The sequence below is a fragment of the Manis javanica genome, chromosome 5 (genome assembly GCF_040802235.1).
Source record: "Manis javanica isolate MJ-LG chromosome 5, MJ_LKY, whole genome shotgun sequence".
Lineage (NCBI taxonomy): Eukaryota > Metazoa > Chordata > Mammalia > Pholidota > Manidae > Manis > Manis javanica.
Window position 1 is genome coordinate 74795678 of NC_133160.1, and position 72089 is coordinate 74867766.

At 36.2% G+C, this 72089-nt stretch overlaps 1 long non-coding RNA gene across 1 annotated transcript; it reads left to right on the forward strand.

The window, feature by feature from the left end:
* The first annotated feature begins 21426 nt into the window (after positions 1 to 21426).
* Positions 21427 to 46612, forward strand: LOC140849792 (uncharacterized). Its single transcript, XR_012131982.1, has 3 exons — positions 21427 to 21611; positions 23878 to 23947; positions 46552 to 46612. It is a non-coding gene; the product is annotated as an uncharacterized lncRNA (long non-coding RNA).
* The last annotated feature ends 25477 nt before the right edge of the window (positions 46613 to 72089 follow it).

Consider the following 72089-nt stretch of genomic DNA (forward strand, 5'->3'; position numbering starts at 1 on the left):
CTGAAAAGTTTCTTTCAGAAGTAGTTTCCTAAAATCACAATATAGAAATGACAGGTATAAAAGAGCTGACAATGATGTCTTGTGATCTTTATGTATTGAAAATCCATGAAGTTTATTTGGTGAATAAAAGAAGAAATTTCTGGGGCATGACATGTTTTAGTTAAGATCAAAGGTAGCATTTTTTTTTTTTTGGTTAGAGGCACCAGATTGGTGAGTTTATGAAAATAGTGTAATTTCTGTAAAGTATAGAATAAAGAGATTTTAAAATTACAGATGAGTTAACATATCTGAAGAATATTACTAGACAACAGAAAATCAAAAGTCTCTCTGTGATGAAATATCTAATAATCTAATAACTGCCCCTGTGGCTGCAGACATGTAGCATGAAATGGACTTATCACACTGACCTGCATAGCCATGAATGATTAAAAAGATTATTTGAAATCATTCAGATTCTTTTTCTTTTTTAATTCTTTTATCAATGTACATCACAGTGGTTCAATAGTCCCCCTTCCCTTCCCCTTCGTCCTCACCTATTCTCCTCCCCGTTGGTAACCACTAGTCACTTCTCAGTGTCCATGAGTCTAGTGATGTTTTGTTCCTTCTGTTTTGCTTTGTTTTTATATTACACAAATAAGTGAAATCATGTGGTACTTGTCTCTCTCCACCTGGATTATTTCATTGAGCATAATACCCTCTAGTTCCATCCATGTTGTTGCAAAGGGCAGGATTTCTTTTTTTATGGCTGAATAGTATTCCATTGTATATATGTACCACCTCTTCTTTATCCATTCATATATTTATGGACACTTAGGTTGCTTCTATATCTTGGCTATTGCAAATAGTGTGGTGATAAACATAGGGGTGCATATATCTCTTCAAATCAGGAATTTTGTTTTCTTCAGGAAAATGCCTAGGTGTGGAATTACTGGGTTATATAATATTTCTATTTTTAGTTTTTTGAGGAACCTCCATACTGCTTTCACAGTGGTTGCACCAATTTGCAGTCCCACCAACAGCGTAGGAGGGTCCCTATTTCTCTGCACCCTTGCCAGCATTTTTTATTTCTTGTCTTTTGAATGTTGGTCATTCTAACTGGTGTGAGATCGTAACTAATTGTGTTTTTTATTTGCATTTCCCTGATGATTAGTGATGTGGAGCATCTTTTCATGTGCCTATTGGCCATTTGTATTTTTTCTTTGGAGAAGTGTCTATTCAGGTCCTCCACCCGTTTTTTGATCAGGTTGTTTATGTTTTGGGTGTTGAGGCATGTGAATTCTTTATAATATTTAGATGTTAACCCCTTATGAGAAGAGTCATTTATGAATATATTCTCCCATATTGTAGGATAGCTATTTGTTATGCTGATGGTATCCTTTGTTGTACAGAAGCTTTTTAGTTTGATATAGTCCCTTTGGTTCATTTTTGCTTTTGTTTCCCTTGCCAAAGGAGATGTGTTTAGGAAAAAGTTGCTCATGCTTATATTCAAGAGAGATTTTTAGTTTGCTTTGCAGCACTTTTTTGGCAACTGTTAACTGAAACAGAAACCTTAGGATACAGGAAAGAAAAATGGTTAACATGTATCAATATGTTTTAATAAAGTAACTATAATAAATAACTTGGTAGACATTGGTAAGTGTCATGGAGAAAAATTATGCAGCGAAAGGGAATGGGAGGTTTTGGAGATGTAATTTTGCATATAGTAGTCAGGAAAGCCTTACAGAGAAGGAGAGTATAGTCAATTGTCCTAAAAAGCAAACTCTGAAAAAAAGTTTTGTTGGAAGGTTCATTTTTACCCCTTTCATAATGGCTGCTGGGTGGCAGCTGTAATTTAAAAGAGAATGATATATTTGCTATGTTATCTGGTTGATGGAAATATTCTCTTTCTGAGATCCAACACTTATAAACCTGTAGAACCAAGAGTTGCAGCAACAGGAAATACAAATTCTCCAAAATGTGCCATTTGGACTTATGTTAAGTGGGACTGCCCCTTCTACCTCCTCTTGGTTCCTAGACTATTGTATTATTCCAATTAGTGATTTAGTGTTGGCAGATCAAACACACCCTCTGCTGGCGGAAGCCCTGTGCATGGGAAAGGCAAAAATATATGTCAATTCCAGTTAATGTGAATTGCTGATTCTTCCAGGATTAAAGGGTGCAATGTAGTCCGTTTTCTACCAAGCAGTTCTTTGGACTTTGCAAGACTTACTGTAATTTTAGGGTCTCAGTTTTGATTCTTTTTGCTGCTGCACTGGACATTTGGCCTCAGCAATAACTAGGTCAGCCTTAGTGAATGAGACACCATACTGACAGACTTGTGCCTAGCCTCTATCCTGGCCACCATTGCTACTCTGTTGATGTATCCATTTGCCAGTTCTCTGGTATCTGATGATAGTGCCTAGCTGCAGACAATTAGTTAAGTCATTCTCTCTACTTGATTGTTGAATCAAGCCTCTTCTGGGTTCAAAATTTCCTGGGGGATGTGAACATGTAATTCAATCTTCTCAATGGTGTCCATTCCCATATATCCATCCATATGCCTCTTACCTAGACCTTCTTACCCTCAATATTCAAATATTCTATTTCTAGGTGTTTGTCCAGCTAGTGGAGCCTTTCACCATGACTCATGTTCCTGTATATATTATAATGTTGGGATATTTATCTTCCCACACAAAGCAGATGAGCAGATATAGAGCCCAAGGCTCTCCCCACTGGGAAGATTTTTCCTAATCAATATTTTTCAGGACTTCAATAGCAGGGCTATAGTGTAGCTGCAGCCTATTTTCAGAATGCATACACATCCCAAGCTGACCTATTTACAAAACAAATTCAGATTTTTCTACCTTTGCAAGCCCATCATAAAGGACCCCAAACTCAGGAGGCCATAAGTGTGGGAGCAGTGCTGATACAACTATGATTGATTAAATGGGCCATGAAGCAAGATAGCTTATTCCCACTCTGTGTGTTTTCCAAACTCAGTCATGGATGTATCATTTCCAGTTTATGATGAATTGCTGGGGACATGCTCAGCTTTATGACTTTGTTTGATCTGTTGGATCCCAGCTCATATTGGACGCTTCATATGCAGCATCACATGGTGCCCTACGGTCAAGTGTTCTATCAAGTGGCACACTAGGAGCTGTTTCTTAAAAGATACGTTTTTGTCTTCTGCAGAAGGCTCAGTTCGGTTCTAGAACCCAAAAGCTTGACATAGACTCCACATTTTATCTTTTTCCACATTGAAACCTTCAACCTAATGTGCTGGCCAGAGTCAAGGGGCAATTCCATTTACTGCACCTCCTCAACCTGTTGCACAACCCTATCCTTCTCTGAGCCCCACTCAAAACTGATGAGACTCCAGGGCCAAAGCATTATTCTCAAGTGTAGACTACACTGCTTTCAGATCCCAAAGAAGCTGATCAGGTGTTAGGCTTCCTTCTTTGGGTCACAACATATGAAGACTTGTCTTTTATTTCATGGTGGATGTCTGGCATGTCTCTGACCACTAGAACCTTAAACATTTCATTGAAATGGTGGCAGTGTGAATCTTCCTAGTGTTTGTCTTCCATTGGATGGATCACATGTATCTTAGCAAAGCCTCTGATATACTTGTTGCTTTATGCTTAACTGGTACAACTAACATGCTATTATCAATATTTCAGGTCAGTGTGATATTTTGCCATATATCTGGCCATCCTCGATCCCTTTGGACTATACAGTTGACCCTTGCCCAATGCAGGGGTTAGTGGAGTTGATCCCTGCACAGTTGAAAAATCTAGATATAACTTTTGACTCCCCCAAAATTAATTATGAATAGCCTAGTCTTGACCAGAAGTCTTACAGATAGTATAAACAATTGATTAACACACATTTTGTATGTTGTATGTATTATATAATGTGTCCTTTGAATAAAATAATCTAGAGAAAAGGAAATGATATTAAGAAAGTCATAAAGAAAGAAAATACATTACAGGACCATACAGTATTGAAAAAAATCTTTAAGTGGATCCATACAGTTCAAAGTGGTGTTCAAGGATCAACTGTATTATGACAGAAGGTGAAAGAGTTAATACTATGTTGGGGAAAAACTGTCAAAATTTACTCTGGTCTGTTTCAGGTAAGTTACAACCATGTCTGATTCTCTTTTTTGTAGGGTTGGGAAATAATCTATTCTCCAGATCAATATAAAGTGCTCAAAGCATTGTTATCTACTCTAGCAAAGAGAACTTACATGGCACAGCCCTGCAGTTGGGGCCACCTACAATGTGTTTACAGGAGTCCGTTGTCATCCTCTAAAATCTGGCAACATGAGACCCCTGGCTGGTGGTGACTCTAAGGATGCCACAGATGGGCTGCAGGCAGCTCGGGTCAGTTTTCAGGCAGGAGGTAGTGTCTGTGTTTTCCCACCTCCACAGGTGCTCTTGTATTGCTAAAAACCACAGCACAGGCTGTTAGCAGCAAGTTATTTCTTTCTTTGCTCTCCTCCTTTCACAAGAAGAGGAAGCCCACCAAAGCCAGCAGCTCTACATGGAGCACCAAGATTGACTTTCCAATTTGAAAACAGGCCATTATAGTTTCCTGTACCCCAAAACTGGCAGCCAAAATTGTAGGGCAATGCTATATGCTCTAAGCTCCCTAACTCAGTGTTTGTCCTCAGCTAAATCATTGCTTGGGTTCTGTCTTGTTTCTTTCCCAAGATGTTTATCTTATTTTAAGAAACTGTGGCTTTTCTTTTAATTTTCTATCAATGCTGAGTGTTTGGAGAAGGTGTGTGCGATCATGAGTAGAAGAATCATCTTAATAAAGTATCCCCAGATACTGTTTTCATATTCATATTATTGTTCCTATCACATTCTAAAAACAATAAATAAAGGAATGACTTTTGTACAATTCTCTCCTCCACCATGAATGTATTTGTTGGGGTTCTTGTTCACACTCATTTATTATTGCCACCCCTACCCCAAAAGCAATATCAGTCTTGCTGTCCTAACTATATGGAGCCAAAACATTTTTAATGAATGATTTTTTTTGGTATAAAGGTTCTTACTTTAGTTTCATTGATTCTAACTAAAATTGAAAGCCACCTGTATGTACAGCCTTTAAATACTGTCTACCTTTTAAATTGTTGGCAAAGAGAAGACGAAAACTTTCAGGGGTTACAATTTCTAGGGAAATTGGAATTTGTATATATCTGCATAGGATATTTTCCTAATTATGTGTGCAGTGAAAATCTCTGGTTTTTCTTCTTTTTTCCCTAATTTATGCTTTTTCAAATTGTCCACCTATTTTTTTTTCAAAGCACTCAGCTAAAGTAATTTCTTCAAATGAAAGCTAAGTTGAACCAAACACATGCTAGTTTTGACCCAAAGAGTTAAAAGAAATCAGAATATACTAAAAATAAGATTTTATAGATGAGAACAAGAATTGTTTATCAGATGTTCTGAGGGTGTGAATCTAATTGTAGTGCTAGGTGTACACTGCTGGAGGTTGCCTTTCAAATTTATTTGAAACATTTATTTAAAAATTGCCTATTAATCTCACAAAACCTGTGATGATATCTCCAAAGTGTGCAAAAGGAACTGGCAGCAGATCAGAATGCATAATTGTACTGAAATACATACATTTATTAAAAATAGGTGAATAATATATACAAACACACCACTTTATTTTTCCAGAATCTGAAAATGATTTCATTTTTGTTTCAGATGTAGGATTTAACAACTGTGTCTTCATCAGGAAGACCAGAAGCATGTATTCCTGAACAGAGACTGCAGTTGACAGGGCAAAAGGTTGTTCCTTCCCTCTGAGGTGTTCATGGTTTCCTGAAATACAATTTCCAGTGTTCCAATTTGTTTTGTTTTTTTCTCAAAGACAAGCACCTTCTCCAGTGATTTTGCTTCTCTGAACCCAAAATCAGTTTATAACAAGATTGTGCCAATAACTGGCAAAAGAAATCAAATATAACCATAAATAAAGAGATGACCTTGATTTTTTTTGTTTACTTATAAAAGAGTAATTAATCATTTCCAATTATTTTGTCTCTTGCCTAATCTCAATCTTTCAATTTCATGTGACCTAACTCTATGTTTTCTATGACAGAGTGGGCTTTTCATATGGCTTGGAAAGAAGCATCCATCTGAGTGCATGGCCCATATTGAAAGCTCAGTAAATGGTCACTTTATGCTCACTTTTCCCTTTTCTTTTAATCAGCAGTAACATCAGTATGATTCCTCCCCTGTAGAACATCAAACAGCTTTGCAGGAAATATTTGAAGGGAAAAATTCTTAATATAATGATCAGGCAGAAGACTGTAGTAGATTTAAGTAGAGCCTGAATTAAGTATAAAGGAAGATCTAAAAAAAAAAAAAGTTTTTTTAAAGCATATTTTTATTGTAGGAAATCAAAAGCCTTTTCTTGGATTTTTTCTCAGACCATAGTTTAATTCTCCTTATCCATAGCTGAATTATGCTCAGCAGAGAATACTAAACTCACCTGCCCAAAGTCAGTCTAGCTGAACTTAATGGTAGAGCTAGAGTAACTTCTGAAGCAATAAACTGATTTATTCTCAAATTCTGGTAGGAGCTGAGTGTTTAAAAGAAAAGATAGGAAGATACTTCCCATAGTTTCTGAAATTGTACTTAACTATTATTTTCTTGGAGGGAATTATGGATTTTGTTGTCTGAAACTAAAATCTCATAATGGGAAGTAATTCCTATGGATTTCATTTCATTTCATTTCATTTTTCAGTTTAAATAAAAAGTAGAAAATGAGTTGCTAGAAAGTTATTGAGAAGTCAACAAAAAATGATATTTGAGTCTACCTGCAAGCAAGGCAAATAAGATGATCTTGACATGTATCTACCACATTAAGATATTCATGCAAAATTTTACATAATTTAAATTCACTAATAAACAGTCTCTTAAATGACAGAGTGTTACCAAAGAAAAGTCAATAGCTTTGTACATATCTTGCTTTCATTTTTATTCAGTGCTATTAAAATCATTTAACCATTTTTAAGTTTCCTGGTTTTAAAATGATCAGCTCCCTACTGTGTCTCTGTATGCATTGCAATATTTTGGCTCTAGGAAAATATTTCAAAACATATACATGTATCATTTCAAGTGTCCTCTACATTCCAAATCATTATTTTGGAATTTGGATAACCATCAACTTCTATTTTCTACATTGCTGGGAATTAGAGGCATTTAATGGGTTCCTGTAATAATTTGACTACTGAAGCCCTCCTTTCTGAAGAAGCATTCAGGAACGACAGCATTGCCACCACCATGTCAGTCGGATGGATTCAGTCCTCTAGTAGAGAGGACATGCTGTGGGGATGTTTGCAAAGCATAGAGGAGATCCTCCTCACGAAGAATTCCCCAGCACAACTGCTATTCACAACAGGCTCTTAGTCAGACATGGCCTGCTTGACACACTGCCTTCCAGACACAGGCAAGGGCTGAACCTTAATGGTGTTGCTGTCCCAGCAGAAAAATCACCATCCTGAAGTGTGACCAGTCTGTGACTATTCAGTTCTTTTGGGTAGCTTTTTCCAAGTGTTGCTTTTACACCTTATGCTGTGTTTAAGTGTTGCAAAGTTTTCTTGAAAACCTGAAGAATACACAAAACTGTGCTTAGGACAAGGATTGATACGTAAGTTTTAGCTTAAAGCATTAGGTATTAGTAGATTCTTTCCCACATTTAAGAAAATTAAGGCTATAAAATGTCAAATGACAAATTGAAGTTCTGCAATGGGAAATTGATTATAAATGAAATAATTGTATTAAAGCTGGCCAGAATTTTATGTGCTGTGCTATGTATTTCAGTGTTATTACCTTATCATGCATTTCTCACAAGTTCACTGTGGCTAACTTACCTCATTTCTATTTGTTTCTTTACTATTTCCTTTTGGTCTCTTAACCTAAATATTTAATATTTACCTAATTATTAATATCCTATTTTATAGATGAGGAAATTGAGACATAGAAAGATAGAATTATCTGACCAGGTCACACAGCTGGTTAGTGGATGAGCCAGGATTTCATCGTAGCTACAGCTCCAGACACCAAGCTCTTAACCGCTGTGGTACCCTGTCCTACCTTAGCCTGATGTTTTCTAGAACACCCTATATAGATTCATTCCTTCACTGATTTGTTAATAAGCCAATATTTGTGCATTTACTGTGTGTCATACTCTATCGTAGGTGGTAAGGATAAGTTGTCAATAAGGAGAAACATGTCCTTAAGTCACTGTTTCCAAATATGACTGCATAGTAAATGTTATTTTTTGATGAATGGATTCTCAATATGTTCCACAAGTCACAGCTAAAGGAAAGAAACAATTGAGATAAGTGACCCAGTGATAACTCATAGAGAGAAGCCCCCTGTAAAGCCCCATGAAGAGAACTTTCTTGTTCTCCCCAGGCTAAACCTTTCAATTCTTGTATTTCCAACTTAAATTGCTCATGCTACATTTTGAGCCCACTTCACTTAGTCTTGTCCTTGGCTAGAGATGGGTAGAGTTGTCTACCATTCACTGTTTGGACATTTGGATATTTGACAATTATTAAAGTATATATTCTGATGTCTGATTTGCAAGCTGATTAAACTTACTTTGTCATTTCCCATACATTTTATTTCCTGGTTTCTAAAATACATCCTAACAAAGGATTACAAGTTAATATTTATGTTAAAATATAATTTCTGTCTTCTATACATTTCTCTCTTGAAATCAATTGCTCAGATTAGGAGAAATATGTAAAATACATTTGTTATCCATTTTAATGATGTATTCTTTCTGTATTCAAATGTTTTTAGTATATAGAATGAGGGAAATATTGGGATTATTTCGTAAACAGAAAAGTGAATAATTGGGTAGTTATAAAACTGTAATTTTAAAGAAGCAGAACAATGTTACATGGTACACTGAAGCATCTGTTTTATTCTTATCCAATGTCAGGGGAAAGTCGTTGGCAGTTGTAACCGTCAAGGTCTCTGTTGTAGCTCTGATGTCTTGCCAACATGTTTCAGAAAAATAACCACACTTAAATGCCTAATGCAAGGGCCTTGTGTTACCTTATCTGTCCAGATAAAATCATAGCAAATCAAAATAACAAATACCTCACAAAGAAAATTAATATTCTTTTATATATTTATCAGAGTAATTTACTTTAGGAACAGGAGAAATTTTCATTTTTGGCTTGTATGTGACAGATTATAATATATCCTGTATATTAATCAAATAGCCTGTTTTAAAGTAACAGAGAGCGACAGTAACAAAAACCAAAATTTCATCTTAAAAGCGATTGATTTTCTGAGAACACACTGGAAATAATGAAATAAAAAGAGATCCTTGGCTTTCAGCTTCCCATCATGGCTGATACAGTGTTTCAGGTGCCTTGAAAGAAAAGAAGTGATTAGAGACTTGATGGATGAGCCCTTCAATTTATTTCTGAAAAGAAAAAAGTTCCATCTTATAGTTAGAACCACATGAATTGCTCAAAGTCAGATGATTAGATGAATTCTTTATTGAAATGACAATGAAAGTAATTATATTGTTAAGATTGTCAATTTTTTTTAAACTCCTTTGGCAATTCAGACACACTGACAGTAGTAACAAAGACAATGAACATTTTCATAAACAATGTCCCTTAAAATTTTCCAAATATAGTGTTTTAGCATAATAACTCAATAATGAAGAATGGATTTTATTAGGCATATCAGGTACTGTAAGGAGAAATGTACCTTCAGTACTTACAGATTTCAAATAAAGAAAAACATCTTAATTGTTTAGAGGGCTTTCCCCCTCACTTTCAATATTCCCATTTATGAAAAAGGCATAGTTAAATCTGCTTAGCTAATTTCGAATCCATACACTAGGAAAGGATGAGGTTTATCATTATGGCCTATTCTGACATACATGGCAATAATGGAATTTTAGTCAGAATATAAGTAAGATTTTGTGAAAATGATCAATATATACTAAGAAAGACTGAACAAAAAAAACGATTACTTTTTAAAGTCTTCCTCTTTTCATTCCTTTATTTTAAACATTAAAAAGGAAATACAGTGAAGGTTACAAATTATTCCTTTTATTTAAATGCATCAGTCTCTCGTGCTTGATACATTTTGTTTTTTAAAATGTAAGTTTATAGGGTATGTTAACCACATACTTTAAGAAAAAAACATTTTCTGGTGGGAAAACTAAGATAAAGGTAGTCTTATTTCATACTTTTAGTACAAATTCAGATTTCTAATTTGACATTATACCCTTCATTTCTACATCTTGATAGAGCTCATGTATCTAGTACTTAAAATGTAAATGTTTGTGACCAAATTCTGAACTTAATTTGTCACAGTAGATGATTTTTAAACTTGGAACATAAATACTCTTAATTTGCGTTAATAGTAAAATCTTATTTTCAGAGCAAAAGTATGAATGCAATGTTGTCCTTATGGAATGAAAAAGTATAAGCTAGCAATTTTGTATTTAAGACTCAGGTTTTGTTGCAACTTTTAGTGTTTCAAATACATGCTTATAAGTGAAAAAATCTTTAATATGAAGGTTTCCTCTATGTAATCTTCATATTTAAGATAAAACATGGGATGCAATACTGCCATGGAGTTCTCTGACTGGCTAGATCTAACCATTGACCTCAATGATTACAGTGCACTTAGCCTCATTACCCGGTCAACTTCTAAGATGACAAATTCATGATAAACTTCAATGCTGGCAAGTGTCTGTGATTCAAAGAATATCATTCAATTTTCCTTGAAACATCAGAACCTTCTCCAATTGCTCTATTAATCTAATTATTCCTATTCATCTAATGATTGACTTAAACTTGCTTTAAAAAAGTGCTAATTGAAAATTTACAAAAAGCTATTATTGAGTTTAAGTCTACTGTAAGAAAGCAAAACCTACTCCTACATCTAATATCCTTAAATTGTATTTGACATCATAGTCATGAATTATTGTGTCTAAAAGGTTAATTTTTGAAATATCACTTTGGGAGTATTGTGGAGAATGAAATAGAAGACAGCTTGAATGTATTCAGAGTCATCATGTGGCAGGTAATTTCTATTCTGCAGGAGAGAAATATCAAAACTCTGAAGGAAGGCATTGATAATGGGATTGACAAGAAAGGGATGTGTGAAAATGTTAAAGCAGAATCCTCAAACTGGATTGAATATGAGAGAAGCATAATGTCTGCAATAACTTCCTGATATTTGGCTTGCCAGATTGATGGATTCTTGTGCCTTAACAGAGATGTAAGAGAAGAAGTACATATTTCAACTTAAAAATATATACTTAGATTCAGAAGCCTCTCCGTGATTCCTTTACCAGTTCCAATCCCCTGTTCTCCACAAAATTAATCGTTATCCTGATTACCATTTCCTTGCACTCCTTTATTATGTTACATTCAAGTGAGAATCCCTAGATAACACAATTTAGTAGTACTAAAATGTGGTGTCTTCTAAGCCTTCTATAGTCTGTTAAAAATACAGGTATTTGATCTTTATTCTATATGAAGGTCTGGATTTTGGTGACAGTATACCAATGTCTGCATGTTTTTTTGTGTGTATGTGACGTTATCAACAGTGACCCTTAATGCATAGATCCATTAATTATTGGGGGGCTGCAAACAGTCAAATTCTAATCCTAGCATTTCTATTTAATTTATTAATTAAATATTTTTATAAAGATATACTATTTGTTTGTCCTGTGGCATATTCAGTTTGGAAAGGCATGAAAATGTTTGAGTCTGTCCTTACATGTATTTATTTTGAAGATAACTCTTTATCTATCATTCACATTAACCAATTGGTTAATAAATGTCTCCCATCACTGGTCAGTAAGAGCCTTTCATGTTGGCTCTTGAATCATTTTGACATGACTGTAATGGTCTTGGAAGGCTTCCTTCCATTCTAGTATGGAGACATTTTACTCTCATTTCAAACATTTCCTCCTGTAGACCTGGTATCAGCCATTTATCCATGAAGTCCTAGTTTCTTTAAGTACTAAAAGATAATTTAAGACTATGTGTAGGAATTAAGAATCCTTATTGAATCTAGATTGCATTCTATAACTATGCAGTAAGCAAAATATAGTAGAAATGATTATTCCCCAAAGCATAAGTTCATATGGATATTTTCAATTCAAATTAAGGTCTACAGGACTTTTATTAAACTTAATTCCCTTATATTACATACATATTTCCTTTCTTCCACTCTAAAAATATTTATTAGTATCACAAATGATGATGAATTTAGAATAACTCATAATTACTCATTTACTTTATAAATCTCAGAATAACAACATTACCTCTAATATAATTAAGGAGAATGGCTAGAAGTTTCTTTTCTGATTAAAGCCCTCCTAATTTATGCCTTCATTTAGTCTTACTCAGATCTACAAGTATCCATAGTTTAATGCTGGCCACCAATTCTTACAGTCATTTAGTCATTTTAGTATTCTGAAATTCATTTGCTAGTAAATTCCTAAGGAAGGGCTCCAGGGAACAATATTTTCTGAGTCTTTATGTGTGATGACAGTTTGGACGTTTATAATGAAATAAGTTTTGTTGGGTATAAAATCCTCATTTTCTCCCTTGTATATTTTAAATAGGTTACTCTATTTTCCTTTGGGCTAAACCCTTACTATCAAAAAAGACAGATGAGGAACTAATTTTTCACCCTTATAGGTCAACTTCTTTTTTTATTTTTTGTGTCTAATGATAAAAATTGTTTTTTTCTTTAAGGCACAATATTTAATATCACTGGTCCTTTTGGAACTATATTCTCAAATATGTGGTTGTCTTGCCAATGGGTTTCAGCCCTGGGCAAGTTCACTATAGATTCAAAGTAAGCAAAGATATTGACAGCAAAACGTTCTTTGGGGTGAAAGAGCTTGTTACTGGGCTTATTCACCTGGTGGTAGGTCCAACACTAGTGTCTCTGCCTCTGCCCAGAGCACTGGATCAAGCTCTATCTATAGAACAATAATAGCTTATTGCCTAAAGGTGCGGAAGCAGTAGCCTAGCAACAGGCAAGTTACATCATCAGATGGTTTAAGTTCAGTGAGGATCCTGGCCATAGGAACCCCAACTTCCCCGCACTCCACCCCTCCAGGATTCTCACCTTACAGTCTACACGCTTTCAATCTTCCGCAATGGTCCCTGTGCGAGAAAGCTAGAGCACTGTAACCAGGTTCCACAATAGCGACAGAGGAAAACAACACTGTAGAGATAATAAAAATAAAGATACAGCAAGATTTTGATACAGGTAACAAAAATTATTATCATCCTCAAGCCAGAGGAGGTTCCTAATAACAAAAATTATAATAATCCTCAAGCCAGAGGAAGTTCACAATCCTCAAAGACTTTAGGGGTGATAAGACACATTTTAATGCTGCCAACATAGGCAAATCTTGTCCATCAGGTAGGATGCATGCAAGAGAGTGGTCCTGTGATAGGACTGCAGAAGGAAGGGGGTCCCTTCCATGTCTAGTATATCATACTTTCACTCATTTCCCCATGGGTATTACTGAAGGGCCTATATATAGTGCTACTAGAGGTGCATGCCCGAGCCATAATGATAAAACAGAACTCCCCGGTAAGATGCTCCTACCTTCTGGCTGTTCAGGATATACTACTGTGACCTTTAGCGGCCACTCTACTGTTATTCCAGAAATACACAGGAGGCCAGCTTCCAGGTCTTGTCCCAAAGGTGCCAGGAGAGCCAGCCAGCATTGGTCCATGTGTTGAAAGGTCCAAGGCAACATCCACTCAATGGAGTCTCCGGGGTTCAGTACAGTTGGTGCTGGCAGCAAGATGTTGTTTTGGTGGCTGAACCTCGGTTTCAGTGATTCTTCCTTGGTTTCTACTTGCAGTTGTAGAGAGGAAGCAGCCATTGTGTTAACATGTCTACTGGGATCAGGGCTCCCTTTTGGGGTATCTTGTTCAAACACCATAGCACGGTCCATAAATGGACTGACCATCCTTGCAAACTATTGCTATCTGACTACAGTACGAATATTAAGAAGCCATTGTGCCTCTCTATCATGCCTGCTGCGGTAGGATTGTATGGCACATTAAACTTCCTTTTGACTCCCAGCTGTCGCACACATTCTTGCAGTATATGTCCAGAAAACTGGCTGCCCTGATCACTCTCAATTACCTGGTTGGCCATAGGCACCAAAGAGACGCTCCAGGCCTCTTTTGGTCATCTGCTGGTCTGCACAACAGGTAGGAAAATAAATGAGAACTCCAGTAGCTATGTCCACACAAGTCATTGCATCCTTCAGACACAGGTAGGGGCCCAATACAGTCTTTCTGCCACCTGACAAGTGGTATAGGCCCCTTAGCTATTGTCCATTATTGCTGTGGAACTCGGTGTAAGTCCCTTTTGGAGCACACGACACACTCCTGCTGGGCCCTAATAACTTCCACGAAGGTCAAAGGCAGCCCCTCTGACAAGCCACAGCCCACATTGTCTTTTGCCCTGCATGCAAGAAATGCTGATGAGCCCGCTGGGCTACATATGAGGCAGGCTTTCCTTCAAATCAACATATCGGGCCAATTTATCTGCTTCACCATTTCCTGGGAATGACGGCACCTTTCTCTCCCCTCCCCCAAGTGCCTCCTCTGCTACAACCTTTACCTTTTCTACTGTGTCTCAGAGCAATGCTACCTCAGTCTCCAGAAGGTCTCCTACCTTCACCTCAATGCTTCACAGCTAAAGTTCTCATGCCGCGTCCGCCTGTGCTTCCCTCAGGTGTTCATCTTTTTCCTTGACGGCCTCTTTGTCCTTCAGAACACCTGGCAGTGCTGCCATCTGGTCTCCAATGGCACCTTGCTGCCGGCACTCTTGTGCTGCCTCCTCTCATATCAATGCCAGTCTCCTCCTCAGGGAATCCACAGAAGTTTGCAGCTCGGTTCTTGTGCAGCCGTTTCTTGGGTCTCTTCTGTAGACCTTTTTAATACTGTGAGAAGCAGCCAACCCACAGTCCCTGATACCTCATGGGCACTCTGCTTCTCAAAGGACTTGCTTACTATACCAAGGGCCACCCCTACTGCCTCAGGTGTCACCTCCACTTGCCTCCAGTCCTGGGCTGGGGCCCAGTCCTCTAGGAGGCAAGCCACCTCAGACCACATACCCACTGGGGGGTGATCTGCTGTTTCCCCATTCACAGGGGCAGCCAGCTGAACCAGCCCTCCCATAAGGGCAGCCTGTCTTTTTACTGGGTCAACAATGAACCGGGCTGACTTTCGCTAATTGTCTTGCCTATGGGTTTCATCCCTAGCAAGTTCGCTATGGACTCAATGTGACCAAAGAAATTGATAGCAAAACCTTTGGGGGTCAAAGAGTTTATTTCCCAGCTTATTCTCCCAGTGGTAGGTCAAGTACTAGCGTCTCTGCCTCCGTCTAGAGCACTGGGCTGAGCTCTCTCTATAGCACAACAATAGCTTACTGCCTAAAGGTGTGGAAGCGGTGCTTACATCATCAGGTGGTTTAAGTTCCATGAGGATCCTGGACATAGGAACCCCAACTTCCCAACACATACTGTACTTTTTGGAAATTCTTCATAGAAAAACGTTGTATGAAATTTTATCTTATTTTTTTGTTACCTATTTTGCAGTGAAATTGTTTTTTTTTTTAACTTTTTCTAGGAGGTCTGATTCTGAATTATTTCCTTAACTTCTTTCAATTCCTTCTTGTTTCAACACCAAATGACCAAAGCTTGTTTTGTAAGATTCCCTGGTCTTATTTCCCTCCACACTTTTCTTTGAAGCATCTCTTTCCTTCCTCTCTATTATAATTTGATTATAATTTTGCTCAATTTGATTTTACTCTGGGAAGTTTCTCCTCAGCCTAGATCTAAATGAACAGTGCTGAGATTTCCCAGGAGTCAAACTGCCACAGTTTCTTACAGATTATTTTATTGTCGACCACTTAACTATTCACATATTGGATTTGGCAAAAACACTATCAGGTTCAGCTGCTGTTTCTCAACTGCTCCACTCATTTCAGTGTGTTGCATATTTTGAGATTCTCCTCTGTTCTGTCAGACACTTTGTTGTTTTCTTCTGCTTTCTAATGCACAGATGCTGATACAAGAGGGGTCTTGTACTCATTGGTGTTTGGTCCTCAATCAACTGTGTTTGGAACTTCATAGGGATTGTCTTGGCAATGGTTTTCAGCCCCAGGCAAGTTCGCTATGGATTCAATGTGACCAAAGAAAATTGACAGCAAAACGTTCTTTGCGGTGAAAGAGTTATTACCTGGCTTATTCTCCTGGCGGTAGGTTGAGCACTAATGTCTCTGACTCCACCCAGAGCCCTGGGCCAATATTTCTCTGTAGAACAATAATAGCTTATTGCCTAAAAGTGTGGAAGCAGTAGCCTAGCAACAGGCAAGTTACATCATCTGGTAGTTTCAGTTCAGTGAGGATCCTGGCCATAGGAACCCCAAACTCCTCACACTCCACCCCTCCAGGTTTCTTGTGTTACAACCTACACAATGCTTTCAATCTCCCACGATGATCCCTGTGTGAGAAAGCTGGGCTGCTGTTACCAGATTTCACAAGAGCAACAGAGGATAACAACTTAGAGGTAATAAAAATTAAGATACAGTAAGATTTTGACACAGGTAACAAAAATTATAATCATCCTCAGAGATTATAATCTCCGCAGAGGAGAATCCTAATAAGACAAATTAAAAAAATACTAAAGACAGAGGAAGTTCTCAATCCTCAAATAGTTTAGGGGCAATAAGACACACATTTTAATGCCACCAACATAGGCAAATCTTGTCCATCAGGTAGGATGCATGCTACAGTCGTCCTGTGATAGGACTGTAGCAGAAAGGGTGTCCCTTCCAGGTCTAGTATACCATACTTTCACTCCTTTCCCTGTGGCGGTTACTGAAAGGTCTATATATAGTGCTACTGGAGGTGCATGCACTGGCCATAATGATAAAACAAAACTCCCCGGTAAGATGCTCCTACCTTCTGGCCGTTCAGGATATTCTACTGTGATCTTTGGCAGCTGCTCTGCTGTTATTCCAGGAATACACAGGAGGCCAGCTTCCAGGCCTTGTCCCCAAGGTGCCAGGAGAGCCAGCCATCGTTGGTCCATGTGTCAAAAGGTCCACTCAATGAGTCTCCAGGTTCCAGTGCAGTTGGTGCTGGCAGCAAGATGTTATTCTGGTGGCCGAACCTCGGCCTCAGTGATTCTTCCTTAGTTTCTACTTGCAGTTGTATAGGGGAGGCAGCCATATGTGTTAACATGTCTACAGGGCTCAGGGCTCCCTTTCGGGGTCTCTCGTCCAAATGCTGTAGCATGGTCCATAAGCAGACTGACCACCCTGCAGACTGTGGTATCTGACTACAGTCCAGATTTTAATAAGCCATTGTGCCTCTCTACCATGCCTGCTGCAGTAGGATTGTATGGCACATGAAACTTCCATTTGATTCCCAGTAGTCGCACCCATTCTTGCAGTGTATGTCCAGTAAAATGGGTGCTCTGATCACTCTCAATTACCTGTGTTCAGCCATAGGCAGCAAAGAGATGCTCCAGGCCTCTTTTGGTCACCTGCTGGTCTGCACAACGGGCAGGAAAAGAAACCAGAAGTCCAGTAGCTGTGTCCACACAAGTCATCGCATATCGATATTCTTCTGACACAAGAAGGGCCCAATATTGTCTATCTGCCACCTGATGAGGGCTATAGTCCCCTTAGCTATTGTCCCATGTTGCTGTGGAACTCGGTGTAAGTCCCTTTTGGAGCACACGACACACTCTTGCCGGGCTCTACTAACTTCTTTGAAGGTCAAAGGCAAGCCGCTGATGGGCCACAGCCCACATTGTCTTTTGCCCCGCATGCAACAAACACTGATGTAGCCAACTGGACTACATCAGAGGCAGGCTTTCCTTCTAACCAACATATCGGGCCAATTTATCTGCTTCACCATTTCCTGGGAATGCTTCACCATTTCTCTCCCCTCCCCCAAGTGCCTCCTCTGCTACAACCTTTACCTTTTCTACTGTGCCTCAGAGCAATGCTACCTCAGTCTCCAGAAGGTCTCTTACCTTCACCTCAATGCTTCACAGCTAACGTTCTCATGCCACCTCCGCCTGTGCTTCTGTCAGAAGTTCGTCTTTTTCCTTGATGGCCTCTTTGTCCTTCAGAACACCTGGCAGTGCTGCCGCCTGGTCTTCAATGGCACCTTGCTGCTGGCACTCTCATGCTGCCTCCTCCCATATCAATGCCAGTTCCCTCCTCAGGGAATCCACAGAAGTTTGCAGCTCGGTTCTTGTGCAGCCATTTCTTGGGTCTCTTCTGTAGACCTTTTAATACTGTGAGAAGCAGCCAACCCACAGTCCCTGATACCTCACGGGCACTCTGCTTCTCAAAGGACCTGCTTGCTATACCAAGGGCCACCCCTACTGCCTCAGGTGTCACCTCCACTTGCCTCCAGTCCTGGGCTGGGGCCCAGTCCTCTAGGAGGCAAGCCACCTCAGACCACATACCCATTGGGGGCGATCCGCTGTTTCCCCATTCACAGGGGCAGCCAGCTGAACCAGCCCTCCCATAAGGGCAGCCTGTCTTTTTCCTGGGTCAACAATGAACCGGGCTGACTTTCGCTAATTGTCTTGCCTATGGGTTTCATCCCTGGGCAAGTTCGCTATGAATTCAATGTGACCAAAGAAATTGACAGCAAAACCTTTGGGGGTCAAAGAGTTTATTTCCCAGCTTATTCTCCCAGTGGTAGGTCAAGTACTAGCGTCTCTGCCTCCGTCTAGAGCACTGGGCTGAGCTCTCTCTATAGCAAAACAATAGCTTACTGACTAAAGGTGTGGAAGCGGTGGCCTAGCAACAGGCCACTTACATCATCAGGTGGTTTAAGTTCCGTGAGGATCCTGGACATAGGAACCCCAACTTCCCCACACATACCATATTTTTTGGTCATGTTTCATATAAAAACTTTGTATGGAATTTTACCTTACTTTTTTGTTTCCTTCTTTGAAGTGAAATTATTTTTTTCTGAACTTTAAGTAGGAGGTCTGATTCTGAATTATTTCCTTAACCTCTCTCAGTTCCTTATTTCAAAACTAAACTACCAAAGTTTGTTTGGTAAGTTTCCCTGGTTGTATTTCTCTCCCCAGTTTTCTTTGAAACATCCCTTTCCTTCCTCTCTGTTATAATTTGATTATAATTTTGTTCAATTTGTTTCTACTCTGGGAAGTTTCTCCTCAGCCTAGATCTAACTGGTCAGTTCTGAGATTTCCCAGTCGTCAAAGTGCCACAATTTTTTTCTGATTATTTTATTGTGGACCCCTTAACTCATCATATATTGGATTTGGCAAAAACAGTTTCAGCTGCTGTTTCCCAAGTGCTCCAATCATTTCAGTGTGTTGCATATTTTGAGGTTCTCCTCTGTTTTGTGAGACACTTTGTTGTTTTCTTCTGCTTTCTAATGCACAGATGCTGATACAAGGGGAGTCTTGTGCTCATTGGTGTTTGGTCCTCAACCAACTGTGTTTTGAAGTTTATAGGGATAACTTGCCACCTTGATTTGCTGTAAATGTTGGTTATGAATTTTTGTCTAAACTATCTAGCTATTTTTAATATTTTATTGTCTTGTGTCTTTGTGTTTATGAGAATAAAGAATTAGATTTCCAAAGCCGTCATCGCACAAACTCTCTTTCCTTTCCCTGGTCCTTTTTTTTTCTTGACGACTCAGAATAGTGGTTAGAGTAGTGACTCTGCAAGCAGTTCACCTGTGTTCTGATCCGTACTTAACACTTATAAGCAAGTAATCTCAGCACACTGTTTCTTGAACTCCAAGTTTGTGATAACACAGTTTGTCTTAAAGGATCACTATGAAATTAAGTGAATTGAAATTTTAAAGGCACTTATAATTATTCCTGATACATGATTATAATATATGTGTTTGTTAAATAAATTCTTGCTTTAATATATATGAGTCATTTAAGAATTCAATTAATGTATCATTCAAAACACAGAAAAATATTATCACTCTGTCTTGCCAATGGGTTTCAGCCCCAGGCAAGTTCACTTTGGGTTCTATGTGACCAAAGAAATGATAGTAGAATGTTCTTGCTGTGAAAAGTTTTATACCCAACTTTACTTCCCGGTGGCAGGTCAATCACTAGAATCCATTCACTCAGAGCGAGTCTGCTTGCAGAAAGCTGGTCTCTGCCCACACAGCTGTCATTGGCACTGCCACCACTCCAGCCTCTACTCTGCTCTACTGCAGCCTTGCAGCCATGCCACCGTGTCGCCTAGAGCACTGGGCAGGGCTGTTTATAGAGAGTCAATAACGATTAACAATGTATTGCCCACATGTGTGCAGTGAGGTAGCCAACCAGGGCCAGGTGAGAATCCTGGCCACAGGAACCTTCAGTTTATCCACATTGGGATAAAAGGTTTTTTTCCCCCAGCTTTGTTCTCCTGGCGATAGTTTGAGTACTAGAATTTCATCTGTATACAACAGTCTGCAGACCTGTAATACTCCTTCATTTCTGCCTCTGCCCAGAGCACTGGGCAGAACTCTTTTTATAATGATACAGTCAATAATAGCTTATTGTCTATGGGTGTGGAAGCAGTAGCCTAGCAGCAGGTCAGTTACATCATCAAGTAGTTCAGGTTCAGGTGTGGATCCTGACCATAGGCACTTCAATTTTCCCCACACACTGCCATTCTTTCATTACCTTATTAAAATGTATATTCATATTCTAATTGATTTCCCTTTTGTTGGCCTATAAAAAATAAATTCATTATTCTAAGATATGTTGTGATGGTTGTTTGATACTGATCATTTATTAAAACATAACAATATTAATAACAATAACAATAGTAATATTAGAAGGTTATTATCAATTAGGAGATATAATTAATAATAATGATATAATAATATACAATGGCTAAATAAATACAAAAACAGTGAAGAAACAGAAGTTTTCTATAAAAACTCATAGGACTATAAAGTGACACTTGGAAATGAAGAAATAAAAAAATATATATATTTAGAAGTATCTTATTTATTTTAGTTTTAATTATTATTTTTTATTAAAATTTTTTATTAAGGTATTACTGATACATACTCTTATGAAGGTTTCACATGAAAAACAATGTGGTTACTACATTCACCCATATTATCCAATCCCCCTCCCCTATTTTTAAAAAGAGACTAGCTTTATGAGCATTTGAATTTAGAGGAAAGAAAATAAGCCAGTTACTATAACAAGAATCATAAATGCGTGTTAAAGAAGAGAAGAGCATGTAGAATCGATCAGAGTTAATACTGGCTAATACGTTGTCTTTTGATTGGTCTCTCCATTATTGGCCTATCAAAGTTAATTTCATGTGTGTTTCAACTTACCACAGGTTATTGGTATGTCTTCTCATCCACAGTAGAGTTCAAAATGAGCACAGCTTTCCCGCAGAGCAAGTGCTATGAGCAATTCAACAGATAATCTGCTTCAAGATCTTTCTACTACCACGTGTGTGTTGCTCAACATGAGGCCAAGACTGTGGACAATTTGCACTGAGCAAAGACAGCAGTGAAATTTAAAATATTACCATGTGGTATGAATATAAGTAAATTTTCACTGTGGTTGCATCTGGTTCTCTTCTGCATGATATGTCTCTTTCAAGCTCAGAAGAAAGGGGTCATTTTCTTTTCCTCTCCTTTAAATCCTTTCCCCTCATTATATTTTCCAAATGCCCAATTGATAATTTTAGATAAACCTGCTAACTTGGGGCTCAGAAGTCTAGAACATGTCACACAGCATGGACAATTAATGAATATTTTAGTGTATGTAAAACAGAGCAGTAAAACTTGGCAAGTAATTCCAATTTTGAAAGTTGCTTAATTTAAATATTTGTTTTGAATTTTCTGTGAAATTCAGAGGATTGGGACACTCCAGCACCTGACAATATCTGCAAACTCTAATTTTACATTTTCACAATCAATCTACTTATAATGTATTATATGATTATGTGCTTTTGACAGATAATGTTGATTAAATTGTGGCATGAACATTGACATCTGAGGCCTACACATTTGAGCAAATAATGAAAAGTTGAATCAGTTATTTGACAAATGTCAAATTATTTTTGCCATATGGATATTTTAAAATATTTCTTACTTTTTGGTTGTATCGAACACTTTATATTTTGCCATGAATAGTTGATTTTGGTCTCATTTTGCATGTGAGTTAATTGAATTAGATGCAGTGGACTCAAGCATTTCTTATGGTCATTGCAAAGCCAGTCTAATTAAATTTTATATCCCTCATTATTAGCATTCGTGACCACTTCTCAGTTTCCTGTTAGAAAATTAAGTAGGAATATTTGATACTAATATTATGAAAATTGACTTTCTGAAGTCTTCTCATCCTAGGAAATATAGCATTTATATTATTATTTTTGTTATTATTTAATGTCCATTGTTAGAATTAAAATTTACCTTTGCATTTCCTATTGAGTGCCAGGAAGTGAATAATACTTTCATTGTTTTCTATTGAAGGTGATCATTAAATTAATCTCTTAGCATTTTGTTCTTATAATGAATTTCAAAAGATTGACTGTCATGTCACTTTGAAAACATGCTTTAGTGAGAAATACAGAATATGTCAGAAAACTATTTGCTAAGAGAATGTATATATGTGAGTGTATGTATCTTTTTCTATGTCCACATATACAATGTACATATTTACACACAATTTCAAAGGGGAAATAATATTATCTTTCATAGAAAACTGTAACATATGTGATCATAAATAATAATTAACCAGAAAGGCATTTTAAACTTAAGGTATCAATTTGATTTCTTCTGTGACAAAATAACTTTAGGAATATTTTGGTATAAAACTGAGTTATGGTTGCTGAGGAGTTGGTGGGTAGGCAGTCAGTTCTATATAATTTATTAGATAGTTTTGAAATTATGAGACAAAAATTGCATTCTACTTCAAGACAAAATTTTAAAAGGTATGAGATTTTTGTAATTTCCCTATGCAAACAGCCACTCACTAATGGCCCCACCCCTTTTGGTATATGATTTAAAAGGTATTACTTTCCTTTCTTAATTTCTTTTCTCTGGGCAATTGACCCAGGCCTCATATTACCTGGAACTAACCCTTCCTAGTTTAGGAGAGAGATATAATCTCCTTAGGCAATGATCCAGTAAATGAGAATTCAGTATCAATTCACCACTTCTAGCTCATTTACTGGACACTAAGACAGCCACTTACTCATCACCAAAACTTATGACCATATTCAGTTTTCTTCTCATTGCATTTCAATATACAACAATGACTAGGGACAGCATGAGTCAACATTCATGGAAACTTACTATGTGTAAGCACAGTGTTATCAGCTTTACATACTCTGCTTCTAAAGACTCTTTCAAAAGCAACTTTAACTTAGGCAAAAATGAAGGGAATGTATTGGCTTATTAAACAGCAAAGTCCATATATCATTTAGGCACAACTGGATTCAGGACCTGTGAGTAAAACTGCAATATTTCCAGCATCTCTTGCCTGATCTTAGTGCATCTCCATATCAATAGGTGATTCCAAGGGGAAGAAAGGACATATCTGGCCCAGAGAGGTTGGGTGGGGTCCCTTTTTGCAGCCAAGTCATGAGAGACACAGGCAGGCAGAAGTGGATGACTGCTTGTAAGCAATAAATGGGTTTCTTCTACTTTATTTCTCACTTCAACTGATTTTGGCTTCAAAGGTAATTTTCCCTGGGCTGGGTAAATATTTCCCCCCCAGAGTTATAGGACCTCAAGCAATGATATTGGTACCACCTTTTAATTTTCATTCTTTGTTTTGATTTCATTCTGTAGGATGTCTCCTTTTACATGGCTGGGAAAATGGATGCTACAGCAAAGATTCAGGTCATCTCAGTGGCTACAAGTAAGTAAATATAATTATACATATAAAGTAAATATGTGTATAATATAACTTATTATATATCTAATTCTTTTGGTACTCATAATAACCATGTGAGGCAGATACTATTTTTTAAATCTCAATTTTAGATGTAAGGAAATTGGAACACAGAGAAATTTAAATAACTTCCTTAAGGTCACACAGCTCCATAGTCTCATGGCCCAGGTTCTCAACCCAAGGAGTCTTACATTAGAATAAATGCTCTTTACCACTCCACTCCTCTCTATGTGATCAGTGTCTAAATAGAAGCACAGAGAAGGCCTGTGATTGCTCAACATTATTTATGTCCCTTCTCGTGAATTGATCACTATGTGCCTTGGGATGGAACAGTAATTCACCAGCAAAGACAAATGCTGGACACAGAAAGACAAGAGGTACTGTGATGTAATTGATCAAGTTTTAAATCCTCTTTGTCCAGTGGCCTCTCTTCTGTCATGTGCTTACGACTTGGGTTAGTGGGAGAGTGGCGGACTGGCTTCTGGGCCGACACTCTGACCATATCTATCTGATGAATAAAAGATAATTTCTTCAAAGAAAAATACATTTCTTTTGACAAAAAAGAAGCCCCTAAATCCTGTATGGCAAAAATAATGTGTTTTTTTCATCTGCTCAATACCCACATACCTGTGATTTTTAAATAAACCCACAACTTCTGTGGTACTCCTCCCCTCAAAAAATTCTCTTCACCTAGAGTATGGATTTGGTGACATATTCAGTGACTAAAATGTATTAAAAGTGAAGGTATATATGACTTGGATGAAATCAAAATGAGCATTAGCTTCCTCTCTTACTCTTGAATCACTTGCTCTAAGGGAAACCAGTTGTCATGTTAGGAGTACACTCAGTCTCATGGAGACATCCATGTGGCAAGGAACTGGGCCCCCTGCCAACTCCTAATACGACCTGATAGTCAATTATTTTCAAAGAGATTAAAACAAGAAAACCTTTGTTTTGGATTCACTGACATGTTTATTATTTCTAGTACTCTCAACTCCTATGTACACCTCTAAAGTTTCACCTGGTTTTTATTTTTCTTCTGCTCAAGGTACTTCCTTTAACGTTACTTATGTTCCAGTTCTAATAAAGATGAACTCTAAGTTTTTGTTTATCTGAAAATTTATTTCTTTTGCTTTCATTATTGAATATATTTTCACTAGGTAAGACGTTCTAGGTTAACAGATCTTTTCCTTTCATTGCTTCAAAGATGCCCTCTCATTGTCTTCAGGCTTGTGTAGTTTCTGACAGTAAGGCTGTTGTATTCATCTGTGTTCTTTCATACCTAATGTGTCCATTTTTATACATCTTTGGCAATTTGATTACAATGTGCATTGGTATTTTGCATTGTTCTTCTGATTGGTGTTTGTTGAGCTTATTAGATCTGTGGATTCATGTTTTTAAGCAAATTTGGAAAATTCTCAGCTGTTAAGTCTTAATATATATATATATGAATATAAATACATATATATATATATACACACACACACACACATATATATTTAGTTCCTCCCACTCATTTCTGAAATTCCAGTAAAATTAGTCCAGTAAATCAGTAATTATTTTCACACATGTTCTATTTACTTAAAAAATATTTGTTTTTATTTTAGTGCTTTAATTTAGATATTTCAAATTGTTATATCTTGAAGTTAAAAGATATTTTTGTCTGCACTGTCTAATCTGCTACTAATCCCATTTTATTTATTGTGTTGTACTTCTATCTCTAGAAGTACTATTTTGGCTCTTTTTTATATCTCTCATATACTACTTCATTATGCTTATGTTTTCCTCTACTTTCTTGATCATAAGGAGAATATTTATATTAGATATTTGACATACCTATCTTTAATTTAGTTATCTATATATTTGTATATATTTATGGCTCTGTTTCTATTGGTTAATTTTATCCACTGGTTGTGGACCTTTTTTTCTTGTTTATTTGCATGTTTGGTAATTTTTTATTGTTACTGAACATTGTAAACTTTATGTTACTCTTTGCTGGATTTTGTTAGCATTGGCCAAAGAATAAACATATATTTTTAAATATTTAAATATTTAAATATTTATATTCTAAATATTCTAAATATTTATATTCTAAATATTCCAAAAAAAGTACGGGGAATTGATTTTTCTAAATATTTAGAAAAACACACACACATATTTATTTGTATATTTATATATCAGAAAAGAAAGTCCAGATAGTTAGAGCTATACTATATATATGGTCAGTTGATTTGTAACAAAGGCAATAAGGCTATTCATGGAGAAATGATAGTCTTTGCAAATTGTGCTGGAACAATAAGATATCCTTGTGGAAATAGTGAGCATCAATCTTACTTCACAGTACCATACAATAATTAACTCAAACTCGGTCACATGCCTAACTATAAGAGGTAAAACTCCAAAACTTTTAGAAGAAAACATGCAAGAATATCTGTGTGACCTTGGGATAGGTGAAAATTTCCTAGCTAGAATACAAAAAAAAATCCATAAAAGAAAATAAATTAATAAACTAGACTTCACCAAAACTAAAATATTTTTCTTTTTGAAAGGCATCATTTAAAAAATAAAAAAGCAAGCCACAGACTGGGAAAAGGTATTTATAACACATGTAATAGATAAAGACCTTTTATCCACAATGTGTAAAGAATGTTTACAACTCAATAATAAGGTTATAAAATTCCCTCAATATAGACAAAGGATTTGTGTAGATACTTCATAACAGAAGATTAATAAATGGCCAAGGTACTCAAATCAGAAATCATCATGGATATTCAAAGTCAACTATGATTAGATACATATATGAAATTATTGTATGCTATTGATGGGGTTGTAAATGACACACTACTTTGACAAACAGTTTGGCGATTTCTAATAAGATTGAACATATACATACCATATGACTCACTCTTTCTACCAGAGGCATTTACCCAAATGAAATGAAAATATATGTCTTTACAAAGATTTGTGTACTAGTACTCATGGTAGCTTTATTTATAATAGCCCAAACTGGGAACAATTTAAATGATCATCAGCTGGTGACTATATAAAGTTATGATATATCTAAAATACTCAGCCATAAAATGGAACCAACTATTGGTATATACAACAACATGGAAGGATCTTAAAATCATGCTGAGTGAAAGACCCCAGGTAAAAAAGGTTTATACTATATATTTTACATGAAATCCTAAAAAATGGAAATTGATCTAAAGTTACAAAGTAGATTGATAATTGTCTGTGGATAGATGGTGGCATGAGATGGACAGAAAGAGGTACAAAGAAACTTTGAGGGAAAATTTCTGTATCTTGAATTTGGTGGTAATTTTAAAAGAATATACCTATCACACTCAAAGGTTAATATTTAAATGTGTACAATTTATTATATATAAATTATACATCAGTGTATTTGTTAAAAAACAGATACATTGTATAAGAAATCACCAAAGTTACAAACAACAGACAATTGAGAATAATAATGGTGAGAAAAAATAACAAACAATAAAGAGAACAAGAAAATGACTTTGTTTTGATCAGCCATCAAAAAAGAAAAAAATGACACAACATTTTGTAAATGGAAAACATTCTGCTTAATACATAATACAGATTTGTAGAATTTATAGAGGACTTTTCTATTGTCAATAATTTATAGGCATCTTTTTCTTCTGCATCAGCTTGGATATTAATTTCCTTTTTTTGACAAAATACTAAAACAATTTGAGAAATTTCTAACTTACCATTCAAGGCACTGACACGGTAATGGGTTATTGAAGTTAGTTCATATAGATGGTTATACTCTCTTGGCCTAGTGTAATCATTCTCTAGTTCATATGGAAAGAAATAAATTTGTAACATAGATAAGACCATGAATCCAGCAGAAAACACAGTGTATACAGTTCATAAATTTGTGCACACATGAAACAGTATTATAGTTATAAAATATGTATAGTGGGGCCACCTTTTCTCAGATCATGGCATATTTACAAATTGTAATTTCCTCTAGAGATGTAGTGTGACTAAATTACTGTCTGCTGTTGCTCCAGTGCCTAGAGGGAAAAAATGCAATTCACCTTGGTTTAGATTGTACTAGTGAAATATGTAAACTTCATTCTTTTCCTGTGAATTTCATTCACTGTGCACATCAAAGCAGATACGGGGAATTGATTTTTCACCAGTAGAGAAGCCATAATCTACAAACTTGGAAATGTTATTAAACATAGACTAATATTTTAGGAAAATCTTTGCAGTGAGGGCACATTATCCATACACTAGCAAATAAGATTTTAGACAAAAGTTCCTGTAAATTGACAGGTATTAAAATTGCTACAACAGGAAATCATAAATTATAATTACAGCTCTATTATCTTTTCTATTGAGGCCCATGGTAGCTTGCAAATTTAGGCATTTAATTAATTGCACATGAGGCATAGATTAGACATGTATGGAATGTGAGTGTTCATGGAGAAAAAACATACTAGGCTTGTGAGAGAACTTCCATATGCCTCCCTACAAAGCAGTGATTCACCGAATTTCACAAAGGAACTCAGAAGGGTTTTTATTCAAATTCCCCACCCTTCTCCCACTTCCTGCATTTCTGGAATATCTTCTACAACATGACAGATATATTAATTCATCATCTGAATTAACAGTTCAATGTTGGAGAGCTAATGCAGCTAACATTTATTGAGTGCCTTCTGTGTACCAGACAATAATAGATTTTTATATTCATTAGCACTGATAGAGCTCTTACAGCCAAGTACTTTACAACATAGTAATTCACTGACTCCTCCAAACACCCAGTGATACAGGCGGTATTATTAGCCTCATTTCATAAATGATGAAACAGAAAGTAAATGGTAGGGTAGGAATTTAAATTGAAGTAACCTGTGCCTGCTGTCTCCATTTATCATACTGTCTCATGTTATGTGCTTTTATATGTATTGTCTTTTAATTCACACAATAATATCATGCTCACTAGAGACAACTGTAGTTAATGTATAGAATATAAGACTTAGAATACTAATACCAATATTTGAGACATGGTCTTCCACTTGATGTGTTATCTTGAACAGATTACTTAATCCCTCTTAGCTTGGTTTCCTTATTTATAATATGGGAACAATTGCTGCTTTACCTCTCTTTTAGGGAAGTTGTGGGTAGAGGTTAACAGAAACATTTGTTAAAACACATTGAAAATTTAAGATCTATGCTAATTTAATGTAGCCTTGTTTTCTCTTACAAGGTAGCCCATGCAAATAACTCTAATAGTTCAAATACTTTTATGAACAGAAATTTTCCCCCAAAGGGCCACATTGAAACTCCATTAGTTCTTTTTAATTATTAAGAGCTCTGGAACCATCAGTTTTACATTGAGGCCTTCATCCTCTTCTTTATACTCTCTAGTTTGAGAAAGATGTCCAATACTAAGTACAGTATTCCACATACAGCATGATCAGTGAAAGGGTATCTTGCTGCGACCTTCCTTACCCAGAATGTCTCAGGAGACACGGGCCCATGCAAGAGACTTTATTATCTGAAGGAGAGAGTGACTGCCCCCAGATGGGGGTGGGGAGAGAGAGAGAGAGAGAGAGAGAGAGAGAGAGAGAGAGAGAGAGAGAGAGAGAGAGAGAGAGGGAGAGAGAGAGGGCGAGGGCAGGGAGAGCAGGGGGACAGAGAGACAGAGACAAAGAGAGAGAGGAGCAGAGAGACAGACAGAGAGAGGCAGAGAGAGAGAGAGAGGGCAGCAGTGTGGTGCCTTTTATTGTTGCGGATCCGCTCAGCCTGTTGCTTTGAGGGAGGGTCAGGATGTTTAGAGATAAGGTGGGGTAAACCCAGTCAAGCCCCAGGGAAGCCCAGGCATAATTCTCACCGGCTTCTGTGCTTGGGACAATGGGGCAAATGGAGGATAAATTACTATTTTCTTACATTCCTCCCTTTTCTGTTTTATAAGTGGTAGAGGATTTGGGAAGGGGTAAAGGTCAGTCTTCAGTAACTGCTTCTTGCTGATTAGGGGCAATGAAGTACATTTTTGTATTGATGGGGGGCAGTCCTCAGATGAGCCCTTGGTCTGCAGTGGTGATGGCATTTTCCAGGTTCAATAAGGATCATCGTCTTTGGAGAGGGGTTGGTAATCCTATAATATAAGCTGGTTAAAGGTTTGGTTAGAAATTTTTTGCATTTGGGCTGATTGCTATGTTTACCTAGGGTGGCTGAATTAATAGCATTTTTTGGGACATATGTGTAGGCAGCAAAGCAACCTGTAGGGCAAAGGGAACCTTTGATGGTGCAATCTTTTGGACAGTCTGAAAGAGAAGAAAGGGCTGGCATTGGGAAGATAGGTCTGGTGAGAGAATAAGTGTTGAGAACAGGGTTAATAATCCTGAGGCATGATGCGTGGCGGTTGTAAGGGAGGTCTTAGGACTCTGTGCTGGCAGAAACTTCTTCAGTGATGAGTGGAAGCGGAGACGAGCAGCGCAAAATGAGGAGAGTAAGAGGTTCCGTCAGGGTGAAGTAGGAACCTGTGGGAGATTTGGTGGGAGGGGAATAAGCTGAGACAAAAGGCTTAAGGTGGGAGTTGTGTATCTAATGGAGAAGACCCTGGAGTTTAACTGCAGTTGGTGTGGAAAGGACACTGTGTATGGTCTTTGCCATTCGGGAGTTAGGGATGGTGTTGCTTGGTGTTTGGAATGGGCATGGTTTGGAGAAGTTTTTTGCTGTCTATGGTAATGGCCTTGTAGCTTGGGGAGAGATGAACTCTCAGGTATGTGACCTGAATGGCAGACAGCTGAACTTTGGAGGGTGAAACTCGATAGCTGTGTTCTGAGAGAAAGTTTAGAAGGAGAATAGTATCCTGTTGAGAGGTTTGTAGGGAGGAACTGCACAGGAGGAGATCATCTACATATTGCAGGAGGGTGGAACTCGAGTGAGTAAGGGATTTGAGGTCTTGTGTTAGAGCCTGTCCAAAAAGGTGGGGACTATCCCTAAAGCCTTGGGGAAGGACTTGTTAAGTGTTCTCTGAATATTAAAAATTAACTTAACATAAGGAATTTCCTGCCTTGATTTTTCGCTGGGATACTGGCATCTTGGTCTGGGAGCATATCAAAAGGCTGCCTGCTCAGCTCCCAAGGTGGGCTGAGGTATTGTCTATTTGCTGCCTTTTACTGTGCCATCGACAGCTGGGTCTGCATGCTAAGTTAGTTGCTCAGTTTGCAAAATTACATCCTCAGATCTGAAGGAGGAAAGACAGCACATAGGCCTGGGCCTTTTAGTATGCTAAAGTGAATCTTATACATGATTACAAATGATTAACATAATAAAACATGTGCTACTCTTCTTTATCTGGGGAACATTAACTGATCTCACTGAAGAATGATTCTAGAGCTTAATGTTCAACATAGTTTTAGTAGGGGGGGCGGGTTCCTAGCATGTAGTTTTACATTGCTCTGACTGCAAATATCCTGCCTTGCTTTCTCCAGAGGCTCTCACCTTATTCTGTCTAAGCCTATGATCCCTGTCTCATTCTCCTCTCTACAGATAGAGACTCTAGCTGCTGCTAGGGAAAAGGGGCGACGACCGCTCTGGCTGCTTCATGCTGAGAGAGGGGGTGCAGTAAAGGGTACAGCTAGGTCTCCATTGCTGGTCAGTTGAGAGGGCCTCGAAAGGTTGGCACTTCTGTTCTGGGTTTCATTTCTATTACCATTTGCAGTTTTGTGGCTTCTAGGCAAGATAGAACAAATTGTTATTAGGTTAAGTAGCAACATCTGGAGTTGGATTTTCCATACTGAAGGACAAACTTGACGAGATTAAGAATGCATGGCTGAATATGAGAACTAGAAATATGAAGACTCTAATTAAGAATCATAGCCAGGTATCATGGGGAAACTAGAATTCTGGATCGAGTTTGCATCTCAGTGACTACTATTAGAGTTTAGTATAGATAAGACTGCATTATTGAAACAATACTTTTCTCTAAAATCACCCTCATTTTTATTAGAAGTATCCAGATTAAGAAAATAATTAACAGTTGGCTTGATTATTTGCGTAAGTGCAGCAAGAAGAGTAACTGATTACATGGGATCTTTTAAATGTGCTTTGCTGGAACTTTTTGCAAGGAATTTCAGATTGAACTTTTAAATGCTTCTTGAGGCCAGAAAGCCAAGCCAGACTTGCCATCAGTTTGTGCCTGCAGTACCTGTAGATTTGGGTGAATTCCTCTCTTCCTGAGGTTCCTGCACCTGCCAGGAAATGACCTTTCTTACTCAGCTGGTAAGGCTGCTAGGAACTCTGTAAGCAAGGTACCAGGCCAGTTCTTCTAAGGGGCTTTGTTGGCTTTATAAAGTCAATCTTAGTTCCTTAAAGCTGTCTGTTCATCTCTTGAGTTTACACACGTGTCTCTCAGGTATGACATTCTAGTCAAAGCCTTGGTAATATAACCAGTGTTTTTAATAGGTCCTCTTACAAGGAAAGCAGATTCTTATTGAACTTATGCAAATAAACATACTGCCATGAAATATAAAAATAGTCACTGAGAGTTTTTAAATTCTGGAGGGATCAGGTAGAGAGAAAGATAAAGTTTTAATTCTGCTTATAAAGGCAGTCATTTACTAAACTGTTGTCAGCATAAGAGAAAAAGCTTAAAACACTTTCAACATTTGAAACAAAAAGCCACCAAATTATCTTCTTTAGTTTACTTAATCCTATGTAACTAATACCTGTTCTGCTGAAATCTAGTTTTTTACTAGTTTAGGAGTAATAAAACAGTGAGTGTAGATGACAAAAGACTTACAAATGACAATGGTTAAAGATCTGATGGGAGCTTACTATAAGACAGTTGTCATAGGAAATTTAGGTCTATTTGTGTAACACAAAACATTCAGTAACAAAGTTTAGCATCATTCTCTGTGACAGTGCCTTCTAGGTAATTAAGCAGGTAAATAAGCTAAATTAGCCAAATATTTTCCTCAATGAGAAAAAATTCCTCTGACATGTTCCAGGGGCCCTCTGGAAAATATCAGAGTGAACTAGAGGTAAAAAGCACCTTTTTGAATTTGATTCTGGGACACTGTTAAAAGTTTTAAGGCACTTGCTTAAATAGTTATTCACATTAGACAAAACTACACTTCACTTTAAGCATTTTTCTTTGAAGGATTTAACAGATACTATCAACTTAAATGACTTTAGGTAAACTTAGGCAGCTGATAACCATAAGGACATGTCTATTCAGTTCAACTTAAATTAGCATTAATGCTTAATATCTTCTATTAGAATTTTCTGGAAGTTTTAGAATGCCCAATTTTCACAAATGCTTGTCTTTAAATAAATTTTTATTAATACCATCTGGAAGTAGAAAAATATTTTTCATTTACACACTTAGACACAAACATACAGATTGAGACATAATGATACAGTGAGAGGACAGACAGAGCTCCTGGCATGAGCCAGGAGGGGACAAGAGAGCCCATGGTGGTGCATTGTCTACGAGTTTTAAAGGCAGTTGAGGATATTTGGGAATGTGAAAAAAGCTTAGGGGTCTGGAGTTTAAGGCAAGTAGTAGGTGTTTAGGATTGCAGGGGAGACAGAGAGAGAGCTTGGTTCAGAGGTAGGAGAAAGCCTGGATATATGGGATCTCTTTCCATTTGCCCGTACGCTCACAGAAGTTGTATAAGTTGCAGAGAATTTTAGGATTTAAAGAGCCATTGGGGGGCCATTTAGACTGATTGTCCAAGGGATATTGTGGCCAGATCTCATTACAGTAGTAAACAGGTTTGAGGTCTGGAGTGAGGTGGAGGGGCTTCAGATTATTGAGTAAGCACCCTAGCAGTGAATCTGCGGGAATGGAGGGGCCAGATCCCATGGTGAGAATGATACCATTCAGAAGTCTCTGAGGTGTCCCTGAGTGATTGAGAAGGTCGCAGAGAAGACCAGGCACAGTTAGGGGGTCATCACCACCTCTAACTGTGGGGTTGAGGCAAAAATGCCGGGGAGGCTCAGTACCTGGTACCAGGAGTTTTCAAGTCGAGTAGAAACGTAGATAAAGGAAGACTGGGCCTCAGTGGATGAGGATTCTCACCATGGGGAGGCAGAGAAGGGTTGACTATGGGGATCAACCGTGACTCTGAAAGTCATGGTTGGGGGTGCCCCTGTCCCAGAGGATCCCTTGGGGGTGCCAGACACTCAACGGTCACTTCCCATGTTCCAAAGGGACATTTAAGTCAACCATGAAGGGGAGACTCGCCAAGTCTAAGGACGAGCAACCGGGGAAGTGGACGGTGAGCCCGTGGAGGAGGATAGGGCAGTGAGGGTTCCCAAAGCAGCTCAGGTTCCCGGAGGAAGAGCAAAGTCAATGGGAGAGCCTCATCCGAGTCATAGCACCAATGAAAGGGTATCTCGCCATGACCCTCCTTACCCAGAATGTCTCAGGAGACACGGGCCCATGTAAGAGACTTTATTATCTGAAGGAGAGAGTGGCTGCCCCCAGATGGGGGTGGGGAGAGAGAGAGAGAGAGACAGAGTGGGAGCAGCAGAGAGAGCAGCTGGACAGAGAGAGAGAGAGAGAGAGAGGGCAAGGGCAGGGAGAGCAGGGAGACAGAGAGACAGAGACAAAGAGAGAGAGGAGCAGACAGACAGACAGAGAGAGGCAGAGAGAGAGAGAGAGGGCAGCAGTGTGGTGCCTTTTATTGTTACGAATCTGCTCTGCCTGTTGGTTTGGGGGAGGGTCAGGATGTTTAGAGATAAGGTGGGGTAAACCCAGTCAAGCTCCAGGCAAGTCCAGGCATAATTCTCACTGGCTTCTGTGCTTGGGACCATGGAGCAAATGGAGGATAAATTATTATTTTCTTACAATCAGTACAGAGTCTTACTGATTTGTTCAGTTCTCATTTTGAATCATACCATATACATACATCAGTTGTGCTGAATAACATTTTAATTAATAAATAAAGCTCAAGTTATTAATGTTTTTGGCAGTTTCATCTCAGGGATAGTAGATTTTAAACTTCTTGCCAACTCGATAATTATGGTTTTTTTTTCCATATAAACTGTTGATGTTGATTAAGCCAGGCAGTTTTATTCCCCTCACAGATAATGGTTTGGGTAGTAGAACATTGTGATCTTGATGAAAATCTGTGCAGATTCTTAATTTTATTCTGCATACATTTTCCCTTTTTCTTTCTTTCCTTCCCCCCTGCCCTCTTTCTTTCTTTCTTTCCTTTTTTTTTGGCTATAGGCCCAAGTTTGAGCGAGCTTGGCAGTGTGATTGTAGAAACCTAAATATTCTTTGCATAAGCAAAATAGAATGGCTGCTTCTTAGTATCTAATATTTCTCTATCCTAATAGAGACAATGATACTTATATACAGCATCTTCTACTGCCTTCTATATAGTGAAACATGAAAAGCAGTAAAACATCCTAATTTTATAGCCTGTCCTCTGTGTATTCTTCCATGCATAATGCTTGAACTAGAGTCAAGGGAGTAAGAGAGGAGGTGCATTCCATTTCAAGGACAGCAATAAAATTCTCACTGACTTTTAAATGATTGCCTACAAATATTGTGCTTAGTGATAAACAATTTCACTTTCTTTTCCCTACTTCTGAAATTATAAACTTTGTTTTCACTTACGTTTTATTCTTTGCAGTCCTAGTGGGAATATATTCATTATACTATCATTTATCTGTTATGAGAAATATCTACAGATCGTACACTAAATTTTTTGGTACAGTTTATAAGAATCACAACCTAATGTATAGAATTACTAAACCAACTTGATTTTTCTGAGGTTTAAATAATTAACAATAATAACTGACTTCTTTTATGCCATTAAAACATGGCTTACATGACAAGAAACAGATAACTGAAGTGGAGACTAAGTGTACAATTTGGCTGCAAATGAGGAAAAAATCTCAGCTGAACTGTTAAGGCTTATTCTCTTGAGAAAGGTATTGATTCTCAAAAAAAGATACACTATTATAAAAACAATGAAAATTATGCACACAAACAGTTAACATTTTAAAAGTCATATCAGTTCAAAATAGTTACTCTACTATCATTTGGATGATAATATTTACTTCTCATATTAACTGAAATGTTCAGAAGGAAATGGAACTATCTGAAAACATATATATATATATAATATATATAATGTGTATGTATTATATATATATATATATAGGGTAGAAATTAAGTTCAAATATAAGTGTTTAATAATATAATTAAGAGGACTCTTTAAAAAAAACTATGATGTTCTGTTAAAAAAAGAAATTAACTTCACTGTATGTGGTAAGCACAATAATGGCTCCATTCCCCAGTCTTTGGAATTTGGGAATATGTTACCTTATACGGCAGAAAGCACTTTACAGATGTGATCAAATTCGGCATTTTGAGATGGGGAGTTTATCCTGCATTATCTGAGTGGACCCAATGTGGTCACAAAGTCCTTCTAAGGGGAAGAGGGAAGCAGGAAAGTGAGAGAGGGTGTGGAAGCAGAGGTTGGAGAGATGAGATTCCTGCCTTTGAAGATGAATGGGAGCCAGGAGCTAAAGAGGCTGGGAGAGTCATGAACAGATTCTACCCTAGAGCTTCCAGAAGGAGCCAGCCCAGTTAATACCTTGATGGCAGTACTGTAAGATTCATTTTGGACTTTTTGCCTTCAGAATTGTAAGAAAATAAATTTGTGTTGTGTTAAGCCACCAAGTTTGTAACAAGTTGTTAAAGCAACAATAGGAAACTAATATAATGTAATGTGTTTTAACTCTAGAATAAATTCATTAAATACTAAGACACTGTCAGTATTAGTTCTTCCAAAAGTCATCAATATAATAACTAAATATTTATTGAGAGCAAGTGCTTTTATGTTTGGGCATGAGCTATGAGTTTTAGGTCTCTTGGAAGCTAGAAACAGTTCAATTAAAATTCTTAATCACTAAATTAGATGTTAGCTTTTTAATATGACAATTTGTAACAACTTCAATAATGGTGATACAAATTAGCTTTTCAGATGAGCTAAGGATCTGTATGAACAATTCTATAGTCAGGAATTTGTAGACATAATACAACATCAGGAATTCTATATGTGTAAATTGTTTCTGCTTCAAAAATTACTTTTTTTTTGTTAAGCTATAGTCAAAGCTACAAGAAACCAGACATCATAGCACTTAGTAGAAATTTTAAATTAAGGGTCTAACTTGGTAAGATTTCACTGTAATTGCAAATATTTTACTTTATGCTATGTAGACTCATAATTTTTAAACATTTAAAAACTATTATGGTATTCCAGCACTGCCAAGAGGCTTATGAGATATTTAATAAACATCTTGAAACCCATTTATACTAGCATATTTCAATGAAACTATTTCCAGTAAAATGGAATGTGATAGAATTGATTGCACTGCTGAATGTAAATAGCATATTAGGTTCAAGTTAAACCTCCCATGAAAGATTAAAAACAAGCACCTTGTCAAACTTTGCTATTAGGGATCATATTTAAAAATGTGTTTGCATGATTTATTTTACAGGAAAGTTAATGTAAACATATTATAGGACTGTAAATGATATTTATGTAAACAGTAAAAAAAAAGCCCTTAACTAAAAGCCTGCTGGCTATTAGATATTCACTTGAAACATTTTCTTGTCAATAATTTTGACATATAAGATGCTGGTATTAATTTGACATCTTGTTCATTGATTTATTTTTTACCTTTTGCAAGAAAAGAAACCTGCTATATAAAACTGTAATTAGTTGACCGTGGCTATGCTTTTAAAGACAATAATGGTCTTATATATAATTACATATAGGATTTTTAGAACTAAATATATATGTAGAATTTTTAGAAGTAAAATTATTTAGTGACCTATTTGTTTTCAAAATAATTTTTTATTTATTTTGTTTATATGCCATGCTTGGATCTGAACAGCTAAGTAAATGGATTGCACCTAACTTGTATTACCTGATTTTTTTAAATTTATAAAGCTGGACCATGAAATTTTGAGATTTCATGTTAGATCAATGTCTATTTATCTCACAAGTTATTTTTAAATGTTTTTGGCAAATTGAAAAAAAACATTTAAACCAACATGGAATTTCACAGGTATGCATAGTGAAAAGAAAGTGTTGGATTCTTGCTATACATATGAATATTCATACCTCTACAATTTTAGCTTCATTGTGGGAGTGGGGCTGCCTTAAAAATCTTAGAAAAGATGATGTTGCTGCATCCAGCAATTGTTAGATACTGACACTTGGCTTCTTAGCACAGCACATATCAACAATGGGAAGGAATAGCAGTTGTTACATGAGAGATATTTCAATAACTATTGGTTCCATGGTTTTTCTTTGTTATATTCTCTTTGAAATTTCTAGGGAGCACAATATAAATGGTACTCTATGACAAAATGAGAGAAAGTGATAGAAGGGGAAATTTGGAATATTAATAATCTAACTGTATTAGAAACATTGAGTCAGAAGGTAACTAAAGGGATTCTATACGTCACATAAGAACTTCTCCCAATCATGATACTAACTGTATTTATAAAAAAGTCTTCCAAATTTCCTCAGAAATTCTTTTAAATTTTCCTTCAACAAATATTTATAAGGCAGGTACCATTTTAGGAACTAGAATACTGCAGTGAAGAATGCAGATGAGAAAACCTGCCCTTTAGGGGATTACCTCCTAAGAAGAGGGACAAATAACAACATAAGTAAGTAGAGTATTATGTTTAAATGTAATAGGTGATGCAGAAAAAAAATGATACCAGGCTCCTAACAGTACCTGGCTTTGATTGCCCAAGCCAATATTTTAGGTTTCTCATGAGTTGATAATTGAGAAACAGAGGCACAACCAACATCATTATCTAATATTATGAAAATAATTCTACAACTATGTATGAATTTAATAAAGCTCACAAATAACATTTATTTTTAAAGAGCAAAAACTTTCTAGAGTCAAAGAAACATACATCTCCATTAAGCTGTTTACACATGAAATTAACATTGTGTTTTCTAAAAACTAGAGAAAATCACTATCTTGCTTTGTAAATTTGCACCTTACTCATATCAAAAAATAATTTACTGAGAAATTTGTAGGCATGTATTTATTTATATACCATTTTATGTCAAACAGTAAACATGTCATGTAGTTATAAGAGCCTTCAGTAACCTACATATGGCCAGGTGCCATTGTCCCTGAATGAAAGATGCTTGCAAGCTAGGGGTCTGCACGGGCCATCTTGCATGGGCTATTGCATTACTACATGTTTTTTTTCTATTTTTTTTTTTGGTGCTCTGTGCTGTTTCATCTGCTCACTTATTCTGTTGATGAGGTTTCCCCATGGCAAGGGTTGCACTGTTCTCTGCTAGCTCAGCTCAGGGTCCCCTTGCTGGCCTTCAGTCATGACTATCCAGGGAAACAACGCATCGTTATCCTCAAAACTGAGTTGCAAGACAGAAAATGTTTTTTTCTCTCCTTATTAGTGATTACAATTCTTTCATACAACTTACAGCAAAAACAAAACCAAAACCAAACAAACAAAACCCCCCAAATTCAAAATCATACTAAAACAAGCCAGAACAACAAAACAGTAAAATATCTGATTAGGGAAATTCCCTTAGGAATAGGATTGTTATATATATATGTCCTCAAAGATTAGACATCATCTCATCGAAAGTTAACTGATTAAAGAGGTAAAGATCTATGGTAGGTGAGTGCAAACATATATACTATGTATGTTTTAGAGAAGAGAAAAAGGCTTTCTAGTCAGAAAATAATAAATTAGAAGAATTTCTCTCCCTGATCATCACTGACAGATTGATTGTCTCTCTAAAGTTATTAGGAATGTCACAGCTATTTAAAATGTTGTCAATCTGGTTCTTCTAAGATAAATTCTAAAATGTAAGCTAAATTTCAACCAAAATAAGCAGGCGACAAGAGGCAACAAAGGGCCAGGCAGTTTATTTGAGTGCAGTTCCCGGGTGATGTTCTCTGGTCTGGGTATTACAGGCCGGGGAAGTCACACCTCATCAGGGAGGTGGGGGCTTATAAGGGGTTAGGAGGGGGAGGAGTGGGCAAGCTATCCTAGGGGGTGTGGAGAGGCATGATTGGCTAAAGGTGACATATTAAACAACTAGAAACTTTTTTCTTTCCAAGAGGGAGGAGGCTGACATCCGGGTCTTAGTTGGCACACCAGAAGAATGGAATTAAGGAAGAGCTGTCCCCTTTCCATATAAGGCACAGACCTTGGGGTCTGGTCTGTTCTCCTTTTATGGTATCTCTCTGTTCTGTTTGCATGCCCTTGTTTTTCTTTTCTCCAGCCTAACAGTTCTTTTTTATCATTTGTTCTAGGAAATATCTGTGGGTATATAGAAATATCAATTTTAAGACATCTCTTTTATGTATCACCCTTTTACTTGAAATTCTCAGTATCAGTGTGTTTCATTTAAGTATATTAAATGTTTTCTTCTAGATTATTTTGTGGTACTTTTTCCCATAATTTTCTAAATTTCTTTAGTGACGTATTACTGTCATGAATTTTATGTCTATGGGTTTGAATATGCCAGAAGCAAATTATCTGTAATGCATGATTTTGTACTGTGGATTTAAGCTTTTGAAAGAATTGTTTCTTTATTCTTTTACTCTCTGTGATACCTCTCTCTTCAATTTCTGAAAAATTGGTTTAAAATAAATTGTATTCCTTTTCAAGAGTTGACAGATGGGGATTTTAAATGAGTATCACATATTCAATTTTTAAGAGAAAAGGCAAAAAATAAGGGGAAAATTTCACATAAGAATGAAAAATTATACATTTCAAACTTTAAGATGCAACATGTTTTATAATTTAAAACAGTTCTAGATAGCAATATGTATTAATAAGAAACATGCTTCTCTTCTGGCATTCTATTTCTAATCACTCAAATTTGGGAAATTAAATATTTATTTAAGTTCATAGTCAAAGTTTAACCTAACTATAAACACTTAGGCAACATCTAAAGTCTTATTACATTTTTGAATTATTTAATTAATAGTTACATACTTATGATTGATGTAGTTTTCTAATGCATGACTTTCTAGAAACACTGAAGTAGACCAATTTTTTTATGATATAAAGGTACTTTCTGCTAATAAATATCTTTGTTTCATGTGGCTCACTGTGTTATACTGTGAAGTAGTAGCAACTGAAGTTATGCATTTCTATAACATCTACTCTTCTACAATCTCCCATTAGCCATATTATTCTACTTGCAGGAATTTTTAATTTTTATATTGCTGAAAATTTTAGGTTTTGCTCAGATGACAAAAACATACAAATTTAAAAGCAGAGTAGTTTTCTTTAACTTAGATCAGATTTTCCTAGTTGAAACCATAAAAGAAAGAGGCTCTCAATTCACCACACACACAAATAAAGAATAGGCTTTGAGTTTGATGTCCTCCAGGTTTCTATCTACCACATCAGATGAAGTGACCTTTAAAGTTCCTGCCTGGTGTTTCTTAACACTCAAGAGTTCCTTTACCTATGGCAGGCATAATTTCCCACCTATACTATCCTATGGAGGTAAAGCAGCTGCTAATTTCTAATGATATCCTGAGCACCAGTTAGTTAGACTATTTTGCATACAAAGCTCTTCAATGCCTTAAAAACTTTGTTTTAAAGTATCTTTTTCTAGTTTTTACAATGGGAGTAATAGACTGCCATGGCTTATGTAATATGAACTGATGTATTTTTAACTATTACCCACGTTATTTAATTTTTTTCAACTTCTTTCTCACATTTGGGGTGTAAATTTTACCTCCTCCTATTTGGAAAAATAAATAATTGTATTTCTATTATCACAATGATTATAAGAAATAAAACTGAAGATAAAACTATAATAAACATGTTTTTGATTTTGAGGAAATGATTGAAGAAGAGAAAAAATCACTAACCATAAAATTACAATGAGAGTAGGTTGAATTTTAACTGTTTGGATTCAATTTAACAATATTCCTTCCAAATCTGCCGTTTTATCTCCTAGTACAAGAAACAGTCAAAAAGAACATAGAGAAATAGATGTAATTTCTGCTTCTCTTCTGACGAAGGAATACCTTTTGTTCAGAAAGAAAGCAGAAGAAGTAACCTTAGTTCACAGTGCCACAACTGGGATGGAATCAGACAGAACAGCCCCAATTGATTTAGTGGTTTTGCTGCAACAAGGTGCCCCTAAGGCGTGCACGTGCACTGCTAAATGGACTGCTGGGCGGCAGGGAAATCAACACCTTTAGGCCTAAACTGATTTTGGTTGTGATCATATAGAACTGGTTCATAATAAGAAAGGGCTATTCAGCTTCAGGGCATATTTTTAGATTGTTAATCACTGTGTTGTTTTCTTCTGCAGAACTGTCGTATTTATCATTTGGATAAGTCTCTTGCATTGATGAGTTTTTGATTTCTTGGGGGAAATGAATTGATTCAGAAAAATCCTAACCAGCATGCTACTGGCAGAAAATATATTTTAGTTATTTAAAGAACATTTATTGAGTTTCAACTTCCTGAGGCACAGCATTTTGCGGTGGGCAGATACAACATAATTTTAAAATATGCTTTTTGTTCTTTATGACCATATTAACATGCATTTCTGAAGTAATGTGCAAAATGTCAAAGCAACAAATGCAGAGCACGCAACATATTATTACAAATTAAAGATCTGGGAATAAAACAGTTATCTGTATGTTAGGTGATAAGTCATTTAGGAACACAAATGTTGAGACTTAAGCTTGCTTTTGAAGGAAGCATGTGAGTGTAACAGGGAGGAAGAGTTGGAGCTGGCCAATACACTGAAATATACTTCATACTCTGATATTTTTATTGGTGGGGACATTATCTTTCTGTTACTTCTTAAATAATGACATTTTATTATAATTGTAGACACTAAACAGATAAAGACCAACTATGTAACTTCTTATACACTATTAAAATTATAAACCCTAAAATCCAATCTATAATCCATTAACTTTTTTTCCTTTTAATCACCAGGATATTTATAGAAAAGAATTAAATGCTTTGTAATTATATCTTATACCATTAATTCTGTAAGTAATAGAAAATTTAAGTTACAAGATTATTTTTAACCACGTAATTTTTTAAAATATTTGGACTTTGAAAGAAGAAATGCTGAATGGGAAGTATGTTAGGACATAATGAACAAATTAGGAAACAATCAAGCAAAGTGTCCTTAACAAATTCTGGAGAAACATGCTTTATAATGTCTTATTAAAAGGTAATTGAAACATCATAGCTTACCCATTTGATGTCAAGAGTTTAACTCATTTCTCTTGGTAATAATAGAAAGACTCATTTTAGTGCACACCAGCATGCTGAGGCCAGCATCTCCACCAGGATAGGAGGTAACAATCTCTCCCCAACTTAACCTGATTGCACATTTTCCTAAATCAAAAAAAAAAATTAAAAAAAAAAAACTGACAAAGACTAAAGGAAATCTGTTTTAAGACGTGTTGGTTTATAGACCAAATTTTAAAATAATAGGAACTACCCATACTAATACTGCATTATTATTGCTATTACCTAAGTAATAATTTGTCTCTGCTGAACACACAATTGGTCACAATTGGTCACTGTATATCAGACATGCCATTGCCATTATTTTTTCACAGATAGGGTCTACTTTCACTGTATAAAACAAAGTAACAGAAAGATAATGTCCCCACCAATAAAAGAACTGGAGTAGAAAATATAACTTTAACACACCAGGAGCACTGTGCTTATGAAGGTAGACTAGTTAATGCAAGTATTAATTCTTACTATTTTTTGTAAACTTGTGTATCAAATGAAGTCCCTGAAGGCACTCTCTTCCTTTGAATAGAACTATATATTACTATTTCAGCTGTCTCCTAACTCTTGGAGAAACAGCATAACATTTTTTTCCCAGCTCCTTTATCCTCTGATACCCCAGATTCACCCTCTGTGCTGCCGTGACTCCCCAAGGTATTGTTAAGGACATGGCTGGGGAGAGGACAGTGCAGCAAGCCGAGGGAGGTCTTGAGACCAGGAGCGTGAAAGGGGTATTTTAACAAGCTCATTCGCTGTAAACTAAGCTCCTACATTCAACTTCAACAATTTCTGACAGTTCTGGCAATGAGGGAGTAGCTTGACATTTTCTTCTTGGGTACATAAGTGCCATCTATCATCCCAGTTATCTGGTGATTTCAAGAGGGCAAAGTAGAGGCTGAAAGAGCTCTGTGGAACACATCTCAGGTGAGAAAACCAAAGATTAAGCAGAAATGAGATTCTCCTGGAAAGTTTGGGAAAATAAGTGAACATATACTGAATAGGAGTTTATAGATGTGCCTCACAGAAATGAACAGCATTGGAATTTATAAAAATTAAAAGGAGTCAAATAAATTATTCAAGGGATTCCAGCATCTGATGGGAATCACAAAAGATGACTTGTAATTTAAGAATTAGTTCATATAACTTTGGATCATTTTGAGATTGAAATTTTAGACCTAGAGGGTAGAAGTCTATTCACTTTTCAAAGGAAATACATCCAAAAATGGATCCCATTTTTAGTCACATACTGATTATGGTGAATTGGACAAATTACTTGACCCCTTTGGGACCCAAATGTAACATCTATATACTGTGGGTAATTACGGTACTAGCCTCAATAATTACTTTGACATTATTTTTATAAAGGATTTAGAAAATGCCAGCTGCATAAGTGCCCTATACACATCAACTACCAGTTTTATTATAAACCCCAAAATATTTTGCATAGTAGTCATTGTTTAAGTAGTTTATATACATTTCATATTTGCAAATCAGTGATGGGCAGAAGCTCAGTGTGTTAATTTGATTTGCTTATGAACTTCATGGCTATTTGAACAGGCTTTTAGACCTAAAGTTTCAAAGTAGATAGATGTTAGAGACTCATAATTATATAGAGAAGTATGTGAAATGTGGGCTAGCAATAATTCCTCCAGTCCCTTTCTATCTATACGGCATTCAAAATATTTTCTGTCCTATTTTGGTTTTCAGCATGCAATGCATTTTGAGGAATTCAAGAAATATTACAAGGAGACAAAAATATATGCTAGGCCACAGGCACCCCTTTGTTCCATTATCTCAAAGATGAGGGAGCAAAAGAAGGGAAGAAGAAAGTCACAATTAGCCCTCAATCATGAATTTTATCATCTCAAAAAAGGCACAAAACGAAGTTAAAGTTTTCAAAAAAAATAAATAAAGCAACAATGCCTTGAGGAACTCTCTTTGCTTAGAAAACACTTATTTCCTAAGCATAGTTATTAACAAGTCAGACATTTATTAAGTCCTGCAAGAACAGAGGCTAAAAATCTGCCAGTCTTACATGGATGGGGTCATAAGCTAAAATGCCACAAATAAACAGTATCTGACTTCCGTTAACCAAAATAATGCCTGCATAACAGATTCACTCCAGCATAGATGGAACAGTAGAGAATGCAACAGATCCTTTGGGTGTCACTTGAGAGAGCAGCTGCACTATATTCTGGTTCTCTCTGAAGTTTGCTTTCAGGCAAGCACCAGATGGATTGCACATTAGATAAGATTTTGTCTGGAACATTTCCTGATGTCATTGTCTAGAGATTTCTTACAAGTTTTTACTACAGCAATCTTGAGCTGGAATTTCTGATAGAAACAGAGAAGGGATTTTAATAATTTCTGTAATTGATTGGTGGCAGCCTGCCTTTTTGTTTTTAAATTACCTCTTTCAATTACTTTATTTTGGGTGTCAAATATAGAATATTTAATTGGTTGGCATTGTATTTAGAATTTAAATATAAAAGAAACTCAAGTAATAGTATCAGTTACAACAGAATATTTATTGGTTGGAAAGTGATGGAGTCAAATGGCATTGATTTCTGGCATCATGTACTGTGACCCTCATCCATCTGTTCTGGACCTGATGCAGAAATCAATATAATCCTTTCCTGGGGAAACCCAAAGTGTTTTCTGAATTTAGACATAGGGCTAAATTCCAGATTGCTAAAATAAAACATAATCAAGGCCTTGCAGAAGCTTCATTTTCCAACATACGCTAAAAAGTTTGCCCTTAAAAAGAGCTCTTTTGGATAAAATTTTGTTATTCAGTTTAATTCATTCTTTACAATTCAATTATAGTATAGTATCATTGATTATATCTTTTGAGATTCCCAGCTGAGTTCAAGTAAAAGCACATTTGCAGACTGGTTTAAAATCTACCACTAGTACCATATGACTACTCTTAAAGTATAAATAAATATTTATGGGATAATATTTCATGATTCTTAGGGAAGTGTGTACGACCTCAACTTTTCGCAACAGGGGGCATTTGTATTGCTTTAAGAAATTGTCTAAAACCTTAGATTTTGATATTGTTTCAAATGTACTTAAAATTGCTGGTATTTTTTTCTTGGACTGAAGACAAAAACTGTTGACTTACTAGCATACAAAAATATTTCAAAAGTTGTATTGTGCTAAAATAATTTTATGTTTGCTATGCAAATGTCTGAGCATCTGAAATGTAGCTTGTGCTTCATCAGTTACAACAATGTTTTTTTTTAATATAATTCTAAAGGGACTGTGTTGGCCTGTATCAAAGAAAACTTGAAGTTTCACTGAAAACTGAAGAAAGAGGCACTTACTCCTTTGTATGGTGAGTTTGCAACAGATTTTACTTTCCTCTCTGACCTAAGTGGTTATTAGGAACATGATCTTTGTAAATGCTGGGGAGGACAATTCCCTCAGCACCTTTCTTGTTTATCTGTGCTTCAAGACATTTTATGGTCTGGTGCAGTTTTTAGTATTTATATCTGGGTTTCTAGAAAAGTCATTATGTGAAAGTATATAATTGAAGAAATAATGTTGGTGAAACAGCCAATTTCTTTGCAAATAGATTCACAATGAACTCTGTATTTATGATGGAAACATTATTTTGAAGAAAAAAATGGTGTTTTTGTCATAATTTATGTGACTAAATAGCCAGGCCCTGTCAAATCAATAATAATCGAAGAAAAATGCAGAATTGCACATTATACAGCTACAGATACGTCTGTCATGAGTAGGTTGCCTCTTTGAATTAGCATTTTATTCCATGTTAGGGTTTATTAACATCACTATAGCTCCTGACATAAAAAGGGTTGTAATATATTTGGGGTTGATGTCAGTTGTATGAAAATAGGTATTGTAAGTTCTCATTATTTACAGTAGTTATGCTTTATATAATCACCATGAACACCGAATTTTGAATCATTTTTCCTAAAAGAAGTACAGGGTTAGGTTCCCATGAGCCTCTGCTCACAAAATTGTCATCAACTCATCAATACATAAACTAGTTTTGTGTGTATTTCAGTTTAAATGTTTAATTCAATTTATATAATAAACCTTTCTTAATATATAGTATAGATTCTTTAGCATGGAATAGTAAGTACTGTAACTTATGTCTTGACTGAGACTTATCCAACACTCATTTTCTCCATATAACACACCGCAGTCTTCTTGAGCTTAGGAACATAAGACAGCTCTACAGTACTATACTTTTGGGGCATTTTAAGTAGCAGAATAACCAAGATTCTAAATGATTAAACTCCAAGAAAATTGTCTACTGAGCAGTTAGAGAAAAACTACGTTCTTGCAAAAAAATTTATTTTAATTCAACCATACTTTCGGATTACTACTTGAAGATTTTTAGGAGTGAAAATACACGTGCATCATGAAAAACTCAATGGAACATGTGAAACTTGTTAAAGCAAAATGATAATTGCCAGAAAACTATGTGTCTTTTATCAAAAAAAAAGAGGAAGAATAAATTAGTGCACGTGAAGAATATATAATATGATAGTTTTTTCACAGTTGATATTCCCCCAATATTTATTCAAAGGATACTTAGCTTTTATTGGTCGTTTACCTTTAAGATCCAACTTACTCTTAAGATCCATTCAGGGAAATAGGGGTTTAATTACCATAGACTCAGCCGCTTTATCTTACCAATGGACAAGAAATTCCGCAAGGAAGAGGGATTAAAATGTTTATGGCCAAGTTTCATTTATCAGTATAAATTATCTCATTTATTTATTTTAAAACATTGCATTCTACAATTAGAAATGTACAAAATATGCGCTTGACTTATTTTTCAAGGTGAGGACATCATAAGTCATATTCTGAAAGATACTTGCTGTATACTATCTGCCATCTGCTCTCCTTCTACTGTCACCTAAATGGGATAGTTATAAACAAAACTGTAAGAAAATACTTAGAATGTCATTACATACTTTGTGGATCCCTCTGCTTTTATATAATATTTCAATAAGACAACACATCAAACGCCTCTGTGAAGCTTATCTAGTACATGTGAATTTCACAATTTATATTACATGCAAAGCCATGTTTTTTAATAAACAAAAGTTTATAATTATTTTTTACTAAAGTATGGATTCTCAAAAAATATATATTCCCCTAAAATCCTGAATATTTGGGAGAATCACTTTTACTGATTAATTTTTGAGAATTTTATTTCCAAATGACTGAGCATGCCCTCAAAATAATGATTTTTAGTAGGTTACATAATTCCAAATTATTCATACAATACAAAAGAAACTCTGTTACCTTGGAAAATACCTACTTTTTCCAAATTTTAAAATTTTCACTTATAAAAGAATCCACTTCTGAGGTTTTCTTTGACAGCTACATGTAGTAATTTGTAGGAAACTCTTCCATTATTTTTCCCTCTCACCCCACTCCCCAACCAGAAAATATGAGATTATAGCAGTTGTTTCTTAATTGGTCCATGGAATCATCAAGTTTCAGTCTTGGCAGAGACTATAGAAACAACCTTGTCCAACATCCTCACTGCCTCGTTTAACTGATGAGAAACTGAGGTTCAGCTTCAGGAAGTGGCTTGCTCAAACTGAAGAAAGTTCTGAGATTCTTAGCTAGGTAATTTAAATAGAATTGCTTAAAATAGAGTTTATTTTTGAATTTTTAGAAATAGTCAAGGGATGGAAATCAGAGCATTTGATAGCCATGAAAAACACAATTTGAGATATCACACAGGAGAATGAGGTATGATATTGTACTTCCCTTTTTAAAAAGAAGATAATGGGTGAGCTAATAATATTTATGAAAACTATAGATTCAGACTTAGGGTGCAGCTTCTATACTATTAATGTAACATGACAGAAGACCAATGCTTCTCCCTATGAGGCTCCACATTTTCTCACAAATCCTACTTAGATTTGATTATTTCTTTACTTCCTGTTAACATGTTTTTTAGGTTTTGTTGGTATTTTCTCAGAATAATATAATCTTAGATCCCTAAGGAATTATTTAGAGATCCATTTAGAACAACTCATTTATTTTATAAGTTAAAACAAATGGAAAACTCATATAAATAAGTTAAAACCCATATTTAGAGTAATGTCACATTAGGGAATATGAAAGGTCTTGTTTTTCTCATGTGTACTTGTGCTCTTTTCAACTGAATATGAGGCATATCTTTTCTTTTTTATATAGTTTTTATATAATTAGGCACTAATAATTTTAATACTATTTTCAATACTTAAATGATTTTAAGAAAATATTGACTAACTCTAAACTTCTGGAGCAAATCCTGAATCAACAATTGAAGCGGAAAAGGGAATACTTAGTAGTTCAGGTCAAATTTCAGAATTTTGAATTAGGACTTGCATTGCTTATGAAAATATATTCTAAAGGCAAATATTATCAATAAAAGCATTTTTTGAAAAGTCTAGTGTGAGCTGGATTATCTAAATGCAACGCTCCCTTGGTTTAATAGTGGTTCTGCCTGTAAGGTAACAGAATTTGTAGTCTTCCTTTGGAATCTCTGTCTTTTTAAATTTCCTAACATGTCATTATACACTTGACACAATAAATTAGCCACAAGATAGAGTGAACAAAACACTAACAGCAATATCCCTACATTTCTTGCAGGTATATATTTAATACCTGTTTCTAATGATCAAAAGGGAAACTGCTTAAGACAAAGAAGCATTTCAACAAACATCTATATAATTACTTCCTCTACTAGTTCAGAAAAAAAAAAAAAAACCCTTCTAGTTCCTACCTCCCTTCCTCTCTCTTTCCAAAATAATTAGGTATATTGGACTTAACATTTTTTTTTCTAAAATTCTTTGTTTCTACAATGCCTTATTGAGTAATTTCTACCCGGTTTTACATATTACAAATGATCCCCTCCTGGGAGTGTTTGTAGAGGAAGCACTTTTGTTGTGGCTTTTAGCACAAAGTGTGAATGAAAATTACAAGAGTAATGCCATTATATGATAATTATTTACTTAAAAATTTGTTCTATCACATTTGTCAGTAGAGAATTCTCTCCTTTCCAGGAAAACACCCCATCCCGCAATTTAAGAAATAAATTTTTCTTCTATAAAAATGAATTCAGTGAGAATAATTCATTAATCTTCAGGCCTATGAAATGTAGCATCTATGATTTAAGAGGCAAGCTGACTACTTCTGTGGTTACTGCTGTAGCTGTTTAGGAATAGCCCTTGTTAACTCCTATTAAAGCTTTGGTACTGAATGGGAGCATGTCTTCTTTTTGAGCTACCACTGAACTCAAAGGGACAATGACCATAAGAACAGAGTGACACTGATGTTTCATATTGGTGTGTATCAACTGGGATGCCTCTGGTTCCAAATAGCAAAATGCTTAACAAAACTGGATTAAACAGCAAGGAAATGTCAAGTTTGTGTGGTCCTCAACTTTGTTAGATTCAACAGCTCAGTGATATCATTAAGGATTCAGTTTCCTCCATCTCTCCAGTCTACACTGTGCAATCTTAATTTCTAAGGTCCTTCTCCCTGTGGTTGTAATGTGACTGCCATCAAAGGACTACATGTTATCTTGTGTACACATCTCCTCTTTTTGCATCCAAAGATGATGATTTTCCTCCTATATTCTAATTTAGCACAAGTAACCTGCCAATTGCTGGGTGAAAACCCTGCAGTGATTGATCTTGTTTACTCAACCAGCAAGGGAAATGGGTACCAAGCCTGACTTTACTAATTAGGAACCATTTCTGGATCTGGAGTCAGTTCTCCAAAGGACACATTTTTATCAATGAAAGAAGGCTGGAATGGATATTGAAGACTGAAGTACACTAGGTTAATTTCTCCTAGTTAGCAGCCTCCTCTTATTGATGAACATAAAATAAATTAAGAAAAAGATATTTAGGGAAATAAGAATATGATTAAGTATGAAAACAAGAGGGATCTAAACTTTATTTTCAATAATGATATCTATCATCTTGCACATAATCCCCCCATTTCCCTTATGGGTGATAAACAATAATGAGGATTAAATATGTCATTAAATTCCAGTTTAGAATTTTTCTTCTCTGTTTAAATGAGTGCCTTTTGAGTAATTTATTCAAAGAATTCAGTTTAGCTCCTTATCACATCGGCCCCCCAACCTCCTCGCTGCCTTGCTCTTCTTCCTCCTTTCCTGAACAACCCCCGGGTACAGGGGAGCTGACATTTTCTCCAGTTGTTGGAAGTGGGCCCCTGTTCACACAAAGCCATTTCTGCAACTTGGTAGTGGCTTTTCACTGCTGGGCTCTGGTTAGACTGTTCTGGTCGCCTCGGCGAGAACTGTGCAGTTGTTGTACCCCTTGGTCTGCTCTCTGAGCAAGACAGTTGCTCCCAGAGAGCTGGGCTGTTGCTCTTCCCTGTCCAGGTCCCACTCAGGCTCTTGGTGACTTACATGTCCTCTGATATCTGGGTAGAACTCCTATTTGGGCCCCTGGCTTTGGTGATTTCCCCTATATCTTCAAACACAGCAGTCTACACTCCTTGCTGTTGGGACTTGCCTGGTATCTGGAATCTTTGAGTAGCCATCAAAGCACACTTAGGGACTTCTGAAGTCTCTGGGAGCTTTTCAGCAGAAGACTCATGGCATTGACATGGAATTGGATGAGCAATAGTTAATTTCCTTGCATGAGCTTTTTTCGGACATTATTTATCTGGCAAGGACCCAAGGGGATTAGGCAAACACATATGGTGGCTCTTAGAAGTGTACGGAAAGCAATGGGCCACACTGAGTTAAGTTCAAACCTCCTTAGGGTTCAGGGAGACAGGCACATTGGAATATATACTGTGTGAAGCCACAGGACCCACCAGAGGAGCATGTTATGAGAGGATACAGAGGACAAATCATTCATGATATTCATCAAGAATATGCTGCCTACAGGGGGCATGAGCATCACTGAGAAGTTCAGTGGGAGCTCCTATCTGCGAAGTAGGATGTTCATTAGGAGGGATAGTAACAGAGCTTGGCAAAGGGAATGATGGGGACTCGAAGCAGTAGAAACCAGGTGCTGCAGTTGTAACAGCAGGTTATCAATATTTATTTTTTTCAGTCACTGAAATCTTGATGCATGCTTGTTATAGCAACTAGGTTTCCCCTAACACAGAAATTTGAACCTTAAATGGGATGCCAAATAGAAAACTAATATGTGTAGTATTAACTTAGATATTGATTGCCAGATGGTGAAGAAATGTGAAAACTCCCAGTTAGTGATCCATTTCTGACAATCAATGTTTTATACAAAGAAGCTAACCAAGAGCCTATATCTTATTTTGTTTAAAGGGAAAAATGATAATTATATATTAACCCTAAAACCCCAATTTCTTTAAATGTAACTGAACTTAATAAAATGCCTTTTTAAAAGTTATCTAGATAAAAAAGCTTTAAATTATTATTTGCAGATGATTAAGAACTGTATGTAAAAAATATTTAGTTTGTATACAATTCATATGCAAACTGATGCTCATTATGCTTACATATGACATTTGATGAATTCTATTTAGAATATATCTTGAGATTTACCTACACTCCTTTGTTTTTGTTGTTAAAAATGTTATATTGAGTTTTGGGAATGTAAGTATATATTTTTCCTAAAAGTAGGAGCTAAAAAGCAAGATATATACCTATTAAAGTTTTGTATATTGAAAGCAAGATGTTTTCTACTGGGAAAACATTGGAGTGGAAAATATTTATCAAGGTATCCAGGATGAAGGCTGGAGATACTAGATATTCACTGAAAAGATGGTGGGGTCAATGGATGTGGGTCCCAGTTAGTATGGAAGATTATCAGGTAGGGTACTAGATTCAGTGAACTAGGAAGATAAAAAGTAACAGTCAGAAATATTTAAATATGAATAGATTTTGGCATCAAACATCTTCAAATCTAGTAGAAAGCAATGCCAGATAGTTATTAGTTTAAAAAAAAAAAAAGAGAGAGACATTTTTTTTCCTGGCCTGTAACCAGTCCTCACTCCCCTCCCGCAATCCTGGAGGATTTAGAGGTCACAAGGTATGAGTGGATGAAAATGAGCTGGCAGAGTGATATGCTGGCTCCCAGACTTCTTGGTTCCAAGCTAGGAAGCAGAGAGTCTTTAATTTTGGGTAAGAAATCTTTCCTACATATTTGGAAGTAATTACTTGACCTCTTCTTGTCATGCCTTTGTGACTCTTCAAGGCTTCCTTGCCTCCCTATCTGTGCTCCTCTCACTTGCAGTTCCGCAGGAAGGACACCACCGCATCAGCCCACCCAGAGGGGCTCGCCTGGCAGCTTTGGTCTCTGTCCCACCGGGGTAAGCCCGCCTCCTCGTTTTCAGGGCCCCCTAGGAGACATTCACTCACAGAATAAGGATGTTTCCTCCATGATGTTCTTCTTTTCTCTTACTTAATCAAGGCACTATTCATTCTCCCCCAACCCCACACCAGCCCAGAGTCTTGTCTGTGCCTCTCCTTTGTATTCAGTTATTTTCGCTGTTGTTGTTGTAGTTGTTCTCAGACATACATGACTATTATTTAGAAACCAGATGCCAACACCTTTTCTTGCTGAGAACTGTTTCCCCTCCACAGTGCCATAATCCATCCCATAGCTGAGATCTTCAAAATACATTTACTCCCTTTTTCTCCTTCCTTCTCCACTCTCTGAGAGAGAATTTGGAAACTTACCTCTACCACCACCTGCCCCAACTCTTAGGATTTAGGAGACATGAAGGACTAAGGAGCGCTTCCCCTACAGCACGTGTTTTTTTTGTTCCAAGTTTTATATTTTGTCTTCCCAGATGATCAACCCACTAAAATATGACCTAATTTAGAGAGACACATATCTGTGTTTGTATGTATGTTCATTTGTCACAATTGTTTTTCCCATTGTTTGTTGATTCCAACAAACCTCACTTGAGTTTCTTTTGTAATTTGGATAGTACTTTCTTTTTTCCTTGACAAAGGACAGTTTATTCCAGCAATAGCAGTGGCCTGAGTGTTCTCATTTATCTTGTACCAGTTCCCTGCAACTCAGATCCTTCAAGGTAACACAAACAGGGTCAGTTGACATATGCACATATGGGGATACATTATAGGAGAGGAACCCTGACCTTGGGAACACAAATCTTTTAAAATGGGTGATAAGGCCTGCCTGATCTTTGCCATGGAGGAAGACATTATTTTTATTGTAACAGCCAGTAAACAAATCTGCCCTTTGTTATCTCTGTCTTCCAAAGCTGTTTGCTATACATCCTTGAAAAGATAGTCCTCAGCAAAGGCAGTCTGCTCGTGAGACACTTGGAGATGTAAGAGGGTCTTGGAAATTGTTTCCCAATCCTCCTCTTAGGCAATTTTCTCTCTCTCTCCTCAAACACTCCTCTAAGCTGATGCAACCTGATAACCCTTTCTGTTGCAATCATCTACAAATCTTAGATTACTCCTCATTTGCTGACAATTTCTGAAGAAATTCAGTGTATTGATTACCCTTTTAATACAGTGGACTTTTGATTCCAAGACTTCTTTTTCCCCATGATCTTAACCTCTACTCCATTTTATGATTATCTATGAAATGAACATCATTTCATATGTTAGGTATTTGATGGATAGTATTTTCTTCCAGATGTTTTGGACAGCCTTCTTATTTCCCAACAGGTGTATATAATATTCTAAATTCCAGCATGGCAAATAAGATCAGTGTATGACATTTGCCTTCTTTTCTTTTATTCCTTTGTCATTAACTTGTTCCTTCTGTCAGAGAATTAACAAAAAAAAATTATCCTAAATTTAGGTTCAGAACTTTACCATGCTTAGACTTAGGCATATGTAATTTTTCATCTATCTGCCTAAAATATAGCTGAACCCATCTAGTCTGCAAACACACATTTTTATTTACTTACAAATTTTTATTGTTATTACTTGTTTAATTATTGCCACTCTTCCATGCCTTAACTTTTTTCCCCATTTGGACCCACATATGAGAGCTCCTGTTTCTTATCTGTTTCCATATGATTTCTGTTTCTATATGTATTTATACTGTTAGATATTTTTTGAACTTAAACTTTCAAACCAATACAGTAAGTCTTAAGAGCAACATACTTTCCTTGACCCATTTATTGATTTCTTTAGTTTGCTAAGATAAATTTGGCTCTGGTGTCTTATTTTTGTATGATGTGCTGAATCTTAAGTCGTTACTATTTAGTTACTTAGATATTTGTTGTAACTGACTCTTCAAGCAATTCTGTATCTTTGATTTTTGTGTTCTAAAATCTGCCTCACCTTGTCTCTCTGACTACTAGACTCACTTATATAATATGTTACTTTTTAATCTATAAACTCATTTTGGCTCATATCTGCTTATTACAGTACTCTTATTAGGATCCTTTAGGTGTCGAAAGGCAAAGAAATGTTGGCTTTGTAAAATTTGCAGAAATGACCGAGATGGCTTTAATGTTCTCCTCAGCTTGACTAAACTTTAGACGGGCTTCTTCCTAACCTAGACTCCAGATCTCCCTTTTCTTAGAGCATTTACCTTAGAAAACTTATAATTGTAAATCTTTTCTGTAAAAAAGCTTTAAGAAGCTTCTTGAAATTTTTATGACCAGAAATGTCTTTCTCAGAGATGAAGGAGCTACTCCTTTGAAATGTCATAACCGGGAAAGGTAGTGTCCATATCGCCTGGTCTGTGAGAGCATAGGAGCCTGACTACAAGGGTGCCAATTAGTGGATAGTTGGCTTAATCACAGAGAAAAATTGGGGGATATCTCAATGTGCCTGACACACCCCATTGATTAACCTATCCCCCAACATTCTCCAGTACTTTTCCTCAAGCTCAGTTCAGCACTTAAAAACCCTCCTGACTTTTATCTCAGCAGAGTTGACTTTAGTGTCTCCTTCCTATTGCAATAGTCTTGAATAAAGTTTTCCTTGCTTGTTTAACTTTGGGGCAATTTTTGCTCTGACAGAATGTAAGCAGCTCTGCTCTTTCTGTCTCAATGGTAGGAGAGACTCAGTCCATCAGCCTCCCTTTCTGCTCTAGAGAGTAAAGGACACTCATTATCCTCATATGGGTTCTGTATCCCACTGTGTACAGTCCTCTGAATGTCAAGTCTGTGCCTAGACCTGCTGCTCTCCAGTTCTTACCCTAGAGTCTGATGCTCTTCTCTAGACCCATACCCAAACCTGTCTGTATGATTAGCCAAACTGTTGCCTAGTCACATAAACCTTGTAATGATTAAATTATCAAAGTACTAAATGTTTATAAATATTCTAAATGACATGAATACTACCAAATAAAAATGAGTGCCCACCCTGTAATTCCTTTCCCCCAAACCTGTTCATTCAGGGGTTTGTCATAAAAATGCAGGCTTGTATCAATTGTTTTATTTCTAGCAAATGTGAATCATGCTAGTCCTATTTTTTTGTGTCATGTTATTTTTAGTCACTGATATGTTTTAGATAAATTTAATTTCTAAAGTGCTATAAAGTTGATATCTCTGAGGTCCTTGCATACCACATCCTCACATTAAATGCTGGTCAAAATTGAAAACACCTCTCAAAGTAGAATATGTTGCATATATGGTTACTGAATGCCCTGACAGGAATGGAACCAAGGGTCAAAGAAAAAAATGCACTTTCCTTCGAAGATTTTTATGAATATTCACTTTGAACAGAATTTTCTCTCCTAGGGGCTTTTAAATTTCAGTGGTAACACAGGAAACTACACTGAATGATTTTATTAAACTATAGGTGAATTGGTTAAAAATGAACTGGCTGATTTAACAAATTGATCATAATGACAAGTTGCTCAACATGACAAATGGGTCAAAAATGAATATTTTTAGTCATAGGCTTCAAAGTATTTGTAATTTTGTGCACCATGGAGCTGTTTTTGCAATTTTTATGCACCTTTAAGTATTTTCATCCTTTTATCAAAAATTGGAGGAAGGAGTAATTTTTTTTTTGGTGAACTCTGGGAGGGTTTGGAAAATTTGTACATGTTTCTTAGCATTTTGGTTCAGTTTTCTACTCTAAACATGTTGCTGAATGTGCATTGAGATTGCAGATACTTGCTTCTAGAGCTTCAATCTTGAAAGCAGAAATTGTTTGAAATTATAGCAATAGAATGACATGGAATGGTAAAAATTATGCTTAAAATGTTGCTGCAAAATCCTGCATTAAATTAAAATGCTTATGTAATGGGAAAATAAGAAAACAGGATTAAAATAAATGAAGTAGATAACATTGAGAAAATACAAATTAATTTTAAAATATAAAAGTTAGAATAAAAGTGTTATCACAATTATGTTTAAAATTTTAAAATTTGCCTTTAGACAAATCATTTGGAGCTGGGAGTCAGATTAAAAATTCATGAATACTATCAAATGAACATTATGATTAAAAAACAATTTTAAAATGTAGAAGTAATAGAAATGTAAAAATACATAAGTTGTAAACACCTCTGTCCACAATATTAATAATACATGAAAATAAATAATGAATGTCTGGAAATTTCAACTAATTCAAGACCTCATCAACTACTTCAAATTTACTTTTTGTATCAATCACTTCGCAGTTAGCATGCATGATAAATAACCTTAAATATTTTTTCTGTTTCTGTGGAAGTTAACAAGACATTTTCTACCATCCATGAAAAAAAGGGTACTATAAATTCAAGTTTCCATGGGAGAAGCTTTGCTAACATTTAATATATGATTTGAAGTAATAAAATATATTTTAGTTGTGGCTTACGAGTTGAACTTTATCTTCATAGAAAGAGCTGTACACCCAATAGAATGAAATGAAATTAAGTTCCTTGGAAATACTATGTTCTCAGATACTGGAATGGACAGTTTAACTCACATTTATTCTTTGTTTTTTGTCAGGAACAGCAGAGGCTCCCATTCTCTGTCTGTGCCCTAGTTTCCTTCTAGCATCTGAAACTGGCAAGGACCTCACAGAGCAGGCACAAGACTAACAATGGAACTCTTCTAGGTAACATTGTCATTAAAAGATAAGACAATTTCCAAAGATGGCTCCTTTTAGAAACAAGAAAAACAACAACCCTGTTTAACTTAAGGAAAATGAAGTAATTCCTTACAATTAAAGACAACTTAAAGGAAAAGAATCTTTCCTTAAAAACTGAGATTATTTTCAGAATAATCTCTCCCTAAAAATAAGAAACATGGACAAACTGGGTAAATATCCCAGTTCCTCTAAGAAAGAATTACTGGTTGGCAAGCTTTCTCTGGGAAGTACTATCAGCTTGAGAAAAATGAATTATTTTTATAAAAAAAGATATAAAATCAATTAGACTCAAGTTTAATAATTCTTCATTTAGAATGAGTGTTTGTGTGTGTGTGCACATATGGATAAATAGGTATAATACTCTATATCCTCGCTCAGTAGTGACAGAAATCCCTTTTGCTTATTGTAGATCACAAAACAAAAGGAGAGTTGGAATAACAGCATTTGCTTATGTTAACAACTTCTCAGGGCTCCATAATAGATCTATTAACTTGGGTTATTCCACTGAAAAAGCTGAATAAGATCAGAACCTTATTTTCTTCACAGATTTGTTCAATATTGAGCCCATTTGAAAGTCCTCAGAAATCTCACCAGTCTGAACTAGTTCCAAATCTTATCTCTGGTTTGAATGAGACTTTTCAATTCAGTTTGCTAATCCTTGTATAACGCTAAAGTCCATCAGTCATATGACAGAATGAATATGCCTGTTTAAACAATTAATTTACTAGCATTTCAGCTGAATGTTTAAGCACTGTCAGAAGTCATTGTTTTTTAACTTTCCAAATTATGGATCATCCAGAAATGCCTAAAATGTAAAATGATGTGTAGTCAATAACACAGAGTATTGAATTAGTATTTTAAAACAAACAGGTAAAATCTCTTAACTCCATGCTTTTAAAATTCTTGAAAATATCCTCCCTTGTATTCTTATTTTCTTTACTACATATTAAATTTTCTTTTTACTGTATGTTACATACATGTAGTATGTGGTCCTTCCATGGGAGGTTCTAACAAACCTTATTGTTGTCAATAGACTGCTTATCCCTGGGGTGATATGTTTGTGTGGAAACAAGCCCTCATCCTGGAAGGCTCACTGGGGTTGGGGTTTTAAATAAGAAAAAGCTGAAGCCCCTGCTCAGCCTGAAGTAAGCAAAATAGAAGGGTGTGAATTGATGAAGTGTGGTCTGTTCTGGGCTACGTGCAGGACCCAACCATATTACCAAGATGTGAAGTAATAAAATGTGGAAATCCTGTGTATATATTTCTCAGGAGTATCAAAAATAAGTTTCATGGGTAGACTCAATAGCTTTGTTTGGAGCATTGTTGTTATATATAATGCAAAATTGCTCCTCAAAAATATCTATATTATATAGTATAAAAGTGTTACTTTTTAGAATAGTTAATAGTAAGCTCCCTCAATGGTACAACTTCTTCAGAACAAACAAATACCGCCTCAACCACAGTCCTTGCAAAGGCCCCAAGTGCCAAATTGCAGGAATTTAGGAAGCAGCTTCTAACATAAATGCATTCCGTAAGTCATTCAGAAAACTGCTACCTGGATTTACAGAACACAGGAAATATGCATCTAGGGTATATGAAGACTAGAGCAGTCTGAGGAAGGTGATAGCAAAACTCTGCTCACATTTTTAAGCTTAAAGACTAATACTCCTGACATATGAAATGTCACCTTGAATGAGTATAAAGTTTCAAATTAAAAGGATGAAGCTCAGTGAATAGCTTAGCACATCACATGATGTGGTTTAGATGCTGGCAAAACTTTTGATCTTTACAGGATTGGATGAGCACTGACAAGCAGAAGTTACTGTGTTATATTTGAAGAGGGAGAAGGTGGTATAGGTTAGGCAAATGCACATGTGTATATTGCACTGTGCAGAAAAGGTACGGTTAGATGCGCTGTGGTGCACTGTGCTCTAAAGAGACAAGTTGGGTGAGCACAGGGTGGGAGTATCTGTACACGTCAAAGAAGGCTGGAGGCGGCAGTGGATGGACTGTTACAATAGAAATCACCAGATCATTAGCTGAGTTTGTCTGTTGACTGCACAGCAGGTGGTTTATGTTCTATAGAAACTGATTTGGGAAATGAAGGATTTTTAAACAAACCTGTTCATTTCACTTAAATGTGTGCCATTATGCAGTTTTTAAATAGACATTCATGACAATTATAAATAATTGCTAATCAATGCATATTCTAGGAACCCAGATTTTAAAAATGTATCCTACAATTAATATGAAGTGAATGATGGAGATGAATAGCCCAGCAATCTTGGGACTCTAACCAAATTTTGCTTAAATTTGAAACTAGTAAAATGCTTGGGTGGGAACAGATTTCATTTGCCTAAATAAACAAGAGTGCACATCCAGTTAACTTGTTTCTGAAAAACAAATATACATATTTTCCAAGTTATAATAAAATTATGTTCCATTTGGTAAACCAAGCTAATATAGAAAGACACCCCCACCCTACCACTGCAAATACATACACACAATACGACATACATGAATGTTAGGTATAATATAATACTTTTAACCTTTATAGGCTTCTGAAATTGGAGGTTTAATGCTGAAACAATTAAGGAATACTGTCTCAGGCTTGTACAATATGGGGAACAGGTTTGTCCATGAGTAAATTGGGGATCCACTGAGTATCCCATTCAGGGTTAGGAACATGAACACCTGTGCCTACTGGCACTGGGCAGCTGCACAGAGGTAGCAGTCTATGTGGGGATATGAAAGGTTGAAGACTCATGGAGAAGACATCTGATCCTCAAGCTTGACTCATTGCTGTGGGGCCATATATAATGCTACATACGTGATTCTGGAACACTGGCCCCAAAATCGGCATATAACTGGTTCAGAGTCCGGGAAGAAACGATATAAAATCTGGCCTGGACAACCCAGGGCTTCGGGAGTGCCTATAAAAAACAAACGTCACTGAAAATGAATTCAGAGCCAAGACTTATAAACCCTTTAATGCTTGTTAGCTTGGTGAAGTAGCAGCAGTGGTAAGGGATTAGTGTTGAGTAAGATTATAGGGTTTTGAGGTTCAGCTCTGCCACTCTTAAAAAATACAAGTATAATATACATAAAGTGCCCAAATTTTAAGTGTTTGGCTTAGTTAATGTCAGAAAATGTATACTGAATTCCCACAGTATGAAATAGAGCATTAGAACAGACCCAGAAACTTCACATATACAACCTCCATACAAGAGCCAAGTGGGAAAAAAAAGCATTTTTATGACTTCAATAGTCCTGGATTTATTTTGCCTTTGTAAAAATTTTACTTTGTAAAAATGAATCCTTTATTCATTCCACATGACTGTCAGTTGCACCCATGTTGTATGTGGCAGTAATTCATTCTCATTGCCATACAAAACCCACTATATGGTTATGATGATATCAGAGGAGCTCTCCTGAGCCCAGCGAAGCCCCACGTTCTTTGTTGTAAGAACAAATTCAGAGAAAAAGCACAATAAGCCAAGCAGCATGAAAGCTTTATTTAAAGCAAAGTACACACTCAGACAGGAGTTCATGCAACCTCAGAGAAGAAAGAAGAGATGTGTTTAAAGGTTTTCGAGTTTGAGTTTTTATGGGCCTTTTGTAGATGGGTCAGTATAAGGCATGATGTATGTAGGTAATTCATATTTGCTTTGAAGTTTTGTCTTAAGAATAGGGTTGTCCAGGTGACCGTGTCGATTTGCAGCTCAGCATTCTGTATCTGTCAAAGTCGACATTCTCGTTCATATATTCTCAAGATGTCTGTTCCTTGTCCTAGGTTTAACATTTCTTCATTGATTAATTTGATTGGGAGAAGGAAAAGAACATTTAAAAAGTCATATTAAAGAATAAACTGGGCCTTTGTTCATAGGTCAGAAATATTTTATACTGGCATGACATTTGTCCCATGTCCCTGCCTCTAAGTCAGTACCACAATTTATTTATCATGTGTACTTTTCAGGGATATTTGGGTTATTTCCACTTTTTAACTGTTAGAACAAGGCTACTATAAACAGGCTTGTACCTGTAGTTCAGTAAACATGTGTCTAATTTCTGTTGTTTATATACTTAAGACCAGAATGTACAAGTCATAGGGTGCACGTATACTGAGCTTTAGTAGATACTAGCAAACCTGATTCCAAAGTTTCTCATCAGAATTGTATAAAGCACCAGTTGCCCCACATCTGGCCAATATTTCATAATGTTAGGCTTTTTAATTTTGCTGTCCTATTGAGTATGAAGTAACATTGCATTGTTTTAATTCATTTTTTCCTGATGAATGACATGATGTGATCAGAGACATTTTCAAATTCTTATTGACCATTTGGATATAACCTTTTATGAAATGCCTTTTCCAAATCTCTTGACTAGTTTGTTGAAATTTTGTTTTGTTTCGTTTTGCTAGATGTCTGTATTTTACTTATTGATTTTATAGGAGCTCTTTACATAATTTGGATACAAACTACTTCTTTGTTGCATATATGAAAATATCTTCTCCCACCCATGGACTGCATTTTTATTTCTTAATGGTATCTTCTGATAAACAGAAGTATAGAAGTATTTAATTTTAATGAAGTTGCACTTATGAATATTTTCTTCATAGTTAGGGCTTTTTTTGGTCCTATCTAAGAAAAAGTTTCTGGCCTACCAAGAATAAAAAAAATAAGCCACAAAACCATAGTTTTACTTAAAATTTATTTTAAAGGAGGTTCTTCAGGCTTAATGAGAAAAAATTTCCTTAAAGCTATTGGCCATTTAAAACAAATATAATGAAAGTATATTGTATATTTATAACCTATATAGAAGTAAAATATATGCTAATAAGAGCATGTAGGTTGGTGGCAGGAGAAATGGAGTTACTCCTTTGTGAATGATATGTTGTTTAATGTTACTCTGTGATTAAGGATGTATGTAGCTACATTTTTCTTTTAAAATTCCTCATGGAAATATATTTCAGTTTTTCAGTGCAATGGTACTACATATCTTTCCTTATATTCAATCCAAACTACTTCTATTTTATGATTTTTTTGGTAGTATCATGAATAGTACTAAAATTTCATTTTCTGTTTTCATTACATATATGTATATATAAGATGTACATATTCACACACACATTTACATCCACAAACCATAGATATTTTATGTATTAATTATAAAAGCATGTCTCTAGTTTTTTTGTTTTTCTGTGTGCACAATCATGTTATGTGAAATTAATGGCTATTTTATTTCCTTTCTCTGAATCCTTATACTTAATACATTTTGCTAACCTTATTATGCTGGCTATAATCCCCAATAGAATTGTGAGTAAGAGGTAATAGTGATACTTTTCACTTTTTCCAAAACTGGAAGGAAGCTTTTAATATTTCATCATAAGGAATAATGTTTGCTGTAGTTTTTGTTTCTTGTCTTTCTTTTATATTGTAGATAGTCTTTATTAGGTTAAGGAAGTTCTCTTATGTCCTAGATTGCTGAGATGTTTTTGTTTTATTTTGTTATGTTTTAATTTTTTAAAAATTTGCTGTTCTTTACCTATCCAATCTTAGGACCTTTTCTACCTTTTTAATCTGTTTATGGTGAATTACATTAGTGGTTGCGTATGAAATCAATATATCAGTCATTGGAAAAAAATCACCTGGTCATGATGTATTATTCTTTTTCTGTATCACTAGTTTCATCTTGCAAAAATTTACCTTAAGACATTCGCGTTTATGGTCAGGAGAGAGATTGTTAACTGATAATGCATTCTAATGATATTCCTGTGTGATTTTGGTGTGAAGTTTATGCTTTCCTCATAAAACACTTTGGGAAGTGCTATCTACTTTTTTATTCTCTGGAAGAATTGAGATTGTTTATTTTTCCTTCCTTAAATAAAATTTGGAAGAATTGGTGAATCCATCTCTGTGAGGGAGCTTTGTATCAATAGATTGTAGTAATAGATGCAATTTTTAAAATAGATATCAAACTAACCTGACTTTTTAATTTCTTCTGTCAGCTCCCATAAAGTACGGGTTTTATTTTATTGAGAAATTTGTTCATGTTCTATCAAATTTCAAATTCACTATCTTAAAGTATATATCATATTTTTATATTATCTTTTGATATTGTCAAATCTGTAGTGATACCTCCTTTCTGTTTTTGATAACTAGATTGTAAGTGCTCATTTGTCTTGATCAGTCTTGCTAAACATTTATAGATTTCATTAACCTTTTCAAAGAATTTTATCTTTTGATTTTTCATTTGCTTTTCATATTGTTAAAATTTTATATTTATTCTTATATTATCTTTGTTTCTTTCCTCTTCTTTATTTCTTAAGTTTTTTTTTTTTTGGCATTACCAATGTAGAACCACATGATCAACATTATGGTTATTAGACTGTACCCATTATAAATTCCTCACCACATACCCCATTACAGTCACTGTCCATCAGCATACTAAGATGCTATAGCATCACTATTTATCTTCTCTGTATTATACTGCCTTCCCCGTGCCCCCCACCACTACATTATATGTGCTTATTGTAATGACTCTTTTTCCCCCTTATCCTTCCCTTCCCACCCATCCTCCCCAGTCCCTTTCCCTTTGGTAACTATTAGTCCATTCTTGGGTTCTGTGAATCTGATGCTGTTTTGTTCCTTCAGTTTTTTCTTTGTTCTCATACTCCACAGATGAGTGAAATCATTTGATACTTGTCTTTTTCCACCTGGCTTATTTCACTGAGCATAATACCCTCTAGCTCCATCCATGTTGTTGCAAATGATAGGATTTGTTTTCTTCTTATGGCTGCATAATATTCCATTGTGTATATGTACCACATCTTCTTTATCCATTCATCTACTGATGGACACTTAGGTTGCTTCCATTTCATGGCTATTGTAAATAGTGCTGCAATAAACATAGGGATGCATATGCCTTTTTCAAACTGGGCTGCTGCATTCTTAAGGTAAATTCCTAGGAGTGGAATTCCTGGGGCAATTAGTATTTCTATTTTGAGGTTTTTGAGGAACCTCCATACTGCTTTCCACAATGGTTGAACTAATTTACATTCCCACCAGAAGCGTGGTAGGGCTCTTCTTTCTCCACATCCTCACCAACATTTGTTGTTGTTTGTCTTTTGGATGTTGGCCATCCTAACTGGTGTGAGGTGATATCTCTTTGTGGTTTTAATTTGCATTTCTCTGATGATTAGTAATATGGAGCATCTTTTCATGTGTCTGTTGGCCATCTGAATTTCTTCTTTGAAGACGTATCTGTTCAGCTCCTCTGCCCATTTTTTAATTGGATTACTTGCTTTTTGTTTGTTGAGGTACATGAGCTCTTTGTATATTTTGGATGTCCACCCTTTATCAGATGTCATTTATGAATATATTCTCCTATACTGTAGGATGCCTTTTTGTTCTACTGATAGTGTCCTTTGCTGTACAGAAGCTTTTCAGCTTGATATAGTCGCACTTGTTCATTTTTGCTTTTGTTTTCCTTGCCTGGGGAGATATGTTCATGAAGAAGTTACTGATGTTTATGTCCAAGAGATTTTTGCCTATGTTTTTTTCTAAGAGTTTTATGGCTTCATGACTTACATTCAGGTCTTTGATCCATTTCAAATTTACTTTTGTGTGTAGGGTTAGACAATGCACCAGTTTCATTCTCTTACATGTAGCTGTCCAGTTTTGCCAACACCACCTGTTGAAGAGGCTGTCATTTCCCCTTTGCATATCCATGGATCCTTTATCCTATATTAATTGACTATATATGCTTGGGTTGATATCTGGACTCTCTATTTTGTTCCACTGGTCTGTGGGTCTGTTTTTGTGCTGGTACCAAATTGTCTTGATTACTGTGGCTTTGTAGTAGAGCTTGAATTGGGAAGTGAGATACCCCCAGCTTTATTCTTCATTCTCAGGATTGCTTTGGCTATTTGGGGTCTTTTGTGGTTCCATATGAATTTTAGAACTATTTGTTTCAGTTCGTTGAAGAATGCTGTTGGTATTTTGATAGGCATTGCATTGAATCTGTAGATTGCTTTGGACAGGACAGCCATTTTGACAATATTAATTCTTCCTACTCAAGAGCATGGGATGAGTTTCCATTTATTAGTGACCTCTTTAATTTCTCTTAAGAGTGTCTTATAGTTTTCAGGGTATAGGTCTTTCACTTCTTTGGTTAGGTTTATTCCTAGGTATTTTATTGTTTTTGATGCAATTGTGAATGGAATTGTTTTTCTGATTTCTCTTTCTATTAGTTCATCATTAGTGCATAGGAAAGCCACAGATTTCTGTGTATTAATTCTGTATCCTGCAACTTTGCTGAATTCAGATATTAGTTCAAGTAGTTTTGGAGTGGATTCTTTAGGGTTTTTTATGTACATTATCATATCATCTGTAAATAATGACAGTTTGAGTTCTTCTTTACCAATCTTCATGCCCTTTATTTCCTTGTTTTGTCTGATTGCTATGGCTAGGACCTCCAGTACTATGTTGAATAACAGTGGGGAGAGTGGGCATTCCTGTCTTGTTCCTGATCTTAGGTGAAAAGCTTTCAGTTTCTCACTGTTAAGTATGATGTTAGGTGAGGATTTGTCATATATGGCCTTTATTATGTTGAAGTACTTGCCCTCTATTCCCATTTTGTTGAGAGTTTTATCATGAATGGATATTGAATTTTTTCACATTCTTTTACAGCACCTATGGAGATATCATGTAGTTTTTGTCCTTCTTTCTGTTGATATGGTGGATGATGTTGATGGATTTTCTAATGTTGTACCATCCTTGCATCCTGAGATGAATCCAACTTGATTAGGGTGTATGATACTTTTGATGTATTTTGGAATATGGAGTTCTAATATTTCGTTGAGTATTTTTTGCATCTATGTTCGTCAGGGATATTGGTCTGTAATTTTCTTTTTTGGTGGCATCTTTGCCTGGTTTTGGTATTAGAGTGGTGCTGGCTTCATAGAATGAGTTTGGGAGTATTGCCTCCTCTTCTATTTTTTGGAAAAGTTTAAGGAGAATTGGTATTATTTCTTCTCTAAATGTCTAACAAAATTCAGCTGTATCTATTTGGTTTGGGAATTTTGTTCTTGGGTAATTTTTTGATTACTGATTCAATTTTGTTGCTGAATTGGTCTGTTTAGATTTTCTGTTTCTTTCTTAGTCAGTCTTGGAAGGTTGTATTTTTCTAGACAGTTGTCCATTTCTTCTAGGTTATCCAGCTTGTTAGCATATAGATTTTCATAATATTCTCTAATAATTCTTTATATTTCTCTGGTGTCTGTTGTGATTTTTCTTTTTTCTTTTCTGATTCTGTTTATGTGTGTAGATTCTCTTTTGCTCTTAATAAGTCTGGCTAGTGGTTTATCTATTTTATTTTCTCAAAGAACCGGCTTTTGGTTTCATTGATTTTTTCTATTGTTTTATTCTTCTCAATTTTATTTATTTTTTCTCTGATCTTTATTATGTCCTTCCTTCTGCTGACTTTGGTCCTGACTTGTTCTTCTTTTTCCAGTTTCAATAATTGTGATGTTAGACTATTCATTTGGGATTCTTCTTCCTTCTTTAAATAGGCATGGATTGCTATATACTTTCCTCTTAAAAGTGCCTTCGCTGCATCCTGCAGAAGTTGTGGCATTGTGCTGTTGTTTTCATTTGTCTCCATATATTGCTTGATCTCTGTTTTAATTTGGTCATTGATTCATTGATTATTTAGGAGCATGTTGTTAAGCTTCCATGTGTTTGTGAGTCTTTTTGTTTTCTTTGTACAATTTATTTCTGGTTTTATACCTTTGTGATCTGAGAATTTGGTTGGTAGAATCATTTTGAATTTACTGAGGCTGTTTTTATGATCTAGTATGTTGTCTATTCTTGAAAATGTTCCATGTGCACTTAAGAAGAATGTGTTTCCTGGGTGTAGAGTTCTGTAGATGTCTGTTAGGTCCATCTGTTCTTGTGTGTTGTTCAGTGCCTCTGTGTCCTTACTTATTTTCTGTCTGGTGGATCTGTCCTTTGGAGTGAGTGGTTTGTTGAAGTCTCCTAAAATGAACACATTGCATTCTATTTCCTCCTTTAATTCTGTTAGTATTTGTTTCATATATGTTGGTGTTCCTGTGTTGTGTGCATAGATATTTATGATGGTTATATCCTCTTGTTGGACTGCCTCCTTTATCATTATGTAATGTCCTTCTTTATCTCTTGTTACTTTCTTTGTTTTGAAGTGTATTTTGTCTGATACAAGTACTGCAACACCTGCTTTTTTCTCCCTATTGTTTGGATGAGATATCTTTTACCATCCCTTCACTTTTAGTCTGTGTATGTGTTTGGGTTTGAGGTGGGTCTCTTGTAAGCAGCATATAGATGGTTCTTGCTTTTTTTATCCATTCTGTTATTCTGTTTCTTTTGATTAGTGCATTCAGTCCATTTACATTTAGGGTGATTATCGATAGATATGTACTTATTGCCATTGCAGGCTTTGGATTCTTGGTTACTAAATGTTCAAGGGTAGCTTCTTTACTATCGAACCGTCTAACTTTAACAAACTTATTATGCTATTCTAAACATAGTCTCATGATTCATTATTTCTCTCCTTCTTCTTCCTGCTCCACTCTTTATATGTTAGGTGTTTTATTCTGTACTCTTTTGTGTTTCCCTTCACTGCTTTTGTGGATAGCTGATTTTATTTTTTGCCTTTAGTTTGTATTTGGTTTGTCTGCTTTCTTTGCTGTGATTTTATTTTCTGTGGTGATATCATGAGAGGCTGAGTTCTCACTGATGTAGATGTAGCCTGGCTGTTGTACTGTATCTTTTGGTTTTCCTTTTAGGAATAGTTGTATTCACTGTATTTTCAGAATATATATGCTTTTGGGAGGATATTTCTGCTGCCCTACTCATGTCACCATCTTGAGCACCCCCCTCCCACTTCTTAGGTTTTATTTGCTGTTTTCTTTCTTGATCCTTAAAATGGAAACTGAAATATATAATAAAAATTACATAACTTACCCTGCCTTGCCCACATAAAGCCCAGTTATAGTCCTATGTGTTTAGTGTTTCTACTCTGAATCATTTACTCTTTTAATGGAATACAATTGAGGTATGTGATTATATAATTAAATGAAAAATAATTTAAAGATGGTGATAAATGTGATTGTGGATAAAATGAAGGTTCCTGTTGCCAGAATTCTTACCTGGCCCTGTTTGGCTAGCTCACTACACATGTGTGGGCAATATGCCATTATTGACTCTATATAGCTCTGCCCAGTGCTCTTGACAACACTGTGGAATGGCTGCAAGGCCACAGGAGAGCAGAGCATGGGCTAGAGTGGTGGCAGCACCAAGGACAGAGGCCCAGAGGATGACTGTGTGAGCAGTAGGGCCCAGAGGCAGAGACCAGCTTGCTGCATGCAGACTTGCTCTGATTGAATGGGATTTTAGTGACTGACCTGCCATCGTGGAAATAAAGTTAGGTATAACCCTTTCACCACAAGAATGTTCTACTGTCATTTCTTTGGTCACATTGAATCCATAGTGAACTTGTCGGGGGCTGAAACCCATTGGCAAGACAGTTATAGAAGCTTATTGGGCATTAACTTTATCTTCATGTATATAAATAGAAATATAATTTATTAGCTGAACTGTGTTGAATAGTGCCCCTCAGAAATTCATATCCACCTGTAACATGTGAATGTGACCTTATTTGGAAAAAGGTTTTAGAAGATGTAATCTCATTAAGATTAAGTCATGCTTGATTGTGGTGGACCTAATTCAGTGACTGGTGTTCTGTAAAGAAGAGGCAAATTCAGATACAGAGAAACAAAAAAGGAGGAGGAAAAGTCATAGATGATGGAGGCAGAGATGGGAGGGATGCATCTACAAGCCAAGGAACACTAGGGATTGTTGGCAACTGCCAGAAGCTAGGGGAGAAGCACCAACAGGTTCATCCTCTGTGCCTCCAAAAAGGAATCAACCCTGTTGACGCTTGAATTCAGACTCATAACTTTTGGAACAAACAAACAAAAACAATTCCATTTTTGTTGCACCTAGTTTGGAGTGCTTTATTAGGACAGCTGTTCCAAACTGAAGCATTGGCTGATCACTTGAAATGGGATGAAGACTTCTTTGATTTGGGTTTACTGACCAGAATTCCAAACAGCATGTTTTTGTTTAAACTGCAGTTTCCAGTTTCAGTTTTTTAAGGTGCATTAAAAACATCTGTGAAGCAGTTGGAGGTCAAATTTATTGAGATTTTTATGATTCACTCCCTCTTCTCCAAGTCCTTTATTGTGTGGTCAGGCCTGTGACTGTTCTGAAAACAGTTTTAAAGAACATATTCACATCTTTCTAATGTTACTAAATAGTTCAACTTAATTTTTATAAAAATAACCATCTTTGTTTCACCTTTCTAACTTTTTATCTATATAATATAAACTTAAATAGAATTTGAAGCAAGTACAACTGTTTGCAAGTGTAAGCTGATGAGGGCTGACTGGGGCAAACACCCACCCTGCTGTGAGTGCCCGTCAGTGGACCTCACCACAGATGGAGAATAATTGTGAAGCCAGAAAGACAAGTGTATTTTGGTTTTCTTGAACTTTATTATTTATTTTATTGTACTTTTTTTTTCAACATTTGTGCTTTTGGTAAGCGGCCTGGAAACATATGGGGGGGCAGAAAGAAAAGAGGAAGATTGGCAGGAAGTAGGAGAAAGGAAGAAAAAACAGCCCTTTGCCTGTTATTGGTGCCAAACTTTAAATTCCAGGCTACCATTCTCAAGCCATTTTTCCTCCTTCTGATCTACTTCTCTCAGCTGCTTGGTGATAAAAAGCAAGGAACACAAGCATCACTTTATCAGTGTGTGGGGAAGTTGGGGTTCTTATAGGCAGGGTCCTCACTGAACTTAAACCACTTGATGATGTAACTGGCCTGTTGCTAGCTACCGCTTCCACACCCATAGGCAATAAGCTATTATTGCACTATATAGAGAGCTCTGGGTGGAGGCAGAAAAGCTAGTGCTCTACTTACCGCTGGGAGTACAAGCCAGGTAATAAACCCTTTCACTCCAACAAAATGTTCTACTGTCATTTCTTTGGTCCCACTGAATCCATAGTGAACTTGCTGGGGGCTGAAGCCCATTGGCAAGACAGTTGGCAACAGTAGGCAGGGTTCATTCTTGACCAAAGAAAAAGACAGGCTGTCCTTATGGGAGAGGTGCTTTAGTGGGCTGCATCTGTGAATGGGGAGACAGTGGATTCTCCCCCAATGGGTATGTGGCCTGAGGTGGCTTGCCTCCCAGAGGGCTGGGTTCCACCCCAGGACTGGAGGCAAGTGGAGGTGATACAAGAGGCAGTAAGGCAGTAGGGGTAGCCCTTGGTATAGTAAGTAGGTCTTTTGAGAGACAGAGTAACCATGAGGCAGTGGGGACTGTAGGTTGGCTGCTTCTTGCTGTATTAAAAAAACCTACAGAAGAGAAGGCCCCACTCTTGAAAGAGACCCAAGAAATGGCAGCAGTAGAATACGAGCTTCAAACTTCTGTGTATTCCCTGAAGAAGGAAATGGCATTGATACAAGAGGAGGCAGCATAAGAACGCTGGCAGCAAGGTGCCATTGAAGAGATAAAAGATTCCTTACAGACAAGATGGCAATGCTTCCAGGTGCCCTGAAGGAGGAAAAGGCCATCAAGGAAAAAGACGAACTCCTGAGGGAAGCACAGGTGGAGGTGGCACAAGAACACCAGCTGTGAAGCATTAAGGTGAAGGTAAGAGAGCTTCTGAATACTGA